At 30.5% G+C, this 72,089-nt stretch overlaps 1 protein-coding gene across 15 annotated transcripts; it reads right to left on the bottom strand.

Annotated features, from left to right (window-relative positions):
* Positions 1–9,935: 9,935 nt before the first annotated feature.
* Positions 9,936–43,379, bottom strand: LOC147802003 (uncharacterized). 15 transcript variants are annotated; one of them, XM_087155049.1, is made up of 10 exons: positions 40,472–40,724; positions 39,186–39,312; positions 36,840–36,969; positions 35,545–35,674; positions 33,724–33,810; positions 31,392–31,480; positions 28,211–28,309; positions 24,052–24,260; positions 20,845–21,093; positions 9,936–16,424 (listed from the first exon to the last, which is right to left on the bottom strand). In XM_087155049.1, the coding sequence occupies exons 6-9, from the start codon at positions 31,467–31,469 to the stop codon at positions 20,970–20,972; spliced, it is 510 nt and encodes a 169-aa protein (XP_087011175.1). In that variant the 5' UTR covers positions 31,470–31,480; positions 33,724–33,810; positions 35,545–35,674; positions 36,840–36,969; positions 39,186–39,312; positions 40,472–40,724; the 3' UTR covers positions 9,936–16,424; positions 20,845–20,969. The 15 variants fall into 15 exon arrangements, with proteins under 15 accessions (XP_087011175.1, XP_087011173.1, XP_087011185.1 ...); XM_087155047.1 differs by lacking the exon at positions 35,545–35,674 and adding an exon at positions 19,177–19,251 and having other exon boundaries at positions 40,472–40,723; XM_087155059.1 differs by lacking the exon at positions 35,545–35,674 and adding an exon at positions 19,177–19,251 and having other exon boundaries at positions 20,845–21,097; positions 40,472–40,711.
* Positions 43,380–72,089: the final 28,710 nt, after the last annotated feature.

Below are 72,089 nucleotides of genomic sequence, written 5' to 3' on the forward strand. Positions count from 1 at the left end.
ATATTAAAGGGAGGTAGACGGCTTCGAAATTCGAACCCCACCCCGCCATTTTTTCTATTTTTTTCATTATTATTATTTCATTATGCGTTCTTTAACAATGAAAGATGCACGATTCTACTCATCGAACAACTTACGCATGATAAACTGTCAAATATATTGTAAAAATAATTTAAAACTATGGAAATTAAACAATTTATCTGGATTTTTCCAGTTTTTTCCCGTTATTCGCCATTTTCCCTATTTAAAAAAATTATTTCCTATATGTAGGAACCTTTAAAATATAGAAAAACACATTGAAAAAATAATATAATGCATAGTAAGCGGAAGCAAAAAAAAAAAAAGAAACATTTCTGAAAAGTTGCTGATTCTGGGAATCGAACCTGCGCCCCCTCTTCCAGCCACCGGTTAATAGTCCGGTGTTTTGACCACCATACTACTCGGACACGAGAAGCCTGCCAGAATTTCGCTTCAAAAGTCCTCTCACAGTAAGCTATGCAATGGAACTTTGAGGCACCCCCTGCATCCCCTAATTCACATATAAAACTTTCCTCCATCAGAAATGTTTGGACCATAGACCCCTACTTAGGGACCGACTTTGAAAATTATAACTTAATATTGAAGGGAGTTAGACGGCTTCGAAATTCGAACCCCACCCCGCCATTTTTTCTAATTTTTTTATTATTATTATTTCATTATGCGTTCTTTAACAAAGAAAGATGCACGATTCTACTCATAGAACAACTTACGCATGATAAACTGTCGAATATATTGTAAAAATAATTTAAAACAATGGAAATTAAACAATTTTCCTGGATTTTTCCAGTTTTCACCCGTTATTCGCCATTTTCCCTATTTAAAAAAATTATTTCCTACATGTAGGAACCTTTAAAATATAGAAAAGCACATTGAAAAAATAATATAATGCATAATAAGCGGAAACAAAAAAAAAAAAGAAATTTTTCGGAAAAGTTGCTGATTCTGGGATTCGATCCTGCGCCCCCTCGCCCCAGCCGTCGGTTAATAGTCCGGCGTTTTGACCACCATACTACTCGGACACGAGAAGCCAGCCACAATTTTGCTTCAAAAGTCCTCTCACAGTCAGCTGTGCAATAGAACTTTGAGGCACCCCCTGCATCCCCTAATTCACATATAAAAATTTCCTCCATCAGAAATGTTTGGACCATAGACCACTACTTAGGGACCGAGTTTGAAAATTATAACTTAATATTGAAGGGAGTTAGACGGCTTCGAAATTCGAACCCCATCCCGTCATTTTTTCTATTTTTTTTATTATTATTATTTCATTATGCGTTCTTTAACAAAGAAAGATGCACGATTCTACTCATAGAACAACTTACACATGATAAACTGTCGAATATATTGTAAAAATAATTTAAAACAATGGAAATTAAACAATTTTCCTGGATTTTTCCAGTTTTCACCCGTTATTCGCCATTTTCCCTATTTAAAAAAATTATTTCCTACATGTAGGAACCTTTAAAATATAGAAAAGCACATTGAAAAAATAATATAATGCATAATAAGCGGAAACAAAAAAAAAAAGAAATTTTTTTGAAAAGTTGCTGATTCTGGGATTCGAACCTGCGCCCCCTCGCCCCAGCCGTCGGTTAATAGCCCGGTGTTTTGACCACCATACTACTCGGACACGAGAAGGCTGCCACAATTTCGCTTCAAAAGTCCTCTCACAGTCAGCTATGCAATAGAACTTTGAGGCACCCCCTGCATCCCCTAATTCACATATAAAAATTTCCTCCATCAGAAATGTTTGGACCATAGACCCCTACTTAAGAACCGAGTTTGAAAATTATAACTTAATATTGAAGGGAGTTAGACGGCTTCGAAATTCGAACCCCATCTCGCCATTTTTTCTATTTTTTTTATTATTATTATTTCATTATGCGTTCTTTAACAAAGAAAGATGCACGATTCTCCTCATAGAACAACTTACGCATGATAAACTGTCGAATATGTTGTAAAAATAATTCAAAAAAATGGAAATTAAACAATTTTCCTGGATTTTTCCAGTTTTCACCCGTTATTCGCCATTTTCCCTTTTTAAAAAAATTATTTCCTATATGTAGGAACCTTTAAAATATAGAAAAACACATTGAAAAAATAATATAATGCATAATAAGCGGAAGCAAAAAAAAAAAGAAATTTTTCGGAAAAGTTGCTGATTCTGGGATTCGATCCTGCGCCCCCTCGCCCCAGCCGTCGGTTAATAGTCCGGCGTTTTGACCACCATACTACTCGGACACGAGAAGCCAGCCACAATTTTGCTTCAAAAGTCCTCTCACAGTCAGCTATGCAATAGAACTTTGAGGCACCCCCTGCATCCCCTAATTCACATATAAAAATTTCCTCCATCAGAAATGTTTGGACCACAGACCACTACTTAGGGACTGAGTTTGAAAATTATAACTTAATATTGAAGGGAGTTAGACGGCTTCGAAATTCGAACCCCATCCCGCCATTTTTTCTATTTTTTTTATTATTATTATTTCATTATGCGTTCTTTAACAAAGAAAGATGCACGATTCTACTCATAGAACAACTTACACACGATAAACTGTCGAATATATTGTAAAAATAATTTAAAACAATGGAAATTAAACAATTTTCCTGGATTTTTCCAGTTTTCACCCGTTATTCGCCATTTTCCCTATTTAAAAAAATTATTTCCTACATGTAGGAACCTTTAAAATATAGAAAAGCACATTGAAAAAATAATATAATGCATAATAAGCGGAAACAAAAAAAAAAAATTTTTTTTTTGAAAAGTTGCTGATTCTGGGATTCGAACCTGCGCCCCCTCGCCCCAGCCGTCGGTTAATAGTCCGGTGTTTTGACCACCATACTACTCGGACACGAGAAGCCTGCCACAATTTCGCTTCAAAAGTCCTCTCACAGTCAGCTATGCAATAGAACTTTGAGGCACCCCCTGCATCCCCTAATTCACATATAAAAATTTCCTCCATCAGAAATGTTTGGACCATAGACCCCTACTTAAGAACCGAGTTTGAAAATTATAACTTAATATTGAAGGGAGTTAGACGTCTTCGAATTTCGAACCCCATCCCGCCATTTTTTCTATTTTTTTTATTATTATTATTTCATTATGCGTTCCTTAACAAAGAAAGATGCACGATTCTACTCATAGAACAACTTACGCATGATAAACTGTCGAATATACTGTAAAAATAATTTAAAACAATGGAAATTAAACAATTTTCCTGGATTTTTCCAGTTTTTTCCCGTTATTCGCCATTTTCCCTATTTAAAAAAATTATTTCCTATATGTAGGAACCTTTAAAATATAGAAAAACACATTGAAAAAATAATATAATGCATAATAAGCGGAAGCAAAAAAAAAAAAGAAATTTTTCTGAAAAGTTGATGAACCTGGGATTCGAACCTGCGGCCCCTCGCCCCTGCCGTCGGTTAATAGTCCGGTGTTTTGACCACCATACTACTCGGCACGAGAAGCCTGCCAGAATTTCGCTTCAAAAGTCCTCTTACAGTAAGCTATGCAATGGAACTTTGAGGCACCCCCTGCATCCCCTAATTCACATATAAAACTTTCCTCCATCAGAAATGTTTGGACCATAGACCCCTACTTAGGGACCGACTTTGAAAATTATAACTTAATATTGAAGGGAGTTAGACGGCTTCGAAATTCGAACCCCACCCCGCCATTTTTTCTAATTTTTTTATTATTATTATTTCATTATGCGTTCTTTAACAAAGAAAGATGCACGATTCTACTCATAGAACAACTTACGCATGATAAACTGTCGAATATATTGTAAAAATAATTTAAAACAATGGAAATTAAACAATTTTCCTGGATTTTTCCAGTTTTCTCCCGTTAATTATTGTGATTCTTGGTTTAATAAATTCAATTTACTAGGTTTTTTCCACCACTATTTCTAAACAATTTGTATAGGCTTCTATAATTCACCACTTTTTTCAGATATGTCATGCTTTTAAAAACTAGCAAAATCTGTCTAATATTCAGTTTGTAGTTATTTACCGTTGTGGCCTGACGGGCAAGACTTGTAAAATTAGCGTGTTAAACAGAAGGATCTCCCCTTTCGCTGCAATAATTGTTATTTATTGACAGAAAATAGTTTGTATTCTGAAGTTATTCATTTACATATACGTACTAAAAGTAATTCAGTTTGCCTCCATTTCCATGTCCAAATATTATGTTATAAATATTTAGATCTATTGGTGAACAGAAGTAATTTCTCCAAGTAATCATTTCTTAAACTAACATTTACATTGTTCAAGCATTTTAATGCTCAAACAAATTTGAGACCATTATTTAATATTTTCGCTTACAAAACGGGCGGATATGTTAAATACCATTTTTTTGCTTGCATCACATTGCGCGTGAAGCTAATTGCATTTAAAGAATCTCTAACGGTATTTAGAACACAGTATTAATGTTTGCCGAAAAATAATTATAAAACTCTTAATAAGAGAGAATACACTTTATTAATAAACTTTATTTTTAAATGTAGTCCAGAATTTCGTTATAATAATCCAAGAAAATGATTCTCATAGTTTTAAGCTATTGAATTTGAATTAAAAGCGTAATAATAGCAGTAGAGTAAAATACCTTTTGAATTTGAGATACAGACATAATTATGGAAAAACAATACCTTTGACTTTTTATGCTGATAACACTATGGAAATGAGTGAGGAAAAACTGGATCCTACCACGTGATTTTCCAGTCAATAGAAAAGCTCCGACAACAGTGGAAAACTGTGTCAAAAAATTATGTCATATAGATATATTTCATACCTTTTAATTGTATTAAGTTCAAAACGGAAAAAAAATATAAAGCATTTTAGTTTTTTATCATAAAATACAGAATGCACTTTTTGCTCCTGTAAAGGTAAAACCGCTGCTCACTTTCATTTATAAATTTATTTTCATTTGCAGTTAATTAGATTTAAGAGACAGCTATTCATCATTTAAATTTATGTAACGTACAAAATCAAATTTTTAAAATATGACAAATTTTTTTATTTGGATTTTTTCTTTTAGTATCAAGTACCGATAATCTAAGATTTTTTCGTAACTATTAAACTGTTTTTAGAATTAAAAGTACCAAAATATATTTTTACTTGTAATGAGAGAGATTGAAAAATATATCAAAGGGATACCGGTGTCTCGTCTGCATCAAAGGATAAAAAAATTTTCTCATTGTGAATTAGTTGGTTAGCAAACTAAATTCTATTATTTTATCTAATTTTTTCTATTAATTGACACCTATTTTTAACCAAGTTATCAAATTTAAAAAGTTTTTACATTTAAAGAATAGACTAAGAAAGTTTCTTAAATTTTAAAGCATTTTTAAAACTCTCAAAATCAAAAACTTTAAATTTTTTTTAAATTTTATGAATAGGTTAAATGGAACAAAATTTACTAAATGAAATAAACTGTTCAAATGGTTCACTTAGTTTCTTCAGATTTAAGGGATGGGAAGAGACCTTGTCAAAACCGTCATTAAATTTTAATTTTCCATTATGACACGAACGTAATATTTTAGTTATATAAATTCTCCATTATGATAAGCAATCTACTGACTAAAGTGTACGCATTTCCAATAAAGTTAATGAAGTGTTATTAATTCTTTGACGTAGAAATTTTATTAAACATGTCGTACTTTTTCATTAGATTGCATTAAAGTCAAAACAATTGTGTTAGTTTTATAGTTAGAATTTCTAACTATAAAACTAAAACAATAGAATAACTAACTATATTCAATAATATAGTTAGAATTTTGATCATTCATGGTTATAAAATAGAGAATGTCAATGTCAATGCTTTTTTTTTTTTTTTTTTTTTCGCTATAAAGGTAAAATTCTTGAAACGCGGCTCACTTCTATTTTTACAAATTTACACTTATTAAAAATTTACATCTAAGAAATAGTAATTCATCATTGAAGTTTCCTTAATTAACAAAATCAATTATTAAATTTTTGACCATGAATAAAAAAATTGAAATTACTTTTTGGATTATATATTTAAGTATAGATTTCGGATTATTTAAGATTTTTTAGTAAATATCAGACTTATTTTATGATTTATTATACCGAAATATATTTTTACTTGCAATTAAGGTGTCAAAAGTATATGAAAGGGAAACTGGCTCATCTGCGTCAAAGGTTAAGGAATTGTGTATTGGTAGGTTAACGAACTAAGTTCCGTTATTTTATGTACTAATTCTTTTTATTCATTGAAAGCTCTTTTACACGTAGTTTCCAAATTTAAAAAAGTTTTTTTTTTATTTAAAGATTAGACTAATTAAGCTAAAATATAATTTAAAACCTTTCAAAAAAATTTTGAGTTAAATTTTGTGACTAGGTTCAATAGAACAAAATTTAAAGAATTAAATTAACTGCTCAAATGGCTCTCTTAGTTGCTTCAGAATTTTCCAAATGCTGAGGTAAGGGCAAAGAGCTTTTGAAAACCATTATGAAATATCAATCCTAGTTTTCCGATATTACAGGTAATTTAAAAAATCAAATTTTGGAAATATGACTAAACATTTCGTATTTGGATTTTATATTTCAGTATAAAGTAACGATTTTTCAGTAAGTATTGAACTCTTTTTAGAATTCAAAATATATTTTTACTTGTAATTGGAGAGCTTGAAAAAATATATAAGAAATACTGCCGTCCGATCTGCGTCGGTTAAAGAATTTATCTCATTGTGTACTAGTATGTTAAACTAAATTTTTTTATTTTATGTAATTCTTCTTATTCATTGAAAGCTCTTTATGCACCTGGTTACCAAATTTAAACAGTTTTTGTATTTAAAATAAAGCTTCTTAGAGCATTTTTAAAACTTTAAAGAAAATGTTTAGTAACATTTTGAGAGTAAATTCAATAGAACAAAATTTACTGAACAAAATAAACTGTTCAAATGGTTCACTTAGTTTCTTCAGAATTCTAGTTTTCCAAATGCTGAAGGAATGGAACCTTGTCGAAACCATTATTAAATCTTAATCTTCCATTATTACGCGAACGTTATATTCCAGCTATATAAGTTCCCCATTATGCTAAGCAATCTCAATGACAAAAGTGTACACACTAACAATGAAGTTTTCTGAACTGCTTTATATCCTCGAAATACAATTCTATTAAAACAGCAAATAGTTTCCATTGCGCTGAAGATTTTACAGCTTTCAAAGCTTTTGATTATTCCACAAACGCAAATCCTTGTAAAAGTACTAAATCCTTCATTGGAATTCTTATTTCCTTAATTAAAACTATAAAAAAAAAATTTAGAAAACTGTAACAGAAAATCTTTTCCATTTATATGAAGATCTTATGACTGAATACTCCAGGGACCAGAGCTTTAAATGACGAAAAAAAGGCGATTTTTACTTAGAAATATGTAGCGCTGAAACTCTTTTAAAAAATGTGAGTTTAATTCATATTGTTAGGACTTAATACATTTTAGCGAGTCTGAAATCGCAGGATAAAAAGACTTCATGCAGTTTTTTTCCCTTCAGAATTAAGCTATTCCGACTTTTTAAATTTGAATAGAAGAATGCGTGAAAGTTTCCAAATTTCTAATCAGCATTTTTTTTTATTAACCAAAAAGATACTGAGTTGGTAATTAAGGTCACGCCTTTCCTTTTTTGAAATGTTTAAAATGGGGATATTATCTGCTGTCAATTTTCCTAAAGAATTTGGCTTAAACACTCTTCATTAGGCCGGGGGAGCCTGGTCGGTAGGGCGCATGTCCGAGAGTTCGTGGGTTTGAACTCCGCTGGCCGAAGACTCCCCGTGTAGTAAATGGTGACTGATGCACGTTCACTGCCGGGTCACAAAGTCCTCCTTGTTCTCATAACAAATTATACCTCTGAGGGTACAGAACTGGCGAAGGATCGTTCTTTGCTTTAGGTCAAAATTACGATCTGTGGATGAATGACTGCATGTATGAATGGGTCCGCCTCATGAACGAGTGTGACGTATGGTGTGGCAGAGGTTGAATTCTTGGCCATAGATGGCGCTTTTGGAAAACAAGAACAATCGCGCGCCTCTGCCTTAACAGGCATACGAGAGAGAGAGATAAATTAATGGTTCCATTTTTGTATTAACTCCTTATTCACGGGGAATTTGTAATCTAAAACATTAGGCCCAATAACTTTTACATTTCGGTACTGTACATGTATAAATACAATATTATTTATACAATGATATAGCATAACCGACGGACAAACGAAGCTATTGTTCAATAACAAATATTTAAAATTGTCGGTTAATCAGTTAAGAACTACTGTTTGTGACTTCGATTAAAGACCTTGGAGATCTCAACGGCCTTATTTTGCGGTGGCTATGGTTCAGAGACGGAGTTTATTCTTTTTCTTGTTTAAGCTTAAACTTTATTTTATAACCGTCGTTGAACAGCCAACCCAATTTTATGGATTTACAACTACTATTGTTCAACTCCGTAGCCTTGTAATTTTTAGCCCGATCCAGGAGACAAGAGAACTCCTGGATCGAGTATGGGGAGAAATTTGAGCTACCCTGCATTTGCGTTACACGGAGAGGAAGATCACGAGAACATCCCACTGTTAGCCAGATGGCAAAGGGACTCTAACCCATGATCCGCCTACTACTGAGGATATTTCACGTCGGCATTGTGGTCGGTGCAAGCCAGATGCGGGATTCGCATCGACTGGAATTCGAACCCGGTTCGCCTCACTGGAAAGCGAACGCTCTATCACCTGAGCCATCGCGGCAAGCACAAATTCGTGAAATCTCCAAAACATAAACGAGTTTTTTGATAATGCACGTGCACATTTTCAGGGGATAAAGCGTTTGCCTTCCAATATTTTGAACCTGGTTCGAATTCCAACTGTGACTAGTCGATACAAATTCCGCACTTGGCTCGCACCAATTACAGTGCTGGCGAAAAATGTCCTCAGCGGTAGACGGATCATTGGCCCCCTATTTGTCAGGCTAACCGTGGGAACTTTTCTTCTTCATGATTTTCCCTACACCAATGAGGGTTAGTTGCCTCAAAAAATCCTCAACGAAGATAAATTTCTCCAAATACGTGATACAGGAGTTCCCTTGGGTTCAAAATTACGGTAATAGTGTACCCTACCAGGGGAAATAATTATACGCTTATTATAGTACACAATGTTGCCCCATAGGTTACTACGTAAGTATATATATAAATTAGAGTGAGTTAAATAGCGTTAAAATGATGAAATTCGAAGCCAATATTTTGTATTACAACATGGCCCTATATCTCTCCATAATATTTAAATTGGACCACGTATTCTATTACTGGGTACTAGCGTACCCTACAAAAGAAAATAATTATAGGCTTAATAGGGGGCCCACAATGTGGCGCTATAAGTTACTATGTATGTATATATATAATAGTTTGTTGAATTGTATTGAAATAATCACATTTCAATTCGTAGACTTGTGAAATCTCGAAGATATATATACAAAAATGCCCGGTGAGTTAAAAAAAATCTCTAACTCCAATTATTTGTAGCCGTTTATATTCCGGAAAAATAAATCACGTGACCTTTCATTTGAGTTAAAAAGAAAGATTGAATTTGACGAAATTTGTCATGCAAAATGCATTAAATTGTAAATTTTTTTTTTAATAATTTATATCTATATATGTATATGCTCCTCACACTTTTTTAGTCCCCAAATGTTTGGTGATGGACATTACTTTAAATTCCGGAGTCTGCACTTGATTCCCCCTTTGATGGATCTATTGTTATGACATCACCTGCTGGATGGAATTTCTCTGAGAGGACCCACAATCACCTTAACACACAACAGATTGAACTTTCACATTGCTGCGTTAGAAGCCGATCAGAGTGAGAGCAACTAGCAAAGAAAAACAATGAGGCAAGTATTTACAATAACAACTTTTATTGCACCTTTCTGTACAGGAACAATGAACTGAATTCTTACATTAAAGGGAAAGAGAATTTATTATCAACTACGGTACATATATTACGACACAACAACAAAAGAGATAAATGGAACTTTTCATAAATTTTACATCTTCTTAAACTAGAAACACCAGAGAAATGATGGGGAAAAAACTTGTAGAAAATGGAACCTTTTGTTCGTATCAATGATTTCATTTAACAATCTGATTGCTCTGTCAGATACATGAAGTCTTGATAATGCATAAATCCTTGAGGATTTAGTTAATATGCATTTTCAATAAGAAATATGATTAATTCAGCTTTTATATCTTACATTGTTAATAAACCGCTCGTGTAAAATATTTTATAAGCCAATATGCAAAACATATTAAAAAAAAAAATTTTTTTTTTAGATATCAGTGAAGGCGTAATCTTTAGAGCAAATGATTTTTTAAACCTTTGTTTTTTCAAACTTTTTTTATCATCGAGTTCATGAAATTTCAAAAATAAAATTCTTAGACTTTTCTACAATTCTGGACTACATTTTATCTATATATGATAATATGTCGTCAGAATTTTTATTTTTATTATTTGATGTTTTTAACGGATTTTGAGAACGGAGAAAAACGCAACTAAATGAAGACATTGCGTAAAACTATTGAATTGCGACATCTTTAAAAGGCCTCATTTTAATACAAGTTTATAAAAAAAATAAAAAAATTTTAATCGCAATTCAATATTTAGTTAAAGTTCCCTGTAAAAAAATCAACAGTAACATTTTCTGTTGTGTTAAATATAATAAATAACTTTATAAGTCAATTTGATAATTACTTAGGATTTCCTAAGTTTATAAAATGCAACTGAAATTTAGTTTTATAAATTATAACTGTATCAATAAATTTTGATTATTTTTTAGAACATAAGCTATTATATTTATACATGAATTGTACAAATTCAAATTATTAACAAAAAATTTTTAACAATATATAAACTTTACTTCCCAAAAATATTTTGAAAAAGCCATAGTTACTTAAAAAAAAAGAAGATAATATTAAGGGTAATTTCAAACCAAAATTTTTTTTCTTCCTGTTTTGAAAATTTTTTTTCGTCTCTGAAGAATCAGTTCTCTGTGAAGAAAAATAAATAAAAATGAAAAATTAATGTTTGAAGGGCCAAACCTTCTGAAAGACCAATTTATTTTTCTTGGTCATTTTAGACTTGAGTTATTACAAATTGACTGTAGATAAATAATTTTTATCAATGACAAGTTTAACTGCATTTTGCAAAAAATTATTTTCTTAAAAAGACTTCATAATAAAAAGGTCACTTGAAACATGTCTTTAACCAAGACTTCATGAATCCTGTAATATATTAAAGAAGCACTCAATTAAAAAAAGAGATTAATAAAAAACCTCATCTTTATAAAGTAAAGCAAAATTATACTTTTTTTTTTCAATGAAAGAAAAAAGCATTAATTTAAATGAGCAAATTGCTCATGAGGTCAGATTATTATTTCCGGATACAATTCTTTAATAAATTTTATATATAAGTTAAAAAATATATTTCAATCAAATAGCAACATTTCAGTTTTTTCCCCATTCTGTTATTTACAAAAGTTGAAAGAAATTTGTAGAGAAAAAAAAAAGATTTAAACACAAAACACAGGAAAATCAAATTTATGACAAAACAAATCAACAAAAATGAGTACAACAAAAATACACAAGACTGAAATTGCAAATAAGTCAGATTTAATTTAAACGTACTCCTCGAAAATGTGTAGATTCATAATGGGCAGTACATTGCAAAAATCAGGCATGTAAAATTAAATTCTTTGTGTTATGCTTCAGTGCCTTTAAACATTCAGAAATTCAATATTGAACATTTTAATAAGTAATTTAATTAAAGATTAGTAAGAGAAAATAAACAGAAATGTTAAACTAAAACAAACTGAAAAATATTATGAGAAATATATTACTTTTGTAATAATAATATGATTAATAATAATAAAGATTACTAAATAATAATCATTATTATTAATCATATTATATTATTTACTAAACGATAATTCTAATATAAATGATAACTATTATATAACATAATATAAATGATTACTATAATAATAACTGATATAATGAATGATTATTTTTAATAAAAGAGTTAACAGGCTTAAGTTTTTTTTGGAATCAAATGAAATAAACAAATTTTTTGAAATTTTTATAAAACTCAAAAATAATATTGAAAGTAGAAAGTTTTTACACGTCACACAAAATACAAGATCACTAGGTATATTTATACATAAAATCGATTATTTCAAAAATATTCTAATTTTCCTTAAATTCTGTTGTGTTAAGTAAGTCATCTGCACCTTATAGAAACAATTCACAATAACCAATTATGATTTATCCCAATTTGTGAAGTATTGCTACAACAACACTACAGTTTCACATTAATAAAGATGATAAAACTTCATTATTTTTTTAAATAACTGGTTAAAACATTACAAACATGAAATTTACGTACAAATAAACTTGCTAGCATGAAACACTAATTAAAAGCAAATAAAAAACTGTTAAAATGTAAACTTCTGATTGGGTATGATTTTTTTGAAAATTAACCTATAATGTACAAAATAAGCTTTATCAAGCTTATGAGCTTATTTTCAGAAATATGTTACATTAACTACAAGATTTAAAAAGCTTTAAAGATGCTAGTAATAACTAATTATTTACACACAAATTATAACATAAGTAAGCCACAACTTAAATAAAAAGCGTTAATAAATATGCAAAATAATAAAAAACATAAGAACACACAATCTTAATAAATGATCACACAACTGAAATAAAATAACTTTTACTTAAAATAAAAAAACTTTTTTCCTTGACAGTAAATGTTATTAAAAATTAAGTATACCTTACATAATAAAATTTATCTCCAAATATAACTCATATTTGGTTAAAAACATTGAATACATTTTGCATATAAAATAATTAACCTTAAAAAATGTTTTATGGGTAAATAGTGTTTGTATTTAGTTTAATTAATGCAATGACACCAAAAATAAATTAATAAATAAAAATAATATGTACTTTGTGAATTAAAAATAAATACCAAGACCTGCACTTTTCATGTAACTGTCAAAAATAATTGTTATAAAAAATTTGTTAAAAATTAAGCACGTGATAAAGATGTTTGCAAAAGAGCAAAACACATAACAAGTTTTTAGCAACTGTTATCAAATTTCTACAGACTCTAACAATCTTTATCTTTAAAAATTAAGTACAAAATTTTTTGCCACACATTCATTGTAAATATTTAAATAAAATGCTTTACGACTGTATTAAGGCTAGTAATTTATCAGATTTTAATTGTGATTAATATATAATAGTACTTTTTCATTCATTTTAATGTAATATAAAAAAAAAGAAAGTTTAATTGGAAAATTTTCAAAATTAGGTATGTTATAAACTCTGATTATCATGATAGTTTTAATAGAATAATTTTTAAAACAATTTCTACTTTATTTAAACTATTCAACTCCAAAATTTCACTAATAAATTAGAATCAGATTAGGAACGGTCATTATTTTAATAAAATTTAACAACCAGGAAATAAAATTATTTTCACATATTTTTGGCAAAAACAAAATAACTTTTGAAATACAATGGGAAGACACTTCAAAATGCAATGAAAAATATTAGAGTAGAACCCTAATTATACAATACCCAGGGGACTAGGGATGTGTGGGAAAATTGAAATCCTTTTTTGACCTTTTTATGTCTATTTTATAAGTGTGAGTAAAATTACTCAAAGCAATTAGAAATGATAATAGAATCCCTTATCAGGCATGGGAGTAGGAAAAAAAAAACAAAAAGTTTGAAAATACCTATCAGTTCAAACAATGAAAACACAATAAAAAAGCATGTGAAACTATTTTTCACAAAAAGAAAATATTTAAATTATTTAGATACTTGTTTAAAGTTTTTTTTAAACTTTATCTGCAAATTGAGAGTCTAACAAAAGTTCTTTTTAAATAAATCATGATTAACAGAGCTGCCAACATGGATAGGAAAAAATCCAGTAGATTTTATGAAATAACATACATTTCATGATAATTGTTGCATTATGTACTAAATATTTTACGCATAGGGAATTTTAGGGATTTTTAAAGTCATCAAAATAGAAACACTGCAATATTGCCCAACTAGTATTGACATTAGATGAACTTAAAATGCTATGTATGATGCTTACACACAATTTTGAATAGCAGTAGGCATTTAATTCATCAAAGATAATTAAAAGTCTTTTAATTGAAAAAGGGAGTTCAGAATAAATAAAATAACAGTACATTTTAATAAAAAAAAGCTTTAAATTGATAATTATAAATGAGGCTTGCTTTAACTTTTAATTAAATAATAAACAAATAGAACAACATGACATGCGAAACACAAATACTAAAAACCAGTTTGCTGAAAAATTATTTCACGAATTCTTAAAGATCAAGAATTTCTTTTGATCATTTAACAACGAATTATATGTGTTTTTAAATTGATCATAATTAGGGTTGCAAGTTTGTCGTCAAATTTCACATAAAATTTAGAAATTTCCGAGGAATACAAATATAAGCACATAAAAGAGCAGAAAAAATTGTTAGATTTAATTTAATTTTATGTAACGTTAAATTTATTCATATAAACAGATTTTCAAAGGAATATTGCAAATTGGTAAATTATTCTTGATATGTTTTTCCGTTCATCAAATATTTGTTTGCTAACATTTCTATACATTTTTTAATGCAAAGTTTTTATAAATTTCACAGTCCTGGCCATAAAGCCTGTGCCACTGAGTTAATTGTCATTTCAATTAATTTCTGGTAAAGTAAGAGCTTATTGCACTATTTGGAATGCATGTTGCTCTTATTAATTTACAATTGAAAAGATAGTAAGACCACCTTATTTAATAAGATTTGGACTATCTCTGAACTATTTTCATGTGAAATTGCTATTGATCTATTTTCCTAAACATTTCATCAATAAAAAATTATCAATTTTAAAGCTGCAGAGAAGTAGTAATTATTGTTAGAATTAGTGTTGTTGAATTAGAATAATGTGAAAAAACTTCTCTGTTTAAACAATTTTTGCACAAATCACAGCACTTCAAAAGAATTCTGGATTTAAGAATAATAATCATGGAAATCAGCATGAAAATTCACTCCCTGACAAACTTGCAACCCTAATTATAACACATATAACTTCAATGACTTTTTCATGACTAGTAATTGACTAGTCTATTATAATAAATCTGAATAAGATTAAAAATAAATACTAGGGGGAAACATAACACATTCGAAAAACGGTTAACAAAAATATGTAAATGCAAATATATATAAACAAGTTGAATTCAGAGAATAAACAAAATCAAAATAGTCACTAAAATCACATTTCAATGTACTAAAATACAATTTTTCTTAAAAAATAAAATGAGATTCTATAAAAAGACATGATTAGAGTAAAACACATGAAAAGATATTCCAAAATAAATTGCAATTTACCTGTCTGAACTGCTTATAAAATATTAAAACAAGAATTTGAATAAAATACAGGGATGTTATTCATCAATTAATAACTGTATAATATAAATAACAATTTAATAACTACATAGCGCAACTGTTCTCCATAAACACAAATGAGATTTTTCAAAGTAAAAACGTAACAAACTATCATATGTAACCAAATTTTAATTTAAGCAATAACTTCTCAAACACTAAAATAAATAAATTTCAGTTAATTTTAACGAACAAAGGCAAGCAATGTTAAAAGATTTGTTAAAAAATGAGAATGACAGTAATAATGGGTGATTAATGAATTTATATCTTTTCTAACATCATACAAAAAAATATTGAGATGATGTAAAGAAATGATAGGAAGTTAAATTGATACTTATATTAAACCATGCACAAATTTCCAGTTTAAGCTAAAATTTATTTAAAGAAAAAAAATTCATCTTAAAATAACTTCAACTAATCAGATAGTAATTCTAATAAAATTTCGTTTTTCATTTATATATAAAATAAAAGTTAAACGGGAATTTAAACATAGAAAATTTACTTGAAGGTTTTGATTCCACTAGCATTTTATGTACTTTGAAAGAAATATTAATAGTATTTTATCATTTTCAAGTAGTATTAGGAGCAGAAATTGCTAATTATTTTGGAATATCTTCTGAACAATCTTAATGCTATTATTAGTTTGGATGTGAAAAATCAAAACTTGATGGGAAATAAAGTAGTCTGGAACTTTCCTTGCTTGAGACAAAATTGCAATTTGAAAACACTCCAGTCAAAAATTGGATGATACGATCCAATAAATGCTGCACTGATAATCCACAAGAAAGGAAATAATCTCCAAAATGGGGAAAGAAAACAGTGAGGGATGACATAGATCTACTTCTCCACTGCTCAATTCTGTACCCTTTAAAAAGAAAACACTTCATATAAAAAATATGTTTATATAATAAATTTGCATGTTAAGGAATAAGTAATACATGTTTGAATTTAAACAATATATTTATATGTTAGGACAGTACTCATACCTGCCAACATTGGAGAAATAAATTAACAAAGATTTTACTAACCGACCCAATTTTGGGTTAACGACTAGTGATGTTCAACTTTGTTGCCTTATAATTTTGTACCTAATCCAGAAGACAAGAGAACCCATGGATCAAGTAGTGGGAGAAATTTGCCTTTAAGGAGGGCTTTTTGATGCAATCAACTCGCATTTGAGTTAGATGGAGAGGAAGAAACCGAGAACCTCCCATCAAGGAAGGGGAATCTAATCCTTGATCCGTCTACCACTGAGGATATTTCAGAACTGTGGTCGGCGCCAGCCGGATGCGGAATGTGTATCGACCAGTCATCGCTCGATTGGAAGCTGGGTTTACCTCATTAGAAGGTGAACGCTCTATCCCTTGAGCCATCACGGCTCAAGTTAAACAATTAACACTCAACATACTGCAGTACTGGCATTAGCACCCTCTGTTGATGAATAAGAGAAGTATTTTAGCCATCAATGGATATTTTATCAAACATTTTTTTAAAAAATTCTTCAATAAATATGGGGAAATTCGAGAATATACAGGTAAACAGGAGATAGTCCTAAAATACAGGAGTCTTCGTTACAAAACAGGAGACTTGGCAGGTATGTTCTTTTAAAAAGGGGTATACTTTGTATTATCTATAATAATAAAAGGAAGAGTTTGCCTGTTTGTCTCTCTCATAACTCAAGAATCATTGAACGTATCATCCTGAAATTTGGAAAGTGTCTACAAGAGCAAATTTTGGCCCCGATACAAAAATTCGCCCCAAATTTTCAAATACTTTGTTCAGTAGACTACAACAATACTAGGAAGATTTAATATAGATACCATAGCTGCCAAGATGGATAGGAAAAAATCCAATAGATTTTAAGAAATATAAATTTCATAATAATTGTTGCATAATGTAAATACTTTACGCATAGGGAATTTCAGAGATTTTTATAGTTATCAAAATAGAAAGAATGCAATATTGCGTATCTAGGATTGACATTAGATGAACTTAAAATGTTTATGTTTACACACAATTTTGAATAGTAAGAGGCATTTAATTCATCAAAGGTAGTTAAAGTATTTTTTAATTAATTTAAAAAGGGAGTTCTGATAAAAATAAACTGAATATTTTAGGTCAAAAGCAGTTTTAAACTGATTTTTATATAAGAGACTACCTTTATTATATATAATACTTATTTTAATATTCAAGGAAGTAATAATATGTGCAAAATATCTATTTCAATTGGGATTTTTTACGAAACCTACTCAATTTTATCGAATTTTCTAAAAGGTGAAAAAACCAGGAGAATTTTTATTAAACCAGTAGACCAGGAAAAACTGGAAAAATCCAATAGAGTCGTAACTATGAGATACTATAAAAAAAAGGTTTTTTACGGTCTCTCTAAAGGGATAAGACACAGAGAAAATTGTGTGATTGTTGTAAATTTTGACTGTAATGAGTTGACCTTGAGCAACAGCCTTATGCTAAATGATTCAGAATACAGTTAATCTTTATTTTGATGAGATGAGCCATTAAAAACATGCTCTGCCTAATCTATTAACACAAAGGATAAAATCTAAGAATAAATTTTAAAAATGGAATATTTTTCAGCTTCACTAATTTGCAGTATAATGAAACTCTAGATAAGTTGAGAATGAATTTAAGAAAAAGGAAAGATGCATTTTAAAATGTAACAATTGAAATAGCACAATTATTTTAACAAAGAATAAAAAAATTAAGTGCTTTAATCATATTTATCTATCCTCAAAATAATTTGCAAACATTCTAAATAATTTTTTAATGATTTTATGAAATATTTTTGAAATAAAATGCAGTTTACTTACACATGGCAATTTAATAGTCTTAATCATGTAATAATTAGTAACTTTTACATAGTGTAAATCACATAATTCAAACTAATAAATCACATAATTCATAATAAAGTGATTAGATGTGACTGCTATTCCGATAATTTTTTATAAGTTTATGGTTAACAATAATCTGACGTCTTAAAATTCATTAACAAAAATTATTCTAGGTTATTTTTAAAAATAGAAAGGTATTTTTGCATAAATAGTGAACATTTAAAGCACATAACATAGTGCATATAACATCCTCATGTTTGACAATAACTTAGTATTTGAACTATTATATAATATTTTATATAAAAGCGTTAAGGCTTTTTAAATTAAGTAAAATTAAGGATTGAAATCGAAAAAAGTTTAAGCATAAAAAAAAACTTTGAAAAGTTTAATGGCATCAAAATATATAGCCTATTTCAAGAGTCGAAATTCAACTCTTCTTTCAATTGAAGAACTTAGTGTAAGAGGAGTTCTAAGCTACACTTTCAATGAAATTGAGATTCTTCAGGGAAAGAACTTATTTAAGTCTTACCTAACTGTTTGACATTAATTTAATTTATAATTTTAATTAGTCATCTTTAAATTTTGAAAATCTCAGTGGAAGAAGGCACTAATTGACAATCTAAGAGTTTTTACAGAATTGAAGAAATTAACAAGTGTATTTGGCAACTAACAGTGAACCATTAAAAGTTTATCTTATCGTAGCAAATTAATATACCAAGAGAATAAAGGCTGTGAACTGAATAGTTAAAACTAATGTTAGGAATTTACCAAAATTTTGCAGGACAGGAAATAAAGGTAGCCTGGATGAGAAAAGTAAAAACCAAAGAAGCAGAAAATGGATACCTAAAGTATATGCAAAACAATTTTTAAATAATTGAAAAAATACATAAATTTGAGCAAAAAATTAAAAAGTGAAAGAAGAAAACATATTTCCACAGAATATTAATAGCCTTTAAATAAATATATCAATGCGAGACTCTTTATTATATTGTGTAATCTTGATTTTAAATTGATAAAAATCTTGATTTTAAATTGGATAAATCGGAATCCTTATGTGAAATTTATAAATCATGGGAATATGAATTGTGATGTGTAATTTGAACTCCCATGAATATAGATCATGGTTTTCAATTCAAAATATTGTGAATACAAATTACGACCTGTGATTTTAAATCACCTGAAAGTAATTTTAAATTGTTTTTGCATATACACTAAAAAGCGCAAAAAAAACATATCTTTTTTCAAGAATTCAGGAAAGAGATAATCTTTAATTAAATTGAAAAAATAAATAAAAAGGAATTCTGCCAAAACACAGAAAAACCAATATCATCATCATAGTTGGCCAGACAGCCCAATGTGAGACAATGCCTTCCTCTGCAGATTTCTCCATGACGACTTCCGATTTATCTTTGATCTCCAATTTTTTTCATTAATTGCGAGAAAATCAGACTCCACTGAGTCAGCCCATCTCAACCGCCTCCTTCCCCACTTTCCTTTTCCAGTGGGTCTAAAAAGCAGTATCTTTTTTATTGTGTTTACTCATTCGAATCACGTGGGTGATCCAATTCATTCCATTTATTTTTATGTACTTAATAATATCAGGTTGTTTATAAATCTTGTACAGTTCAAAGTTAAATCTCCTTCTCCAGTTATTGTTTTCATTTACACCACCAAGTATAACCAGCAAGATCTTTCTCTCAAATATTGCGATACAATTTTCTTCCAATTTTGTCATTGTCCAAGCTTCAGAAGCGTATGTCAAGACTAGCTGGACAAGAGTTTTGTAGATTAAAAACTTTGTTTTAGAAAGAAACCTAGATTTAATAAATTTTCTCAGCCCATAGACAGCCCTATTCGCCAAATAGAGTCGGTTTCTTATTTCAGGAGTAATTCTGTTGTCAATGGTAATAATTGATCCTAAGTAAGTAAAACTCCTCACTGTTTCAAATCTATAAGAGTTTATTTCAAGATAGGGGTCTGGGACTCTGTTTCTTGAGAATAACATATATTTTGTTTTCTCTACATTTATGACCATGCCCATTTGCCTTGCAGGGGATAATGGCAAGAAATGCCTCTTTCAGGGCAGGCAGGGAACGAACAATTATATCAACATCATCAGCATATGCAAGTAGTTGTACTGATCTAGTAAAAATGTGACCACTGGTATTGATGCCTGAATCACGAATAACTCTCTCAAGTGCAATATTAAAAAGTAGACAGGAGGGAGAATCTCCTATTCGAACACCTGTGAATGTGTCAAGATTTTTTGACAGAGACCCCAGAAACTTAATCTTACACTACAATCTAAAAAACAAACACAGAAAAACCACATTTCTGAATATACGAGGGGACATCGCAATTTTCTTTCAATATTTGCTATAGATTCCGTTTTTAGGCATGGACTACAGTTAGAGTATTAAGGGTAAGGTTTCTCACCTTTGACCACATATACAATGGAGCTGACTGCACCCACATTCGAAGGAGAGCAAGTGTAGTTTCCTGAATTCGTCGGTTCCGGTTGTGCGTCCCTGAGCTTTAGCCTACTGACTGCAGTATTTCCACTACTCTTCTGAACTGTGACTGTACCAGAATACATAAGCTGGGGCTTTTGGACTGTCCGCAATGGCACATGATAGGTTGATGGAACTTCTTACTTCCGCATACATACCTGGACCTTCCATTATTCTAGCTTCAGGTATTGTGAAACATTAAAAAATAATCAGTAAAAAAAAGTCAATAATAGATTCTGTAATAATAAGGGAATGATTATATATATATATACAGTCCCTGTGGCAGAATTTTTTCGGGCTTTCTGGGACATACCTCTCTGATACTAATATCTTTCTGCAAGATACTTTTAATGATAACAAACATATATGTTACTCATTTAAAATAACAAAAGCACTGTGTTTAAAAAAAAACTAAATGATTTTTTTTTTAATTGAACATGTAATAATTTTTAATTCTAATATTATGGGTGAGATTCTTAAATTTTTTTAGGGGGGATGCACAAATTATTTCCTTCTTTGCAATTTGTAACTAGTAACTAATCATCACAATAATAAACATAATTAAAAATCATGAAATCTGTAGTAGTAATTGCCGAAAGAAAGATTGACAACAAAATCATGCGAATCGGACTCCTCAAATGTGTGTTTCGAGATTAGGTCGTTGTGGTAAGTAATAAATGACATCGTATAAAATATATCGGATTTCAAAACTAAGGAGAAATCAATCACAATAACTGCTAAAAATTCGACAGAATCATGGCCGTAAAGAGTATAGAGTGCGTAGCCAAATCTTTCAACAAAAAATAAACACCTTTTAAGTACTTTTTAAGCACTATATACATTAACAAAGTGCAAAATAATACTTACAACAAGATTTTATAAAATATACAAATAAGACTTTATATGATAATGAGAAAATAACTAGTTTCTGACAAAGAACTTTTTTCTTGATTACATTAGCCGTTATAAATGATTGAGAGATTTTTCGGTTTGCAGAATTGCACATGAGAAGGCAATAATCTCTCCGAACCTAGCTCAGTAGACACAGATACGGACTCGCTAGTATTTCATCAAACATGTAAAATAATTGGCGCTTTCATAAGCTATGGACCGACGGTATGGCGAAATGAATTGTGAAAACATTGAATAGAACAATGTGAAAAGCATGCTTTTGCATGATACGTCACGAATCGACACGGTCACGAAAAAAAATCTCATTTCTGAAAAGGGAAAATTAAGCACTTTTTAAAAACAGCCAATGAAAAAAGCACCTTTAAAAAGCTTTTAAATCACAAAAATTGAAAATATGCACTTTTTAAAAACGCTATGCACCATGAAGTAAACACTCAAATGCACAATTCATAAGTAATTTTACGTAAAATTTAAGAAGATTACGTTGTAAATTTCGGTAGAAAAGAAAAGTAATTGCTTTTTATTTTTCAAAGGAAAAATCTTTTTGCATGAACTCGGTAACGTTCTGCAACAATGTCGCTATATTTCTGTCGGGGTACAGTACAGTCCCGATTATTCGAATAAATGTGAACCACAACTAACTCAGTTAATGCGAGTATAAAAAAGGAAAGAAAAAGAGTGGAGAGAAGTGCAATATTTTTGACAAATACTAAAGTTATATGAGTACATAACATACAATTCATACAACATACAATTCATATTATAATTAAAATGTTACTTAAAAACACTTAAAGAGCATACTTTACGAAAATGAAAGAGTTTTTACTCAAAAAAGTCCTTAATCCTTTTCTGTTTTACATTACTTTGGCACTTTTCTGTAGCAATGTTTCGCCATTTTTTTAGAGATAACAGGAAGGCTGTTGTTGACTCTTTTTGTCGTTCTACATATTCAATAGAGCTTTCGATAGCTTTTAAAAATAAATCTGTACCTGTCCATTTGCATGAGAGATTTTTATATGTTGATTTTCATCGTAACTGTCGTACTCATCTTAGCGAGATTCATTTTCATTATTGACAATATTAATGCATTTCATTGGATCAAAAAGTGCTGAATTTCGTTTTCTTGAGTGTCCAATATGAAATTCAGAATTTTTTTGGTGGTAGTTTTAAAAATAAAATAGAACAACAACAAAAAATCCTTGAAATATGTGATAGCTCGGCTAAAGCGAAAACTTGGATAATCAGGACTCTACTGTATACATACAGCACAAAAAGTAATACATAGTAATAATTTAATAATACATATATGTATTACTAAATTTATGTGTATAATAATACAAGAAAAAAAAATTTTAAGGAAAAGGAGAAAAATTAATAAATAAAAGTTTTTTAAAAATATTACAAAAATTAAAAAGTTGGAAAACAAAAAATTTAAAATATATATAATGTCATTGTTAGCTTACATGATTACATCCACAGAACAGAGTCCTTTCTAATATTGTATTGTATGAAGCAAAATACATCAATACAATATGTAAGAAGTACAAAAAAAAAATGCTTTACTTAAAGAATAATTTTTCCCCTTGTTTTTTTTCTTTTTGTATTTTATCTTATTTTATGGGTTTCGCAGCTTATGTGCAGAAAAATAAAACTTCTCAATTTTCTTTAATAATCTCTCTTTTCTTGAATTATTTCTTCTCTGTTTAATGTGTTCGCACACACATATATATATACACACATACATATATATTTTAAAGCATGCATGAATTAATAGTAAAACATTTTCCCTTTGCTCTTTATGGGAATGTGCGATCTATTTAATAAACCAATTACAATTACTAAGATTTCCCTTATTCCCTAAAATGAAACATTTTATGGATTTATTTTGCAAGATTTTCCCTAACTTTTTATGAGAAGCACAACATTTCGTGAAGGTTCTCTGTCTAATAATTAATAAATAAATTTTATACTCTCTATCCCTGCCTAAGATCTGTTTTTTTTATCCTTCCACTCGGCAACACTGCTATATGTATATGAAAAAATACTTTACCAAAAATAATAACATAACGTGTAAGAAATAGCACACATAATAGAGAGGGAAAATATTTCAATTATAAATTTAAATTAAGGCAAAAAAAAAAGGGACATTTAAGCCAAACTCCATTCTTACAAAGTTTTGCAAGCAAATATTGATAGAAAATTTGGATCATAAATGACTCACCCACTACCCAGTCTAAAGTAAATACTCTTGGATGGGAAGGAGGTGACCTGACACTCATATAATCCCTCATCTGCCAATTGTGGATATTTAATTTGGAGTGCCCAATTACTACTCATTTGCATGTAGACACTTTGGAATCGAGTGTTACTCTTGTAAGTATACTCCCCAACAGTCAACAGATGAAAATCTTTCAACCTAATCCAAGACACCTAAAAAAAATTATAAATTTATTATCTACTCAATTTAGTACAAAGGTATTTCAGGCACCAATATATATTTAAAATTGTTGTTGTCTTTTTTATTTTTCTTAATTTTTACCAAAACACTATTTAATAGTGTTTTTTAATTAATTTAGTTAATTTAATAGTTATATAGTGTTAGTTATTTTAATAGACTTTTAGCAAATTGTTGTTGTCTTTTTTATTTTTCTTATTTTTTACCAAAACACTATTTAATACGCAAGTATTATGTGCAAGAATAATGAGGAAACCTGGACAATATTATAAGATATAATATGCAGGGGTGATTGTGGGCCCAACTCAAAAATCCTGAAAATTTCTGAGCAAAATCATTCAAAAAATTAATATCTTTATAAATTTAAATAATTGAAATTTTCAAAACATGATATTATAAATGAATTATATGCAGCATAATTTAAATGAATAATTATGTGTAAGTTTACTTTTATCTCTAATCATATTTATCATTCTACCAGAAAAAATATTTACAAATGAAAGAGATGCCAAGTATAAATTCTAGTTCTAATATTTTTAAATAAAATATACAAGAATTTTTATAAATATATGTAATCGATGATTTCTTGAAGCATCTGGACTTTGGATTTCCGGAAACTTCGAAAGATCCGGAAATCCGGCTCTTTTCCGGAACACAATCACCCCTGAATATGAAACTTTTTACACAGGCTGCGTAGCCAAATCATTTAATAAAAAATAAGCAATACTATATACATTAACAAAGTGCAAAATAATTTTCAAAGACTTTAAATGATTGTAATAAAATAACTAGTCTCTGACAATGAACTCTTTTCTTGATTACATTAGTCATTATAAAATGATCAAGAGATTTCTTTACTCGATATCAGAGGGTGGGAATGAGGACTGAAGTTGAGAATAATTTGCAAAATGCAGCAGAGTTGCACATAAGAGTGCAATAATCTCATCGAAAATCAGCTGAGTAGATGCACAAAAGCAAGTATTTAATCAAACATGTAAAATGATTGGCGCTTTCATACGTTATGAACCGAGAGTACACCGAAATAGATTGTGGTTCAATGATTTAGGAAAACTTTGAATAGAATAATGAGAAAATCACGCTTTTGCGTAATGCATGGCGAAAATCGACATGGTAAAGAAAGAAATTTCATTTTCAAAAAGGGAAAATTAAGCACTTTTTAAAAACACCTTTAAGCACTTTTTAAGAAAGCTACACACCCTGTTACACCTCAAATCAAATCTGAAAGAAAATGATAAAATTAAGAAATGGCAAAAAATATATCAAATTTTGAAGGAAAAATGATTGAAAGTTGACCAACTGGTAAAAAGAAAATTTCTAATAAATATAATCCTTTGATTATATTTTCTGATTTTATTAAATCAAATTTCTTTCATTCACTATACTTTAGTTTTAGAAGCATTAAAAATGTGACTTTTCCTACTTTTTCCAAATGAAATTTTTTTAAAAGACATTAAATTAAAATATAAAAAAAACTGGTTTACTGTGTAAAAAATGAATCAGATTCTAAGTGAGTTGTAAATTTCATTTATTATGAGAGTTTTTATTATGCATAGTCATTTAGAAAAATTAATTTGATTTAAAACTATTGAATTCAAATAATTTATTTCTGAAATAGGAATTTCATAATGTACTCGCAAGTAGGTAAAAAATATAACTGAATGCTTAATGTAAAATAGTACCGGAGAGTGGCTCACCTTGGGACATTTTTATTTTTGGCCTTAAATTTTAAATTATCTTTTAGTTCTTTTAGATTCAAATAAATTTCAGCATCACCTAACCTTGGAACATATTTTATTTCTATTGATTAAGCAGGTAGGAATTTATTAAGATTTTTATTTTCAAAGCATGTTTCATTACTTTCATATAAATGCTTAATTAGTTGTAGAAATAACTTTTAATGAAGTTATTTTTAATAAAGGATAATATAATGAAGTATAAAGCTTTCCCTTTAGAAGTTATCAAATTTAATTGTTCTAATACTAAGCCTAAAAGTATGATAGCTTAAAATTTCATATTAAGTATATAGTGCGGGACAGATGAAGGTGACCCACCTACATATACAAAATTAATCCTTATTAAAACAAGATTTTCAACACAAAGATATTGTGCATGCAAAACATTTTTTAATTTAGATAATCTTTGTTTATTAATAGTTATTATTTCTTATTTTAGGAACTCACTAGACTTGACTAATAACAAGAATTAGAATCAAAAAGTATAAAATAATGCAGCAGTTGTTGCTAACAATGTTGAAAAAGCTGCCGCAAATTTTAACAGGGGAAATGACTTATACGAAAGCTGTTGAATTCTACAGTATTAGTAAGACCACTCTAAACTGCCATTTTATTTCCTTTAAAAAAAAAACAGCAGCCAAATTCTAACTTTCCATATATTTTAAATATACAGATTTGCAAAAATGTAACAATCCTCCAGGTACCATTAGGGATTAACAATATGCGATGCACATGCACTTACATAGGAGTGTGCTTCGCCAAACCGAATGAACATTCCTCCAACATGAGAGAATGAAAAAAAAAATCTGGGAAAATGAGGATTTATTGCTCTCTGAATTAGTGAGAAATACATCCAGAAGAAAGCCATTAATTAGTGATTTATGCAATGATAACAGTGATGATGATGCTTGCAGCTTAAATGAAATGAACAGTGAAAGTGACAACAAAATATTTAACAATAAGAAAAAAGTTCATCTCCAAAAAAGTAGTGAAATAAGATTACATATTGGAGATTTTGCTCTTATCAAATTTGCTGGTAAAAGATCTGATGTTGCCTTTGCAGGTTGTGTTGAAAGAGTTGATGGAGATGAGTAAGAGTTATCAGTTTTGCGAAGAGTGAATCAATCTGCAACATTTATTTATCCCGAAAAAGGAGACAAATCATACATAGATTTAAATGACATTTTGCTAAAATTTAAGAAGAGCAAAGCTTTGAACATTCTTCAGGTTTGGTATTTGATTCTGAACAATTGGATTTGCATACAAGAAGTTGAAATTAACAAAATAAAACTTTATTAACAAAATTAATGTAAATTTATTTAGTTATACTATTTTTAGAAAATTTCTACTTAATTTTTCGCATCTTTTTCACTGTCCCACTAGGAGGTACACCTTGGGACAAATAACAAGGTAACTAAACATTTTTAAAATCTTTTCTATGGCAGATACAAAATCAAAACCTAGTTAAAAATGTTTTCAAATGTTACAAGAATACCAGGTAAAATTTTGACTATAATTGATCAAAATAAAATGAAAATAAAAAAGTGTCCCAAGGTGAGCCACCCTCCCCTATACATCTTTCTCCTTAATTAACACTTAATGAGTTATAAAAAAGGTATGTTACTCCTCTAGAAAGATAATATAAGCTTGAACTTTGATTTTACATTATGAGTTAGGAAAGAGTGCAGTACAAGGTGATGAAGTATAAAACAATTTTTTTTTCTTTTTAAATCAAAGAATAAATATATTGACATAACAATTATTATGCAATTAAATGACATAACAAACAGTGAATATTATGAACATCAAACTAAACTCCAATTTGCTTTTCACCATTCCAGCTATATGACTACTTTAACAAGTTATTTGAAATTTTGCACAGAGTGATATATTTGATGACAGCATAAACATTACTTTAAAATACAAAAAGATTTACAAAGCTGCTGTCCTTTTACAAAACAGCTAATACTTATTGGTCATTCACAACAAAGTACCTTGCCTGTTTAATTTAGTGAACAATTCTGTATAATATTAATAAGAATCAAAAGTAGTGATATAAATGAGTAGCTTAAAAAACATACTGAATTGTGTATAAATTTTAACTAGAGCAATGTATTTACTATATATATGTTCAGTAAGAAGAAAATATTGATTAAAAAAATGTTACTAACTTGAACGATGAATGTCCCCCCCCCCCATCCAGGTGTTGTACCAATCATACTCATATAACTTGCCTCATTCACAAAATTGTCCAGTCCGTGATACACACCCTGAAAATGCAAATAATCATAATTGAGTACACTTTCTTATTATTACTTTCAAATTATTTGTAAAATAAAAACAACCAAAATTGTACAAATGTAAAAAAAGATAATTGTTTGTTTGTTTGCATTAAAAAAAAAACATTCAGTTTTAGTAAACCAAAGCCAAAAGAGCATGGCTCCAAGCCTTTTCAACTTATAAGCCATAAATATTCTTTGAACAATAAAATTTATAGTTTCTATATGACATCCTAATTTTTAATTTGATAATGATTCTTTTTATCAATGCATTAAAAAAAACTATAACAGCACAGATTAAAAACTTAAATAATGATATCATATTTGAAATTTAGGGAACACTTTCAAAGCATTAAGTTGAAGAGGTATTGAAGGTGCCAAAATCTTTTTTCAGATCACTACATTAGACTGTCCTTTCATAATACCATTTTAACAGAGTTGCCACTCAAATCTGGAGAGAAAAAAATTCCCTGTACGTATTATACGCAATATATTAAGAAGAAACACACTAATTTCTGTGTTCTTGTGTGAGCTAACTATATTTATTAATTTAAATTGCTGGAACAGCTGAACATACTTAATGCTATAGTAAATGAAATAGTTTAATGTAGCTGAAACATCATCCTTAAATATCCCATAGATTATGCATTGAGAGGTCACCATTTTTAAAAAGAAAATAAGAAACAAAATTCCCGGCATTTCCAAGTTTTCCCCTGTTCTCCTTGTAGAGTGGCAACCCTGTTCAAGTTACCCTAGATAATTAAAGATATAAATATTTTATCCATGTAACTTTTATATTGTTCATTTTCAAATAAAAATAAAAGGTTTAGAATAACATTTTTGCATCTTCCTTCACACAATAACATGATGAATAAAAATCTATATACAAAAATACTGCACTTGCAAACAAAACATTTTAGTTTCATAATTAATAGGTTATAAAAATTTTGATCAGTTTTCTCATCATTTAGAACTAGAACGATCGAGGAAAAAACAAAAATGTAAATTTATGAAGTTGAATAAGAGGTTGAAGTTGAGTAAATTTTTAGGTCGAGAGGATGCAGGGAAGGGACAAATGTTTTTATTTCCTACTATGTGTTGGAAAGAATCTGTTTTCTGACAATAAGCTGCTGTCAAGCAAACATAAAGAAAGGGCATGCTGACTTCGTTTTCTCTTTGAGTTTTGAGGGGGAAATGCATAGTATACGCATATCAGTGAACAAATAGAAGGTGAAAAATAAATAAAAGAAGAAAAATACATCCCTATACTTTACTCAGAAAAAGTAAAAAAAGTGACATGGTAAATACAAAATATTAATAAGAATACGAAAACGATTAAAATACGGCTATTGTTTGTTCAATAAAGTAAGAATAATCAGTTTCTTGTGTGAAAAAGCAAAACGCTAAAATTTTAAAAAGAAAAAAGTTAAATTGTTAACTAAAGATAAGGATACTATACTAAAAAAACATAAAAATGTAAGGGTAAAATTTTCAACTACATAATGTTTAGATAAATTGTAACCATTTGTTAGCTAGGCAGCTGTTAACTTAAACAGTTAGATAAAAAAAAAAGCTTGGTAACAATTTTAGAAATTGAAAATAAATTACTATTTGCTACATTTTATAAAATAGTTACCAATTTTATTTGTTTGAAAATTTAGAAAAAATTGTAATTCTGTATAACTTTTAAAATTTCTAATACACTTCCCAAAAACAAAGTTAGAAATTGATTAAAAGCAAACACATATACACCAAATTTAATGTAACAGAAAAGTAAAGATAATTTTAAATTTATCCTCGTTCATGATAACATTTGGAAATGTGACATCAATTCTAGGGCAGCTTCTTGCCTAGAAAACAACATAACTTTTGCAGAAATCTCTCATTATGTTTCTCTAAAATAAGTCAGAAGATACACACGAGAAAGTCGAGTAAAGATGTAGCCAAATGTTACTTATTCAATGCCCTAATAATTATATTTATTCTTAAGCTTATTAGCTTAAATTTTTTTTTTTGTGTTTCATTTTCTTTGCAATGGTTTGATTCTGTTCGGAAAAAATTGCTCTCGACATTTCATTTTAATAAAAGTTTTAAATTTCACTATGAACATTTTTTCAGAGATACAATTTTTCTTTATTGACCAGGTTTTTTTTAATACAGTGAACTCTTGCTACTGCAATATCCAACAATAACTCCCTAATAATAGAACATAGACAATAGAACAATAACTCCCTTTATTACGTTAATATTTCGTGGTCCCAACAAACTTGCATATGAATTAATGTTATGTTTCTCTCAATATTACGATATTCTCTGAAGCAATAGACCGCTGCAAAATAATTTTTTTTCTCCAAATTTCAACCATATTTTCTCCATTTATTATTGGTTTTCAAACAATGCGAAAAAATCTCATTTTTTCCACCTTTTCTGACAAACGAAGACTCACTGCTGACCACCCCAAGAAGTTCCATTCTTAGAATTGCCTCCCTTATCTCTTTAAGGAGTCACAGATGCAACATTACCCTTTATGTTAAAAGCTGATCACGAATGACCGCAAGCATCACACCTGAAAGAGAATTTCTTTCTGTAGAGGGTGGGTGGATTCCTGCTTTGGTTTCAATGCATACTTTGTTGGTTGACTTAACAGTAAAAAAAAAATGAATATACAAACAAAAATATCAGATTATTTTTAAAAACGGTTTTCAGGTATGTTTACGATCCTATTTTCTGGATTTATTTCAATTGTTTTTAATATTTTTATCCATAATTAACAATCTGCAAAATTTTTTTTTACATAATATATAAACGTATTTACAGTTAATACATATATAACATTTAAATTTAAAAAAAATCTTATTGTGTCCCTAAAGTATGTAAGCTCTCGTATAACAACATATCCCTCTACAACAATATATTTATTGGGTCCCCAAAATATTGTTGTAGAGAGGTTTTACTGTATTATTTCTGAATCATGCTTACCACAATATGTGCGATCTGTTAGACATAACACATTGACATAGTATCAGATTGATAAAAAACATTTATAAAAAAAGGGTCATTTTAAGAATCTTACTCTTCCAGTTGCAGAAATTCTTCCGTGTATATCACCTTGATTGATTAGTTTACCAGTTATAGAAGCGTGGGAATTCATATCTGTATGACCTAATAAGAGGATAAAAGCATACATTAAAGAAAATACTTGTTATTGTTATATATAAACTTGCATTGTTATTGTTATACATAAATTTTGACAACAAAAAAAACTTACATTTTTTTTATAAATTCCGCTAGAAAAAAAAATCCAAGAAAAATATGAGTAAGTGCGTTTTTTTTTCTCTTCTTCAAATCTTCCACAGATTAAATCAAACTTAGTAATGATCAATTGTCTGGCGTATCACAAAATAATCAACCATTTTAAGGAATGTGGCATAAAACAAGTCAGAATGGGGAATAAAAGATTCTAAATTCGGAATTATTGAAAGTATAAATAAAATTTTAAAGACTGTATTTGAAAAGTGGCTCTATTAACTGTGATCATAAGGAGTAAACAGTAGAATTTTTTAAATTTCTTTTCTTAAAATCTATTTTCAACTAAGTAATTTTCAATAATGCTTGAAGTTCCTGAGAAAAAAGTTCCACTCAAATACACTGTTGACCGACAGAAATTTATGATAAAGAATCTTCCAGACAAATCAGAAATTTTTATTTTCTGTTTACTGCATATAGATAGGAAATCAGTAGCTTTGGTAGACAAGGATAACTTTAAAGAAACATTAATGTCAGAAAATACTATACGATGCAATGAGATCAAGGCTCATTATGTAATACTTGGTAAACAAAAAACAAAAAGAATTCACACAGATGTTTTTCCACATCTGCTCTCTTTCTATTAACTTATGTTCTTTCAGATTTGATACTTCGATCAATACATTCTCATGAATACATTAATTACCAACCAGCAAGATAAGTTGAAAGTTTTTAATGATTAAATATTTTTTCTTAAAATAAGGAGGGCAAAAAAGTTGTTGTGAAAGATCATGTAGGGTTTGAAAAAACCCGGGTATTTTAGAAAAAACCTGGGGGGGAAATTGGGTTTTATTTGAAAAAACCAAATTGGGTTCTTTCATTTAGTGCTCATAAGCTTTAAGTATTACTGTGTAAATATTTTTATTAAAAAGTGTAGTATAAGCTTAAAAATAGAAATAAATCCAAAAAGTCATTTTAATTTTGTCATAAGTATTTTATATTAAGTTTAAATAACGCATTATCACCAATACATACTTGAATCTTCTTTATTGTTAAGTACATGAAGTTTCACAATTTTTTACTCAACATTATAAAAGATAAATGCAGAAATGAAAAAGGAACAAGTTGATTAATCTTTTTGCTTTCACACATTTATTTACTATATTTATTAAACACATATATATACATATTACCTATCATAAAATTATAATCAGTAAATATTTATAATCAGTAAAAACTAAAATTTCATCTGACCTTAATAAAAAACCGAAATAAATATTTAATGGACTTCCATATTTTTATAATAAGATTAATAGAAAGTGAAATTAAAATTATGTATAATTATCAGTTACATGTCCCATTTTTTTCAAATAATTAATCCTAGGAAAATAATTTCATTTTTAGATAAATAATTTTAAAAAGTTCTCTTATAAAAAGTTTTAGCTTATTTTTTAAAGCCAGAAAAATAAAACTGTTTAAATTTGTTAATGTATCCCTTACTAAAAAAAAGAAAAAAAAATTCCAATTTTTTTAAAATATAGGAATTAATAATAATAACCTGTTTATTAATATATAAAGAATGCAACTAAATTTGAAAAATTGATCTCTTCAGACTATATTATCTAAATTTCTATTTGATTTAATTTCATTAAAATATTTTTTTGAAAAAACCCACTTAAAGTTTTCAATACTACTATAAAATTATAGATTCAAGTGTTTCCTTTACTTTACAAATATTAAAAAATTAATCATATGAAACATGCAAGTCTATTTGACAAATTTACTCCGCACAAAAAATTATATAGAATTAAATGTGCATCATTAAGTTTTAATAAAAAAATTTGTTGTTTTTGTTGTTGTTGAAAAAACCCACTTATTGTTTCAAGTAGGTTTTTTCAAGGTGGGCCCACCCAATAAAACCCAGGCGGGTTTTTTCAAAGTGGGCCCACTTGGCAAACCCTGTCATGCATTAACATGTTCTTGGTCAGAGGAGATTATATTGAGCTGTTTGAATTACGAATTGTTCATAATCTTAAGAATGATTCATTTCAAATAAAAATAAAATTAAAAAAAAAACGTTAACAAAACAGTTCTTACTTTAAATCTATATATTAGTCCTATACTACCTCTTAAGTAAGCAAATAAATATAATATCTTACCTATAGTCTGGGCATAAATGTTGGCAATTCAACCCATTTCTCTCTCTCTGGTACCCATGTCAGGGGCAGGCACATCTAAACCTGGTCCTATAGAGCATAGAGAAGAAGGAAAAAAATTACATATTGGTAGTCATTGATATTCTATTTATTTATTTTTAATTATAAATAGTGCACTTCAGGGCTTAAGAGAAGAAGGGCATTAATTACTGAAAGCTGAAGCAACAATTCCCCACCTCACAGATCTCATAAATCCCAACTAAAGGATATGAAAACTTTGATGTTTACACTTTCTGTACGAAATGAGTTGAATGTTCAACAACTTTTCTGATAATAACTGTCAAAATTTACACTGCTAGCAAATTATTTGTGTTCAAAAATATAGAATTCATACATTTTCTTGGTATTTATCATAATATTAAAAAATAACATTTTAAAGTTAGAAAAATTTCTCAATGGTTGTCGTTCATTATAGTTTTCTAACTTTTGCTGTTAAATAAAAGAAAGCATCTAAAGGCATTTCTATAGTTACATATTGTTTCATAATAATAGTTTATTAATTGTAATGTCTATTTTTTTTAAATATATTTTCATATACAACTGCCAGGCAGAGACAGGCCTGGAGGAAGTTGATTGAGAAGGCCAGGGCCCACCCGGGGCTGTCGTGCCATTGAGGAAGGAAGGAAGGATATTTTCATATATTTATACATTATCACTAAAAAATGAAAACTTGAAATGCTAATTTCCTAAAAAAACAATCTTTGAGCATATAATAATGGAAATATTACTTTTTCTCATAAATATTTAAAAGTGAGACGTTATAATTTAAACACATAAATATTTTGAATAATGACATTAAAAAATACATTCATTGTGAAATTGGAAGAAGAGAAATTCAATGGAAAAATTCTAATAAAAGTTCTTAAATGTGTAGTTGTTCAACATAAAGCATAATGCAGGGTTCAGCACAGGACATTGTAGAAAAAGTGGTGAAAAAAGTGATTAAAATTTTTTAAAAAGTGATAAATAGTGACTTAATTAAAAACAGTGTTATTATCTTAACATCCTTAAAAATATTCAAATTAAAGAAAAATTGATCCAAAAACATTTTTTGCTATAGTAATCAAATATAACTTTAAATCACATTTTAATTAACTGCTATTAAAAAAAATACATAATAACATTAGTTTTTCCTAACAAAAAAAAATGTTGCATGTTTAACTTCAGTTCCAACAACTTAAAATATTATATTAAAACAGCAGTGACATATTCCAAAGTTTAATTTCATTTCATTCAGTATAAATAAAATTTATTCAGAACATTGCAAACTGAACAAAGTGACATTAAATTTAGTTAAACTTTTAGCTTTACATTAAGCTAGTTTTAAAAATTTTGTTTACTAAAAAAATTTTGACCATTCATAATTTAAAAGCATCTACCTATGAGCCAAAAATAAACTACATTATTAAGAAAAACATATTTACAGGGGTGATTGTGAGCCCAAGTCAAAATTCCGATTCTTGAGATAAAAAAAAAAAAAAAAACAGTTTAAATTGAAAAATTAGAAAAAAATTTAAACAAGGTTTTTTTCCATTTTCTCAATATTTCTTAGTTTACTGAAGATATATTTAAGATTTAACACATACCTACGATGACCTGGAGAAGTAATTAAAATTTACAAATATATATTTCTTTCTTGAGTTTATGATTATAACAACTATTTACTGATAAAAAATGAATATTAATCATGAATATGAGCTTATAAAGTATCTCTCCGGCTCTTCCTTACAAACAACTAAAATAAACTGAGCTTTTAAGTCCCACCTTTGAAATTTTGATTTTCGGAAACTTCTGTGATCAATGATTTTTTGAAACGTCTGGGTCTCCGGAAACTTCCGGATCACTGTCAGCGAAAATTCCGGAAATCTGGATTTTTTCCGGAGCACAATCAGCCCTGCATGTAATGAGGAATAATCACTTTTCAATGCTTAATTAGATAGAGCAGCTGCAATGATAAGGGGTTTAGAAAGCAAATCAAACACCTAAAAATCCTTTCTTTGTCAACTGAAGAGCGAAATTCCTAGCTATTTTCTCCAGTTCAAACAAATAACAATGAGTAGGAAAGAAAAAAAGAAAAAGAATTGAGGAACTAATTTTATGTCCAACAAATTTAGTACTTTTTAATAATGAATAACATAATTAATCTTATATTTTCATCATTTAAAATTTTTAACAGAAAAATAAAATTATATCAAATAGCTCAGTTGGTCAAAAAATATAGAAATTGAAAAACATTCAAAATGTAAAATGCTGGTTAAATAAATAACATTATATTACATTAAAATAAAACTATTAGTATAAATATGAAAGACCTAGGAAGAAAAATTGGCCATACAAAAATCAATTTAATTGTCAAAACTTATAACTTCACAAAAATTAAAAATTTATTACTAACTGATTCCCTAATATGCTGCGAGGAAAATTCCAAATTGCCAGTACCTAGCCTCAAACACTATCAGTTCATAGATTTAAAATTTTATTAGCTTAGTTTTTAATACTTGTGGAAAAATGGCTAGTTAAAAAATTTTCAATCCTGAGAATAAAAAAAAAATTATAAAATAAATGAAAAATCATAGATTTGAGGAAATATCTTGCCATTATAGATTGAAATTATGCTAAATGGAATAAACCAAAAAACTAATTATAATCCTAAAAACTTTAAGGAATGCACGATTTTTAGAAAACATATCTAATTTGATTTAAGAGGACAGATATGATTTAACAGATCATTAATGTAGCAATAAAAAAACAAATTGTTATATTACTACTTTCTTAAATAAATTGTGCAGTCAATTAATGGATTGAAAAAAAAAACTTTATCACTTAACAAATAAGCTTTTCAATTTAAATTTAAAAATTTTCTTCTTAAGCTTTTAATGAAACTTAAATACGTTCACTAATTAAAACCGTATAATGTCAATAGAGTTTAACAAATTACCTTGAAACACAATTAGATACACATTATTACAGAGAACCTTTTAATCAACACACTTTTTAAATATAAATATGATATAAGTTTTGTACCAATAATATGCTATATCAGAATTGCGTATACTAACTTGCAGTCCTGGATACGTTAAACTGCTTAGGAAAGGATGATCTACTTGCTTAATAACTTTAGCTTCAGCTTTCTTTGCATCATGCTCCGTCACTAAAGATGATAATCTGAACACATCTAAAGTATATTTTCTAAAAATATAAACTTTGCTTAGTTAAAATAAAATAGTTTATAGCATACAGAGACATTATTATATAAAGAGAAATCTGATTGGTTTTATAAACAAGCTTCTGTAATGGTGAAAATTAAAGACATAAAAATTAGACTAACAAGGGAAGTACACATCTCAAAACAAAATTAAACTTCACTTGAAGAGCATGTTTGAAAACTTTGGATGGGGACAAAATTAGACATCTAATTTGCCCCATTAAAATTTCAGTTCATTTATTTTTAAACTAACAAAATTTTCAGACTTATGTCAATGGTGCTGTAATGATTAGGCTCTATGCCTTCTACCAGAGAGATCTTGAGTTGGGGATCCTGATCTCAGCTGGCACAATTGAATTTTATTTCTAATTTTCTATTCTAAAGAAGATTGATAACTATCTAATATGCTTTATTCAATTTATAAATAATTATTTTTTAATTTAAATGTATTTTTCTTAAAAATTAAATTTTTAAAAACATAAAAAATTAAAAGATATTTATTTTTTAATTAAAATGTATGGATTATTTAAAAAAGAATTATACAATTTTAATTTAAATTTTGAATTTCAAATTTTTTAAAATAATCCATACATTTTAAATAAAAAATAAAATTTTTAGATTGTAATTTTAAAAAGATTACAAAACGTTATTTCAAATTTTAAAATTTTTTTCTCAATAACCTAGATATTTTAATTAAAAAAATTAAAAAAAATATTTTAAATTTCTATTAATTTAGTTGTTCTTAAGAATTTAAGTTTTAAATAAATAAAAAATTTATTAAATGAATAAAATATTAAATAGTTATGAATCTTTTTTAGAAAAGGAAATTAGAGATATAGTTCAACCTTCCCAGCTGGGATTTAATCTCAGGACATCATTTCTACGAGTTTAAAAATAAATGAACAGAAACTTTAATGGAGCATATTTTACCCCAGTTAGGCAGCTAATATAAGCCCTATCCAAGGTTTATAAAAATGCTCTTAAATTTAGGTTTAACTTTGCTTATATAGGAATTTTTAAGCTGTCCACTTCCCTTGTAAGCAGGATTGTTCTGATTTTACCCAACCTGAGAAAACCCACTTGAAAAAAACTCACGTTTTTTCATAATTGCATTTTATTATTAACAAATCAGCTCAAGATATTAAGTTTATAATAGAACAAAATATAAACTACATACATGGAAATATTTATAATTCCATTACTTCTATATTCTGTTCATTAAATTTTAATTAAATATGTATTATTAGAAAGTGGAAATAATGTACTAGCATATTCTCACAAAAATTTGAGATACTAATTCACAATATAATTAAAACCAGTAACAAGATACAATATAAAATATGATTAGAATCACATTTCAATGAAAAAGGAAAATATTTTTTTTAAAAAGTGTATTTTAAATACTATTTTCCTAAACAGTGAGTCTAATTACATAGTTTAAAATGATACTTTTAAAAAATAGCCCCTTTTAACTGGTAAAATACTTCAATTCAAAATTCTTGTTCTCATATAACCCTTGTTGTTGAAATAGTAGAGCTTATACTAGAAGAACGCTTTGACTATACATAAAAAAGGACACAATAACACTGTTAGAAAAGTAATGTAATGCACAATTGCATAAATACATTCCCCACGTTAAGAATTTACTTTGAAAATTGACTTTCAATTGAATAAAAATAAATAACTTATTTCTTCACTTAAACATTTAGTAGTTTTTATAAATCTATCCTAAAACAGAATATGTAAATCCTACAAAAGGTAATTGAACCCTATAACTCTCATTAAAAAATTATTGCTAATTTATCAATGTAAATGATATTGATAATAAAATGTATTAATATCTATTTTAATATTAATAAAATTAATGGTATTCATTCATGCAGCTCTAAGATTTTAATGAATAAAAGAAATGATGAAAAAATCCAATTTAACCCTGACAAAATAAAATTTTTTTCCAATCCTGCTCGTATGTGCTATAGGACATACATTGTATCATTACTAGTAATCATTAATCCTTTAAACGATTACATATCAGGCAAAATTATACTGAAATTGCCCTCCTACACACTACTTTTTCAGGTAGATATTTACTCATTAAGATATATTTGGAACTGGCCACATGCAGCAATTATTCTTTAAAAAAAAACTCCCAATCATACAATCATTTGTTCTTTCCAGAAAAATAAAACAGCAACTTTACCAGCTTCATGAAGTCATAATTCACAACAGCCAATCACATCTTCTAAATCAGTCAGAAATCCTTCATCTGAATTCTCCTATCAAATATTGCCTCCAAGACTATGCAAATAGCTATGACGATCATGACACTAAAGAATAAAATTATAAATCTCAATAATGGGCAGAAAAAGAGATTTTAACTTTTTATTCAGTAATACGTTTCTACCCTTAGAGCTGTTTTTTAAAACTGATCTTTTTGGAATCAAGCACTTTTTTAATAGCTGGAACACTCAAATAAGATTTGGAATTATATGGTTCAGGCTAGATTTTAATAACCAGTTTCACCATAACATGATAAAAAGTAGGTTTTTAGTGGTTAAAAGAGATGAAAATAAACAAAACCTGTTAAAAATTAGCAGCCCATAATTTATTTGCATGTTTACTACTTAGCTGATACAATTAAATAATATATATATTTTACAGTTAATACTTGGCAGTAATGGATAATATATAATTTAAAAAGCAATTAAGGACTAAGGATGTACTTAAACATTTTCATTAAAAATATTATTTTAAACAAGTTTGGGACTAGAATTATTATTCTCCTACCATGTTATCATAAACTCACTTTAATAAATACTTAAAATAATAAAAGCACTTTATTTTAATAATAACCAAGACTGCTATTTTTCTTGTTTAGTACCTTATCCTATAGCTTATTACAGAAAATTATTAATTTCTGATAATTTTTTTGTTTTTGCTGTTCCTACCTGAAAATTTTTAGGATTTAACCTATGTACTATATAAAAGCAAATAATCATTCGTTTATGATTATAAAACTAATTGTTTACAAAAGAGAAAGCCGACAATTTTTTTCCACTACTGAAAAAACTTAGGAAACTGAATAGCACCAAAATGAAATTATCCCCAAGTAATTCTGCACCAATATTTTGTTTTGAAAATAGATCAATCACAATATTTTTTGTCTTGAAACCCAGTTTTATTTTTAAAATTTAATTTTAATACTTCAAACACTTAATTTTAATGAATTAACGCAAAGTTTAGTAAAAATCGATAGCTTTATAAAATTTTTTGACAGACCTCACAAAAGATATGAGTGTCATTTGACTTGTAACTGTATCATTTACTATAAAAAATAATAGTTATAATTAATAATATAATTTGATTTCATATTAAAGTCGAATGAATTAATAAAAATCACTCGGATACCATAATTAAAAGAAATATGAGAAAAACAGTCCCATACCCAAATGCTGATTACAGAATACATAAAAAATTAAACTCAACCTGCTTTTCATCAGTTGCATCATTAAAAGTAAGAACACTCATCCTAATTCGGAATTATATTCATTAGAAAAGTTATTGTCCTATATTTATTTTAGAAAGACTAAATAATAACTAGAATCTTGAATCAGAAAGGGATCAAATTTTTTGTTTTGCTAAGTTGCTTGCTGCTGCATATGTCTGTGCGATTTAAAACAAGCTTTTAACTTTCAAAGCTTTGTGGAGACGTAGTAGCTATAGGTGGCGTAGGTATGTAGGTACTTTATTTACATAGCACTAGAGCATTGTTTCTCAACGGGGGCGATACCGCCCCCCTGGGGGCGTTAGGAGTATACTGAGGGGCGGAGAAATTGCTTTGGGCGATAGGGGGGCGTTGGGTATGTTTTGGGTGGTAGGGGGGAGGGGTGTGTTGAATTTTAATTTTAATTCAAATTTAATTTTAAAACTTGCAAAAAAATTATTAATTTAAATTTATTTGATAAATAAAATTAATAATTATATAAAAAGATTAAGTTAATAAAATAAATTAATATTATCCGATACACCTTTTGTACCACCAATAAAACGAACTTATACGACACCTATTTTCCGAACCAACGCAGCGCATTAGTCAGTAGTTTTTTCCTCTGATTTATTCCAGCTATTTCGCGAATCACTCTGACTCATGCAAGCCATTTGGCAGAAATCGAAGTGCATGAGCTTTCGGTATGAAAGTTTGATTTGACCCGTTGTTTCATATTTTCGTTACCTTCTTTACAGTTTTTTCCCCAGTTTCGATTCGATCTCATTATTTATTTGGCCAGGTATGTACGCGAATTAGTACTTTACTTTAAATTATTTATTAATTTGGAGAAATAATTGATTTTCTTTCATCGTTTGTATTTTGCTGCCACCAACAATGTCGGTAAACAAAAAGAAGTGTCACCAACACCGTGCCACGTACTTGAAGTCAGTATTTGTTCAATCGCTGTTGAACTCTCAACTGCCCATGTGTTTATGTAATAAAGTTTTATCTAATGAGACAATGAAAACTTTCCGCATTTGCAAAAATCTCATACTCACAAACAAAATAAAGATATTTAATTTTTTACGAACATCAAAGACAAGTTTCTGAAAGCATCTGTAGGCGTAGGTCCGTCTTGTAAAGGTAGGAAAAAGTATACAAGGGATGCTTTTTACAAGAAACTTGATTGTAGATACCAAAAGTAAATATATTTTTAATACTGTCCCAGATTATTTTACACAGAAAAACATTCCTATTGCAAATATTATTATGTCGATTGCCACTGATGGAGCTCCTGCAATGGTTGGTCTACATCGTGGGTTTATCGCCCTTTTGAAAAGAGAAATACAGATATTTTAGCTGTTCACTGCGTGAATCACAGGCAGCATTTAGTCGGAAAAAATTTCAGCGACAGTTTGAATCAGTTATTGCAATATGTCATATTTGCTGCGTACAAAATTCACAGTAATGCTCTCAACGATTGAAGAATTCAATCACTTGCTACTACACTCCGAGATTCACTGATTATCCAAAGGCACCTGTCTCAATAGGTTTTGTAATCTTTTCGATTCTGTGCTTGAGTTCCTCTAAAAAAGAGATGTAACTCTGAGAGACAGATTGCTAGAATTCAAGAAGGACTTTGGCGGATTTATTTTTAAAATTTAATGGCATTAATTTATAACTTCAAGTCAACGAGCTCAATTTGATCCCTACATAATCAGTCATTTCTGCCATTCTGAAAAAAACTCATTTTGTGGAAGCAGAATTTTGGTTGGAATGAGTTCAGCCAAGCAGATGAAACTCGCTCTGATGATGCACGAGAATATTGTTAACACCTTAACTCTTTGCGCGTGTACTTTTCTGACCGTTTTAGAGATGTTTTGTTCCCTGGAAGTCTCTTAATGGGTTATCCACCCTTTTTTGAATATTGAAACAGCAGAGGTTCAGATTTATGAGGAATTAGTCGAACTTTCAACTAATGAAACTTTGAAGTGGTGATCGTCTCAGAGAATTTTGACTTCAAGGTAACATCAGTCTACTCTACCCTGCACTGCGGACTATCATTAAAAATTTTTTAAATGTCTTCCCTTCCTCCTACCTTGTCGAACGTGGATTCAATGCTGTTACGGATCTTGTCACAAAAATTGAGAAATCAATTCGAAATTCTGCAACAAGGGGACTTGCGTCTTCACCTCACTAAAAAAATTTAACCGAACGTTAAGAGACTAATGTTTCGTTGATACTACTTTTTAGTGTGAAAAAAATATTTTCAGTGATTTTTTAATTATCTAATTAAGAATAAATTATTCTTTTTAAGCATAGGTTTCTTTGTTGTATTTTTTTCATTACCGTATTTATTTTAATTATAACAAATAGACTGCGAATACCTGCCGTGAGAAAAGTGTCGATAAATGTACACACACTAATTTAACTCTTAAAAAATTGCTTAATGTTGTATCTTATAATTTAGCACACCTCGCTCCATCACCATGCTCTAAATAACTGGATTTTCACAAAGGGGGGCGTTGAAGTGTTTTTTGCTCCGTAAGGGGGCGGCAACGTTAAATAGGTTGAGAATCTATGAGAGCTTGTGGCGTAACTACCACTACGAATTTAAACATCAATACAGTAAATGTTAACAGTTAAACATCAATTCAGTATATCAATTCAGGTATATAAGACATGCTAACTTGATTCAATCATGAAGTACCTTTTGATAGATGACGGTTGGCATGGACTATAACTCCGCTCCCACAAGCTGCACGGTCTAGGAGACATCCCGGAAGATGATACGAAGACATGACATCTCAATTCTAATTCTCTGCTGAGGGGATGGCTGACCTGCTTTGGTAGATAGACGACCTGCGCGCGAAGTCGAATACTTTACTGCAGAACAGTTTCACGAGGACCAATACCGCTCACCCTCAGTCCCTACTCAGACTAATCAAAATGGTGATCTACACGCTTACAGACCGCAGACTGTTTTGCTTGACTTTGGTGTTCTACTGGGAACCGTGTCTTTACTATCAGTTCACTGCGGGACACAGGTGGCGTAGAGCAGAACCTATGGCAACGCATGCTTTCGCTAATAGTGTGTGGAGAGTCGCGCCATCCAATATTGCATTATAAAGCGTTCTTTCAATTTAAATTTCAACGAAACAAACAACTAATGAATTTGGAAAACTCTTCTAGCAAACTATGATACAATTACGAAATTGAAAATAACATTACAGGGTCATTGTACACTTCTTTTTCTTTGTTTGCGTGACAGCCCTTTGCAGGCCTTGTCTGCCGCAACAGCTCACAAAAGCCAGCGACTCATATCCCTGACAACCTCCCTTCCAGATTTTAATCTCTAGGGCTTTCAGGTCATTTTCGATTCCGTTGAGGATATTGTGCACTAATATAGTAAAATAAGGGATAACATTCAAAACATGGCAAACCCTACCCTTTATTTATGTTGTGATATCATTGTTCTTAAATTTGTTTAAAGCTCACGACCTGTTAGAATTTATAAATTGTAGAAAACTCTTTTGAATGGTAAAATTATTAAGAGTACATTTAAACACAAATCACAACAATAAAACTTCTTAGAATATTAAGTTTGTTCACACATCACCTCGTAAGCATAACATCAGAGGAGGAACTTATCGAAAATGATACTATATCTACGACTATGTCCCGCAGTGGACTGAACATTAAGACACGGTTCCCAGCAGATCACCGAAGTCAAGCATCACTGGCTGCGATCAGTGTGCGGGTGGGTGACCCACTTGGATCAGTCAGCGTAGAGACCGAGGGTGTGCGGTATTGGTCCTCGTTAAACTACTCTACCGTAAAGCGCTCGACTTCGCGACAGATCGTCGGGCTACCGAAGCGGGGGTGCCATCCCCTCTTTAGAGAATCAAAATTGTGATGGCATGTCTTCGGATCATCCTCAGGGATGTTTCCCAGACCGTCGCCAATAGCCCATTGTGCAGTTCTAGTGCGACGTAAATGAATACAACAACATCTACGACTATATCTACATAGTTTTAATTTGATAGTTCTTTTTCAATCGGACATATTTTTCACCCTTTTATTAAGAAAATTATTATAAAAAAATAATCTGTTGAGCATTTCAAAAATAATATTTATAACTGATTAAAAAATAGGCCTAGTTCTGAGCCAAATTTATTTCAATTTACAGCTAAATAAATTTAATATCGCATTTATGTAGTTAATTAGTAATTTTCAGTTTAGATTTTTATTTCTGATAGATACTTTCATGGTTAATAATATATATTTTAATTCAGAACAGTTTTTAATTATTTATATATTAGTTTTTAATTATTTATATATATTTTAATTCAGAACAGTTTTTAATTATTTATACATTATATTTTGAATAATTATTTTATTTCATTAAAATTTAAATGTTTTAATTACATGATAAAGCATTTTTATAGCATTGATGAAAATACTTTTACTTGACAAAACAATTATGCTACATAGTATTGTGATATTGATTTAAAACACAAGAAAAGTTTATTTTTATTACAGCGATGGAAGGGGAAAATTAATTTTTAATTTTATAAGTTTAGAGCTACCACTAATTTTTAGTGAATACGTAATTTTCCTAAAGGAACATAGTTTTAATATCTATTTTAAATTTTATAACCGTCGTTGAACAGCCGACCCAATTTTTTTGGGTTTACGACTACTAATGTTCAACTCCGTACCCTTGTAATTTTGAACCAATCCAGAAGACAAGGAAACTCCTGGCTCAGTACCACCGGAGGTATGATTTGTTAAAGGAACACAGAAGACTCTGTGACCCGACAGACTTAACGGGCATCAGTCACCATTTACTAGTCTTCAACCGGCGGGGGTCGAACCCACGAACTCTTGGACATGGGCCCAGTGCTCTACCAACCAGGCTATTCCGGCCTATTCTATTTGTAAAATTTATTTAATTTAATTCAATAACCGTCATTGAACAGTCGACCCAATTTTTGGTTTTACTACTACTAATTCTTAACTCCATAGCCTTGTAATTTTGAACCAATCTGGAAGACAAGGGAACTGCTGGATCAAGTATTGGGAAAAATTTTTACCTTCGTGGAGGACTTTTTGATGGAACTAATCCGCATTTGCGTTACATGGAGGGGAAGACCACGAGAACCTCCCACGGTTAGCCTGACGGCAAGGGAACTCCAACCCATGATCTGACAGTATTTGTCTTACGAAAATAAAGTTGAAAAAAGATTTTTTACCTTCTAAAATTGCCAATTTAACTTTATTTTTACGAATGTCTAAATTTCAGAAAAGACGAAACATATTATTCGCCAGCTTACTTTAATTTCAGAGGATATTAAAGTTTTATCACTTCTAAGTGGAATTTTTTTTTCTCCATTAAGTTTGTCAATTAAACTTGACAATAATGTATGTCTAAATTTCAGAAAGAGCGAAACACATCCTTCGTCCTTAAACTAAATTTCAAAAGAAAGTTTTTTTTTCGAAAAGTAACTTCTAAATTGAAATAAAAGTCCTTTTATTTTTTTAAAAAAAAGTGGCCAATTTATTTTACTTTATTTTCATAAATGTCGAAAGTTCAGAAGAAGCGAAGCAAGTTGTTCGTCCTCTTAATTAAAATTAAGAGTAAAATAAAGTTTTCAATTTCGAAAATAACTTCAAAGTTGAATTTTTTTTTTAAATTATCAGTTTAACTTTACATTATTTTCATGAATGTCAAAATTTTTGGAGAGCCGAATCACGTTATTATCTTTTTTACTTTAATTTCAGGGTAAAATATAGTTTTCTACTTAGAAAATTGCTTCGAAGTTTAAAAAAAAAGTTTTTTTACTCTATTTCTAATTTTAGAAGGGGTAAAACTAATTATTGGCCCTTTAACCAAGTTTCAAAAGAAAATTAAGCTTTTTTCTTCTTTAAATAACTTCAAAATTGAAAAAAAAAAAAAAACAATTTTTATTTTCTAAAATTACCAATTAATTTCACGTGACTTTATTTTAGCGACGAATGTTCGCATTTCAGAAGGGGCAAAACATGTTCTTCGTCCCCTCGCTTTAATTTCAGAGAGTGCGACTGTTCCCTCTGACCCCCCCCCCCTCGGTTGTCACGTCAGGAAGTGGAGGCTATAGCAGACAAGTATGAACTGAACAATAGCTTTTATTCTCCTTCTAACGTTTACCACTGAGGATAATTTACGCCACGAAGCCGGAATTCGTATCGACCAGACATTGATGGGATTCGAACCATAGAGTTGAAATAGTAGGTAGAGGAACCAAGTTCGCTTTATTCCTTCCGAAAAGACACGCCACAGATAGCAAGCAAAGAGTTACAATCACGTGATGGAAAGAGTGCAATATTTGGCGCAGTATCACCAATGTTGGCGCTCTAAGTTTTTAAACAGCTTTATTTCGATATTACCGATGCGCAAATAATCGGAGCATTTGAAAGAGAGAAAAAAAAATATTTTCGTTAATCACATTTCTTTAATATTATTAAATGGGTTTTTAAAACATGAGGAGTTTTTTTTTCTTAGCAAATAATTTTTAGTTAAAGTACTGCCTTTATTTAAAAAAATTCAGTAGTTCTCGTCTTTACCCTTAACACTATTCCTTAAAATTTATTCATTACGCAAAAATAAAAAACGATATTCTGCATCACTTATATTTATTACTATATTCAGAAATTTTTTTTTAAATGTTTGTATTGCAAAGACCTATTTAAAAAAAAAATTAACAATATATATTGTAATAACTATTATTACATTTAACTATTGTTATTTTTTTAAAAAAATATAATAACTTCGATACAAAAATCAGGATTTTTTTAAAAATCTACCAGGGCTTAAAATGTGAATTTGAAAATGTTGCCTTTCTTTTTTAATGAAACATAAGTTCGTTTAAAAAATAAATTTAATCTTTACGTTTTAAAAGTTTTATCACTGTTGATAAAACAAATTGTAAAATTAAGCAGATTGTCTGAAAACAGTTCGATGCTTAAAAATAACGTTAATGTTGCAACACTTTTATTATTTTTATTTATGCTCACCAAGAGACTGCTCGAGAGGTAATATTAAATTTCGGGAAAAATAGCTTCGGGGAAAATAAAACCCGTTTTTAGTAGAATAGATTAGCTAGAAAACATATTTTTGATTAAATTTAATTACGTTTAGAATTTTAATTATATATTGAATACATTAAATTATTTATACAATAAAGATTATTTACATTATTAATTTAGAATTTTGACTTCTTTTTTTCCTGACACTTAAAATAGATATTTTTAAAAATAAACTGCTGTTGCATTTTAACTTAATACTCAACAATTTGTCTAAATATGAAATAAAATATTTATTCTAATATAAAAGTTTTCAGCTTCGAATAGAGAAAAATATAAGATTAAAAGCATTAAACTAATCAAAGAAAATAATAAAAGAGTTTAACTAGAAATTTTACTTTGTATTTCATGTACAATCTAATTCCATAAATTACTAGGAAGTTTGAATTGTACACACAAAGAGACTAGTAGAAAAGCTTTCGAAATTTAAACAAAAAATACTTAAATAAAAGAGAAAGCAATTAGAATTTTTACTTTGTACTAAATGTAGATTGAAACTAATGACGAACTTATAATTAAAATATCTTACTTTTATTTGTGATAGAAATTGCAATTTATGCAACTTTTTATGAGGTAAATTTATGCAACTATTATAGGTCAATGTATATTTAATAATTTTTTTACAGAAAACCAGTAACTTAAAAAGTAACAGTTAAAAATATTTTATTTTACAAATAAAAGAACCATAATCATTTTATCGACATTAAGAAAATTATAATGCCCATCCATAAAAAATGTAATTTTCTTAAAAATAGTAAGTGCATTTAAAACTATATCTTTCAGCCAGCTGAAAATTAAATCTATACAATCTATATAAAGGTAAAAACAGTTGAAATTTTACAAGAAAGGTTCACGTTGTTAAATCTTTGCACCACAGCCAGCTGTTAGCCTTGGCCGTTTGAGCAGTTTATTCCATACCAATGCATCACATGCGCTAATTTACTGCACTAATTTACTCCTATACAACTTAGCCACTTCTATGTTATGTTTTCTAAATTTGTTGCACTAAATCAAACTAATTCTACGCTTTAATATACTAGTAAAATAAAGTACTTCCAATATAGCAACTATTTTTAAATAAAAAGAAGATAAACAAGTACTTAATGATTATATTAAATATACCTTAATTTATTTTCTAAATAGTACATAATTTGTATTCATTTTATGTATAGTAGCAGAATTATATAATTTTATTAAAAATTAACACTAAAACTACTATACACTATTTTATATTTAAATACTAAAAATATTTCATAGAATTTAATTATTCATCAAACATATAAGAATATACAAATAATTTGGTTTTTAAGCATTCCTATGTAATTTAAAAAACACAACTTCTTATGTACCATATTTTTTATTTAAATATATATATTTAAAGGAAACATTTTAGAACAAGATAAATATTGGGTTTTAGTAATCAAGAGGTAAAGATATACAAAATCTTCAGAATATACAGAAATGATATCGGCATTTAAAGAGAACTAAAACAAAACCGAAAGTTTACTCAACTGTTCCTTGGCGCTAAAGTATCTCGCCAAGGAAGCCAACAAAGCTTTGCAGCTATTTTAGTTAAAAATAGAGTATATATTGAAATATACTTAAACATTATAAGTTTAAAGTTTAAGAAACAATAAAAACTTATGTCAAATGCAAAAAAAGTGAGCAAAAACGAGCGTAATTGATTATTAAAGCAAATAAAACATGATTATCAGAGCATGTCTGAGTATCGGAAAAATTTTAAAATCAATTTTAAAATAGAAAAAGTGAAAAAAAAATGTCGCCCTTTCTTGTAAAAAGTTATCGGACAGTCCCTAGAAAACTTCTCCGTGCAGCAAAATGCTGAGGACTTTTGTACCATTCTTAATTCTGAATTAAAAAGACAGACAGTTAATTGCATCAGACGATCGCAATGCTAAACGAATGGACGGGAATCGAAGCGGTCTCAGTGAACGGCAAGTTTGGGCTACAGTCACGTGACTTTATCTTGTCCACGGGTCGGGGGTTATTCTACTCTCTCTACCCAGTATTTCAACTCTATGATTCGAACCCGGTTCACCTCATTGGAAGGCTTTATCCCCTGACCCATCACAGCACAATTTAATTGAATTGTTTTAACTCTTGGCCATCCGCGGAACAAGTTTTGGGAACCGGTGTTCTAGAGAAACACGTCTTTTTTAAGGGGGATTTTTGAATCAAATTATAAGGAATAACCACAATTTGAAAATGCGGTCCAACAATTTTGTTAATTTGAGCCACATACTGAGAATTTTATTTTTTGCAGAATATATTTTCAAAGAATTAAAAAGTAGTTTTAGTTATTCAGTAAATTTAACATTAATTTGAACGTTTTTGTCTTGTAACATAAAGAAATTTTTATATTGAAATTTTCACCTAGCGTTTTACATTGCAAGATGATTCTTTCTTCGTTTAAAGTCTTTTTAAATAATTTCAGAAAAATATTTTTCTTATTTATCAATTACTTTTGAAATTTTAACAACACCCGAATTTGATTTTTCTTCATACCCTTGTGAGGAAAATACCGATGGCTGGGGCGAGGGGGCGCAGGTTCGATTCCCAAAATCAGCAGCTTTTCAGAAAAATTTCTTTTTTTTTTTGCTTCCGCTTATTATGCATTATATTATTTTCTCAATGTGTTTTTCTATATTTTAAAGGTTCCTACATATAGGAAATAATTTTTTTAAATAGGGAAAATGGCGAATAACGGGTGAAAACTGGAAAAATCCAGGAAAATTGTTTAATTTCCATTGTTTTAAATTATTTTTACAATATATTCGACAGTTTATCATGCGTAAGTTGTTCTATGAGTAGAATCGTGCATGTTTCTTTGTTAAAGAACGCAAAATGAAATAATAATAATAAAAAAAATAGAAAAAATGGCGGGGTGGGGTTCGAATTTCGAAGCCGTCTAACTCCCTTCAATATTAAGTTATAATTTTCAAACTCAGACCCTAAGTAGGGGTCTATGGTCCAAACATTTCGGATGGAGGAAATTTTTATATGTGAATTAGGGGATGCAGGGGGTGCCTCAAAGTTTTATTGCATAGCTGACTGTGAGAGGACTTTTGAAGCGAAATTGTGGCAGGCTTCTCGTGTTCGAGTAGTATGGTGGTCAAAACACCGGACTATTAACCGACGGCTGGGGCGAGGAGGCGCAGGTTCGAACCCCCGAATCAGCATCTTCTCAGAAAAATTTCTTTTTTTTTTTGCTTCCGCTTATTATGCATTATATTATTTTTTCAATGTGTTTTTCTATATTTTAAAGGTTCCTACATATAGGAAATAATTTTTTTAAATAGTGAAAATTTCGAATAACGGGTGAAAACTGGAAAAATCAAGGAAAATTGTTTAATTTCCAATGTTTTAAATAATTTTTACAATATATTCGACAGTTTATCATGCGTAAGTTGTTCTATGAGTAGAATCGTGCATCTTTCTTTGTTAAAGAACGCAAAATGAAATAATAATAATAAAAAAATAGAAAAAATGGCGGGGTGGGGTTCGAATTTCGAAGCCGTCTAACTCCCTTCAATATTAAGTTATAATTTTCAAACTAGGTCCCTAAGTAGGGGTCTATGGTCCAAACATTTCTGATGGAGGAAATTTTTATATGTGAATTAGGGGATGCAGGGGGTGCCTCAAAGTTCTATTTCATAGCTGACTGTGAGAGGACTTTTGAAGCGAAATTGTGGCAGGCTTCTCGTGTTCGAGTAGTATGGTGGTCAAAACACCGGACTATTAACCGACGGCTGGGGCGAGGGGGCGCAGGTTCGAATCCCAGAATCAGCATCTTCTCAGAAAAATTTCTTTTTTTTTTTTGCTTCCGCTTATTATGCATTATATTATTTTTTCAATGTGTTTTTCTATATTTTAAAGGTTCCTGCATATAGGAAATAATTTTTTTAAATAGGGAAAATTTCGAATAACGGGTGAAAACTGGAAAAATCCAGGAAAATTGTTTAATTTCCAATGTTTTAAATAATTTTTACAATATATTCGACTGTTTATCATGCGTAAGTTGTTCTATGAGTAGAATCGTGCATCTTTCTTTGTTAAAGAACGCAAAATGAAATAATAATAATAAAAAAAATAGAAAAAATGGCGGGGTGGGGTTCGATATTCGAAGCCGTCTAACTCCCTTCAATATTAAGTTATAATTTTCAAACTAGGTCCCTAAGTAGGGGTCTATGGTCCAAACATTTCTGATGGAGGAAATTTTTATATGATAATTAGGGGGTGCAGGGGGTGCCTCAAAGTTCTATTGCATAGCTGACGGTGAGAGTACTTTTGAAGCGAAATTGTGGCAGGCTTCTCGTGTCCGAGTAGTATGGTGGTCAAAGCACCGGACTATTAACCGACGGCTGGGGCGAGGAGGCGCAGGTTCGAATCTCAGAATCAGCATCTTCTCAGAAAAATTTCTTTTTTTTTTGCTTCCGCTTATTATGCATTATATTATTTTTTCAATGGGTTTTTCTATATTTTAAAGGTTCCTACATATATGAAATAATTTTTTTAAATAGGGAAAATGGCGATTAACGGGAGAAAAATGGAAAAATCCAGGAAAATTGTTTAATTTCCATTGTTTTAAATTATTTTTACAATATATTTGACAGTTTATCATGCGTAAGTTGTTCTATGAGTAGAATCGTGCATCTTTCTTTGTTAAAGAACGCATAATGAAATAATAATAATAAAAAAAGTAGAAAAAATGGCGGGGTGGGGTTCGATATTCGAAGCCGTCTAACTCCCTTCAATATTAAGTTATAATTTTCAAACTCGGTCCCTAAGTAGGGGTCTATGGTCCAAACATTTCTGATGGAGGAAATTTTTATATGTGAATTAGGGGATGCAGGGGGTGCCTCAAAGTTCTATTGCATAGCTGACGGTGAGAGGACTTTTGAAGCGAAATTGTGGCAGGCTTCTCGTGTCCGAGTAGTATGGTGGTCAAAACACCGGACTATTAACCGACGGCTGGGGCGAGGAGGCGCAGGTTCGAATCTCAGAATCAGCATCTTCTCAGAAAAATTTCTTTTTTTTTTGCTTCCGCTTATTATGCATTATATTATTTTTTCAATGGGTTTTTCTATATTTTAAAGGTTCCTACATATATGAAATAATTTTTTTAAATAGGGAAAATGGCGATTAACGGGAGAAAACTGGAAAAATCCAGGAAAATTGTTTAATTTCCATTGTTTTAAATTATTTTTACAATATATTTGACAGTTTATCATGCGTAAGTTGTTCTATGAGTAGAATCGTGCATCTTTCTTTGTTAAAGAACGCATAATGAAATAATGATAATAAAAAAAAATAGAAAAAATGGCGGGGTGGGGTTCGATATTCGAAGCCGTCTAACTCCCTTCAATATTAAGTTATAATTTTCAAACTAGGTCCCTAAGTAGGGGTCTATGGTCCAAACATTTCTGATGGAGGAAATTTTTATATGATAATTAGGGGGTGCAGGGGGTGCCTCAAAGTTCTATTGCATAGCTGACTGTGAGAGTACTTTTGAAGCGAAATTGTGGCAGGCTCCTCGTGCCGTGTAGTATGGTGGTCAAAGCACCGGACTATTAACCGACGGCTGGGCGAGGGGGCGCAGGTTCGAATCCCAGGATCAGCAAATTTTCAGAAAAATTTCATTTTTTTTTGCTTCCGCTTATTTTGCATTATATTATTTTTTCTATGTGTTTTTCTATATTTTAAAGGTTCCTACATATAGTAAATAATTTTTTTAAATAGGGAAAATGGCGAATAACTGGTGAAAACTGGAAAAATCCAGGAAAATTGTTTAATTTCCATTGTTTTAAATTATTTTTACAATATATTTGACAGTTTATCATGCGTAAGTTGTTCTATGAGTAGAATCGTGCATCTTTCTTTGTTAAAGAACGCATAATGAAATAATGATAATAAAAAAAAATAGAAAAAATGGCGGGGTGGGGTTCGATATTCGAAGCCGTCTAACTCCCTTCAATATTAAGTTATAATTTTCAAACTAGGTCCCTAAGTAGGGGTCTATGGTCCAAACATTTCTGATGGAGGAAATTTTTATATGATAATTAGGGGGTGCAGGGGGTGCCTCAAAGTTCTATTGCATAGCTGACTGTGAGAGTACTTTTGAAGCGAAATTGTGGCAGGCTCCTCGTGCCGTGTAGTATGGTGGTCAAAGCACCGGACTATTAACCGACGGCTGGGCGAGGGGGCGCAGGTTCGAATCCCAGGATCAGCAAATTTTCAGAAAAATTTCATTTTTTTTTGCTTCCGCTTATTTTGCATTATATTATTTTTTCTATGTGTTTTTCTATATTTTAAAGGTTCCTACATATAGTAAATAATTTTTTTAAATAGGGAAAATGGCGAATAACTGGTGAAAACTGGAAAAATCCAGGAAAATTGTTTAATTTCCATTGTTTTAAATTATTTTTACAATATATTTGACAGTTTATCATGCGTAAGTTGTTCTATGAGTAGAATCGTGCATCTTTCTTTGTTAAAGAACGCATAATGAAATAATGATAATAAAAAAAAATAGAAAAAATGGCGGGGTGGGGTTCGATATTCGAAGCCGTCTAACTCCCTTCAATATTAAGTTATAATTTTCAAACTAGGTCCCTAAGTAGGGGTCTATGGTCCAAACATTTCTGATGGAGGAAATTTTTATATGTGAATTAGGGGATGCAGGGGGTGCCTCAAAGTTCTATTGCATAGCTGACGGTGAGAGGACTTTTGAAGCGAAATTGTGGCAGGCTTCTCGTGTCCGAGTAGTATGGTGGTCAAAACACCGGACTATTAACCGACGGCTGGGGCGAGGAGGCGCAGGTTCGAATCTCAGAATCAGCATCTTCTCAGAAAAATTTCTTTTTTTTTTGCTTCCGCTTATTATGCATTATATTATTTTTTCAATGGGTTTTTCTATATTTTAAAGGTTCCTACATATATGAAATAATTTTTTTAAATAGGGAAAATGGCGATTAACGGGAGAAAACTGGAAAAATCCAGGAAAATTGTTTAATTTCCATTGTTTTAAATTATTTTTACAATATATTTGACAGTTTATCATGCGTAAGTTGTTCTATGAGTAGAATCGTGCATCTTTCTTTGTTAAAGAACGCATAATGAAATAATGATAATAAAAAAAAATAGAAAAAATGGCGGGGTGGGGTTCGATATTCGAAGCCGTCTAACTCCCTTCAATATTAAGTTATAATTTTCAAACTAGGTCCCTAAGTAGGGGTCTATGGTCCAAACATTTCTGATGGAGGAAATTTTTATATGATAATTAGGGGGTGCAGGGGGTGCCTCAAAGTTCTATTGCATAGCTGACTGTGAGAGTACTTTTGAAGCGAAATTGTGGCAGGCTCCTCGTGCCGTGTAGTATGGTGGTCAAAGCACCGGACTATTAACCGACGGCTGGGCGAGGGGGTGCAGGTTCGAATCCCAGGATCAGCAAATTTTCAGAAAAATTTCATTTTTTTTTGCTTCCGCTTATTTTGCATTATATTATTTTTTCTATGTGTTTTTCTATATTTTAAAGGTTCCTACATATAGTAAATAATTTTTTTAAATAGGGAAAATGGTGAATAACTGGTGAAAACTGGAAAAATCCAGGAAAATTGTTTAATTTCCATTGTTTTAAATTATTTTTACAATATATTCGACAGTTTATCATGCGTAAGTTGTTCTATGAGTTGAATCGTGCATCTTTCTTTGTTAAAGAACGCATAATGAAATAATAATAATAAAAAAAATAGAAAAAATGGCGGGGAGGGGTTCGAATTTCGAAGCCGTCTAACTCCCTTCAATATTAAGTTATAATTTTCAAACTCGGTCCCTAAGTAGGGGTCTATGGTCCAAACATATCTGACGGAGGAAATTTTTATATGTGAATTAAGGGGTGCAGGGGGTGCCGCAAAGTTCTATTGCATAGCTGACTGTGAGAGGTTTTTTGAAGCGAAATTGTGGCAGTCTTCTCGTGTCCGAGTAGTATGGTGGTCAAAACACCGGACTATTAACCGACGGCTGGGGCGAGGGGGCGCAGGTTCGAATCCCAGAATCAGCATCTTCTCAGAAAAATTTCTTTTTTTTTTTTGCTTCCGCTTATTATGCATTATATTATTTTTTCAATGTGTTTTTCTATATTTTAAAGGTTCCTGCATATAGGAAATAATTTTTTTAAATAGGGAAAATTTCGAATAACGGGTGAAAACTGGAAAAATCCAGGAAAATTGTTTAATTTCCAATGTTTTAAATAATTTTTACAATATATTCGACTGTTTATCATGCGTAAGTTGTTCTATGAGTAGAATCGTGCATCTTTCTTTGTTAAAGAACGCAAAATGAAATAATAATAATAAAAAAAATAGAAAAAATGGCGGGGTGGGGTTCGAATTTCGAAGCCGTCTAACTCCCTTCAATATTAAGTTATAATTTTCAAACTCAGTCCCTAAGTAGGGGTCTATGGTCCAAACATTTCTGATGGAGGAAATTTTTATATGTGAATTAGGGGATGCAGGGGGTGCCTCAAAGTTCTATTGCATAGCTGACTGTGAGAGGACTTTTGAAGCGAAATTGTGGCAGGCTTCTCGTGTTCGAGTAGTATGGTGGTCAAAACACCGGACTATTAACCGACGGCTGGGGCGAGGAGGCGCAGGTTCGAATCCCAGAATCAGCATCTTCTCAGAAAAATTTCTTTTTTTTTTTGCTTCCGCTTATTATGCATTATATTATTTTTTCAATGTGTTTTTCTATATTTTAAAGGTTCCTGCATATAGGAAATAATTTTTTTAAATAGGGAAAATTTCGAATAACGGGTGAAAACTGGAAAAATCCAGGAAAATTGTTTAATTTCCAATGTTTTAAATAATTTTTACAATATATTCGACAGTTTATCATGCGTAAGTTGTTCTATGAGTAGAATCCTGCATCTTTCTTTGTTAAAGAACGCAAAATGAAATAATAATAATAAAAAAATTGAAAAAATGGCGGGGTGGGGTTCGAATTTCGAAGCCGTCTAACTCCCTTCAATATTAAGTTATAATTTTCAAACTCAGTCCCTAAGTAGGGGTCTATGGTCCAAACATTTCTGATGGAGGAAATTTTTATATGTGAATTAGGGGATGCAGGGGGTGCCTCAAAGTTCTATTGCATAGCTGACGGTGAGAGGACTTTTGAAGCGAAATTGTGGCAGGCTTCTCGTGTTCGAGTAGTATGGTGGTCAAAACACCGGACTATTAACCGACGGCTGGGGCGAGGAGGCGCAGGTTCGAATCCCAGACTCAGCATCTTCTCAGAAAAATTTCTTTTTTTTTTTTGCTTCCGCTTATTATGCATTATATTATTTTTTCAATGTGTTTTTCTATATTTTAAAGGTTCCTACATATAGGAAATAATTTTTTTAAATAGGGAAAATGGCGATTAACGGGAGAAAACTGGAAAAATCCAGGAAAATTGTTTAATTTCCATTGTTTTAAATTATTTTTACAATATATTTGACAGTTTATCATGCGTAAGTTGTTCTATGAGTAGAATCGTGCATCTTTCTTTGTTAAAGAACGCATAATGAAATAATAATAATAAAAAAAGTAGAAAAAATGGCGGGGAGGGGTTCGATATTCGAAGCCGTCTAACTCCCTTCAATATTAAGTTATAATTTTCAAACTCGGTCCCTAAGTAGGGGTCTATGGTCCAAACATTTCTGATGGAGGAAATTTTTATATGATAATTAGGCGGTGCAGGGGGTGCCTCAAAGTTCTATTGCATAGCTGACTGTGAGAGTACTTTTGAAGCGAAATTGTGGCAGGCTTCTCGTGTCCGAGTAGTATGGTGGTCAAAGCACCGGACTATTAACCGACGGCTGGGGCGAGGAGGCGCAGGTTCGAATCTCAGAATCAGCATCTTCTCAGAAAAATTTCTTTTTTTTTTGCTTCCGCTTATTATGCATTATATTATTTTTTCAATGGGTTTTTCTATATTTTAAAGGTTCCTACATATATGAAATAATTTTTTTAAATAGGGAAAATGGCGATTAACGGGAGAAAACTGGAAAAATCCAGGAAAATTGTTTAATTTCCATTGTTTTAAATTATTTTTACAATATATTTGACAGTTTATCATGCGTAAGTTGTTCTATGAGTAGAATCGTGCATCTTTCTTTGTTAAAGAACGCATAATGAAATAATAATAATAAAAAAAGTAGAAAAAATGGCGGGGTGGGGTTCGATATTCGAAGCCGTCTAACTCCCTTCAATATTAAGTTATAATTTTCAAACTCGGTCCCTAAGTAGGGGTCTATGGTCCAAACATTTCTGATGGAGGAAATTTTTATATGTGAATTAGGGGATGCAGGGGGTGCCTCAAAGTTCTATTGCATAGCTGACGGTGAGAGGACTTTTGAAGCGAAATTGTGGCAGGCTTCTCGTGTCCGAGTAGTATGGTGGTCAAAACACCGGACTATTAACCGACGGCTGGGGCGAGGAGGCGCAGGTTCGAATCTCAGAATCAGCATCTTCTCAGAAAAATTTCTTTTTTTTTTGCTTCCGCTTATTATGCATTATATTATTTTTTCAATGGGTTTTTCTATATTTTAAAGGTTCCTACATATATGAAATAATTTTTTTAAATAGGGAAAATGGCGATTAACGGGAGAAAACTGGAAAAATCCAGGAAAATTGTTTAATTTCCATTGTTTTAAATTATTTTTACAATATATTTGACAGTTTATCATGCGTAAGTTGTTCTATGAGTAGAATCGTGCATCTTTCTTTGTTAAAGAACGCATAATGAAATAATGATAATAAAAAAAAATAGAAAAAATGGCGGGGTGGGGTTCGATATTCGAAGCCGTCTAACTCCCTTCAATATTAAGTTATAATTTTCAAACTAGGTCCCTAAGTAGGGGTCTATGGTCCAAACATTTCTGATGGAGGAAATTTTTATATGATAATTAGGGGGTGCAGGGGGTGCCTCAAAGTTCTATTGCATAGCTGACTGTGAGAGTACTTTTGAAGCGAAATTGTGGCAGGCTCCTCGTGCCGTGTAGTATGGTGGTCAAAGCACCGGACTATTAACCGACGGCTGGGCGAGGGGGCGCAGGTTCGAATCCCAGGATCAGCAAATTTTCAGAAAAATTTCATTTTTTTTTGCTTCCGCTTATTTTGCATTATATTATTTTTTCTATGTGTTTTTCTATATTTTAAAGGTTCCTACATATAGTAAATAATTTTTTTAAATAGGGAAAATGGCGAATAACTGGTGAAAACTGGAAAAATCCAGGAAAATTGTTTAATTTCCATTGTTTTAAATTATTTTTACAATATATTCGACAGTTTATCATGCGTAAGTTGTTCTATGAGTTGAATCGTGCATCTTTCTTTGTTAAAGAACGCATAATGAAATAATAATAATAAAAAAAATAGAAAAAATGGCGGGGAGGGGTTCGAATTTCGAAGCCGTCTAACTCCCTTCAATATTAAGTTATAATTTTCAAACTCGGTCCCTAAGTAGGGGTCTATGGTCCAAACATATCTGACGGAGGAAATTTTTATATGTGAATTAAGGGGTGCAGGGGGTGCCGCAAAGTTCTATTGCATAGCTGACTGTGAGAGGTTTTTTGAAGCGAAATTGTGGCAGTCTTCTCGTGTCCGAGTAGTATGGTGGTCAAAACACCGGACTATTAACCGACGGCTGGGGCGAGGGGGCGCAGGTTCGAATCCCAGAATCAGCAACTTATCAGAAAAATTTCTTTTTTTTTTTGCTTCCGCTTATTATGCATTATATTATTTTTTCAATGTGTTTTTCTATATTTTAAAGGTTCCTACATATAGGAAATAATTTTTTTAAATAGGGAAAATGGCGAATAACGGGTGAAAACTGGAAAAATTCAGGAAAATTGCTTAATTTCCATTGTTTTAAATTATTTTTTCAATATATTCGACAGTTTATCATGCGTAAGTTGTTCTATGAGTAGAATCGTGCATCTTTCTTTGTTAAAGAACTCATAATGAAATAATAATAATAAAAAAAATAGGAAAAATGGCGGGGAGGGGTTCGAATTTCGAAGCCGTCTAACTCCCTTCAATATTAAGTTATAATTTTCAAACTCGGTCCCTAAGTAGGGGTCTATGGTCCAAACATTTCTGACGGAGGAAATTTTTATATGTGAATTAGGGGGTGCCTCAAAGTTCTATTGCATAGCTGACTGTGAGAGGACTTTTGAAGCGAAATTGTGGCAGGCTTCTCGTGTCCGAGTAGTATGGTGGTCAAAACACCGGACTATTAACCGACGGCAGGGGCGAGGGGGCGCAGGTTCGAATCCCAGAATCAGCAACTTTTCAGAAATGTTTCTTTTTTTTGTTTGTTTCCGCTTACTATGCATTATATTATTTTTTCAATGTGTTTTTCTATATTTTAAAGGTTCCTACATATAGGAAATAATTTTTTTAAATAGGGAAAATGGCGAATAACGGGAGAAAAGTGGAAAAATCCAGGAAAATTGTTTAATTTCCATTGTTTTAAATTATTTTTACAACATATTTGACAGTTTATCATGTGTAAGTTGTTCTACGAGTAGAATCGTGCATCTTTCTTTGTTAAAGAACGCATAATGAAATAATAATAATAAAAAAAAACAGAAAAAATGGCGCAGTGAGGATCGAATTCCGAAGCCGTCTAACTCCCTTCAATATTAAGTTATAATTTTCAAACTCGGTCCCTAAGTAGGGGTCTATGGTCGAAACATTTCTGACGGAGGAAATTTTTATATGTGAATTAGGGGGTGTAGGGGGTGCCTCAAAGTTCTATTGCATAGCTGACTGTGAGAGGATTTTTGAAGCGAAATTGTGGCACTCTTCTCGTGTCCGAGTAGTATGGTGGTCAAAACACCGGACTATTAACCGACGGCTGGGGCGAGGGGGCGCAGGTTCGAATGCCAGAATCAGCAACTTCTCAGAAAAATTTCTTTTTTTTTTGCTTCCGCTTATTATGCATTATATTATTTTTTCAATGTGTTTTTCTATATTTTAAATGTTCCTACATATAGGAAATAATTTTTTTAAATAGGGAAAATGGCGCATAACGTTTGAAAACTGGAAAAATCCAGGAAAATTGTTTAATTTCCATTGTTTTAAATTATTTTTACAACATATTCGACAGTTTATCATGCGTAAGTTGTTCTATGAGTAGAATCGTGCATCTTTCTTTGTTAAAGAACGCATAATGAAATAATAATAATAAAAAAAATAGAAAAAATGGCGCGGTGGAGATCGAATTTCGAAGCCGTCTAACTCCCTTTTATATTAAGTTATAATTTTCAAACTCGGTCCCTAAGTAGGGGTCTATGGTCCAAACATTTCTGATGGAGGAAATTTTTATATGATAATTAGGGGGTGCAGGGGGTGCCTCAAAGTTCTATTGCATAGCTGACGGTGAGAGTACTTTTGAAGCGAAATTGTGGCAGGCTTCTCGTGTCCGAGTAGTATGGTGGTCAAAACACCGGACTATTAACCGACGGCTGGGGCGAGGAGGCGCAGGTTCGAATCTCAGAATCAGCATCTTCTCAGAAAAATTTCTTTTTTTTTTGCTTCCGCTTATTATGCATTATATTATTTTTTCAATGGGTTTTTCTATATTTTAAAGGTTCCTACATATATGAAATAATTTTTTTCAATAGGGAAAATGGCGATTAACGGGAGAAAACTGGAAAAATCCAGGAAAATTGTTTAATTTCCATTGTTTTAAATTATTTTTACAATATATTTGACAGTTTATCATGCGTAAGTTGTTCTATGAGTAGAATCGTGCATCTTTCTTTGTTAAAGAACGCATAATGAAATAATGATAATAAAAAAAAATAGAAAAAATTGCGGGGTGGGGTTCGATATTCGAAGCCGTCTAACTCCCTTCAATATTAAGTTATAATTTTCAAACTAGGTCCCTAAGTAGGGGTCTATGGTCCAAACATTTCTGATGGAGGAAATTTTTATATGATAATTAGGGGGTGCAGGGGGTGCCTCAAAGTTCTATTGCATAGCTGACTGTGAGAGTACTTTTGAAGCGAAATTGTGGCAGGCTCCTCGTGCCGTGTAGTATGGTGGTCAAAGCACCGGACTATTAACCGACGGCTGGGCGAGGGGGCGCAGGTTCGAATCCCAGGATCAGCAAATTTTCAGAAAAATTTCTTTTTTTTTTGCTTCCGCTTATTTTGCATTATATTATTTTTTCTATGTGTTGTTCTATATTTTAAAGGTTCCTACATATAGTAAATAATTTTTTTAAATAGGGAAAATGGCGAATAACTGGTGAAAACTGGAAAAATCCAGGAAAATTGTTTAATTTCCATTGTTTTAAATTATTTTTACAATATATTCGACAGTTTATCATGCGTAAGTTGTTCTATGAGTAGAATCGTGCATCTTTCTTTGTTAAAGAACGCATAATGAAATAATAATAATAAAAAAAATAGAAAAAATGGCGGGGAGGGGTTCGAATTTCGAAGCCGTCTAACTCCCTTCAATATTAAGTTATAATTTTCAAACTCGGTCCCTAAGTAGGGGTCTATGGTCCAAACATATCTGACGGAGGAAATTTTTATATGTGAATTAAGGGGTGCAGGGGGTGCCGCAAAGTTCTATTGCATAGCTGACTGTGAGAGGTTTTTTGAAGCGAAATTGTGGCAGTCTTCTCGTGTCCGAGTAGTATGGTGGTCAAAACACCGGACTATTAACCGACGGCTGGGGCGAGGGGGCGCAGGTTCGAATCCCAGAATCAGCAACTTTTCAGAAAAATTTCTTTTTTTTTTTTGCTTCCGCTTATTATGCATTATATTATTTTTTCAATGTGTTTTTCTATATTTTAAAGGTTCCTACATATAGGAAATAATTTTTTTAAATAGGGAAAATGGCGAATAACGGGTGAAAACTGGAAAAATTCAGGAAAATTGCTTAATTTCCATTGTTTTAAATTATTTTTTCAATATATTCGACAGTTTATCATGCGTAAGTTGTTCTATGAGTAGAATCGTGCATCTTTCTTTGTTAAAGAACGCATAATGAAATAATAATAATAAAAAAAATAGGAAAAATGGCGGGGAGGGGTTCGAATTTCGAAGCCGTCTAACTCCCTTCAATATTAAGTTATAATTTTCAAACTCGGTCCCTAAGTAGGGGTCTATGGTCCAAACATTTCTGACGGAGGAAATTTTTATATGTGAATTAGGGGGTGCCTCAAAGTTCTATTGCATAGCTGACTGTGAGAGGACTTTTGAAGCGAAATTGTGGCAGGCTTCTCGTGTCCGAGTAGTATGGTGGTCAAAACACCGGACTATTAACCGACGGCTGGGGCGAGGGGGCGCAGGTTCGAATCCCAGAATCAGCAACTTTTCAGAAATGTTTCTTTTTTTTGTTTGTTTCCGCTTACTATGCATTATATTATTTTTTCAATGTGTTTTTCTATATTTTAAAGGTTCCTACATATAGGAAATAATTTTTTTAAATAGGGAAAATGGCGAATAACGGGAGAAAAGTGGAAAAATCCAGGAAAATTGTTTAATTTCCATTGTTTTAAATTATTTTTACAACATATTTGACAGTTTATCATGTGTAAGTTGTTCTACGAGTAGAATCGTGCATCTTTCTTTGTTAAAGAACGCATAATGAAATAATAATAATAAAAAAAAACAGAAAAAATGGCGCAGTGAGGATCGAATTCCGAAGCCGTCTAACTCCCTTCAATATTAAGTTATAATTTTCAAACTCGGTCCCTAAGTAGGGGTCTATGGTCGAAACATTTCTGACGGAGGAAATTTTTATATGTGAATTAGGGGGTGTAGGGGGTGCCTCAAAGTTCTATTGCATAGCTGACTGTGAGAGGATTTTTGAAGCGAAATTGTGGCACTCTTCTCGTGTCCGAGTAGTATGGTGGTCAAAACACCGGACTATTAACCGACGGCTGGGGCGAGGGGGCGCAGGTTCGAATGCCAGAATCAGCAACTTTTCAGAAAAATTTCTTTTTTTTTTGCTTCCGCTTATTATGCATTATATTATTTTTTCAATGTGTTTTTCTATATTTTAAAGGTTCCTACATATAGGAAATAATTTTTTTAAATAGGGAAAATGGCGCATAACGGGTGAAAACTGGAAAAATCCAGGAAAATTGTTTAATTTCCATTGTTTTAAATTATTTTTACAACATATTCGACAGTTTATCATGCGTAAGTTGTTCTATGAGTAGAATCGTGCATCTTTCTTTGTTAAAGAACGCATAATGAAATAATAATAATAAAAAAAATAGAAAAAATGGCGCGGTGGAGATCGAATTTCGAAGCCGTCTAACTCCCTTTTATATTAAGTTATAATTTTCAAACTCGGTCCCTAAGTAGGGGTCTATGGTCCAATTATTTCTGACGGAGGAAATTTTTATATGTGAATTAGGGGGTGCAGGGGGTGCAGGGGGTGCCTCAAAGTTCTATTGCATAGCTGACTGTTAGAGGACTTTTGAAGCGAAATTGTGGCAGGCTTCTCGTGTCCGAGTAGTATGGTGGTCAAAACACCGGACTATTAACCGACAGCTGGGGCGAGGGGGCGCAGGTTCGAATCCCAGAATCAGCAACTTTTCAGAAAAATTTCTTTTTTTTTTTGCTTCCGCTTATTATGCATTATATTATTTTTTCAATGTGTTTTTCTATATTTTAAAGGTTCCTACATATAGGAAATAATTTTTTTATATAGGGAAAATGGCGAATAACGGGAGAAAACTGGAAAAATCCAGGAAAATTGTTTAATTTCCATTGTTTTAAATTATTTTTACAATATATTCGACAGTTTATCATGCGTAAGTTGTTCTATGAGTAGAATCGAGCATCTTTCTTTGTTAAAGAACGCATAATGAAATAATAATAATAAAAAAAATAGAAAAAATGGCGGGGTGGGGTTCGAATTTCGAAGCCGTCTAACTCCCTTCAATATTAACTTATAATTTTCAATCTCAGTCCCTAAGTAGGGGTCTATGGTCCAATTATTTCTGACGGAGGAAATTTTTATATGTGAATTAGGGGGTGCAGGGGGTGCCTCAAAGTTCTATTGCATAGCTGACTGTGAGAGAACTTTTGAAGCGAAATTGTGGCAGGCTTCTCGTGTCCGAGTAGTATGGTGGTTAAAACACCGGACTATTAACCGACGGCTGGGGCGAGGGGGCGCAGGTTCGAATCCCAGGATTAGCAACTTCTCAGAAAAATTTCTTCTTTTTTTTGCTTCCGCTTATTATGCATTATATTATTTCTTCAATGTGTTTTTCTATATTTTAAAGGTTCCTACATATAGGAAATAATTTTTTTAAATAGGGTAAGTGGCGATTAAGTAAATTTTGGAGAAATTTTCTGCAATTCCATAAAAGAGTGCAAATTTTATAGTTCTATATACACTGTCAGCCAGCTGTTTTTCGGGGACTATGTGAAAGGTCAGCCACCGGTGGTTGACACGGCCTAAATGTAATTTCAGTGTCAGCCGCAACGTGTTAATAAAACATGTGCGTCAAAGAATATAATCTGGATCTCAATTCTCAAGAGTTTGAAGGAAAACATGTATATCAGATAAAAGCACTTATTCTTGTTAGGGAGAATTTTACTGTCGATCTATTTGAATTCGATTTTTCATTAAGACTAAAAAAATTCTTTAAAAAGTGTTCATGTTGACAGACATGAAAAATTCTTCTAAATACTTGTCTAGTGTCTCAACATTGAACTAAATTCGGTTCTGATGAAATCTTAATGTGCTTTGATAACTATCCGTAAAGTATTTCTATAGTCCTAGTAACATAATATTTCCCTGATGCAAATTTCAAATAAAATCTCAAGATAAATTTCTGAGTATCACTAATATCTGTAAAGTGGTAATTTAAAACTGAACAACTTATTAGTCTGGAAAAAAAGAAATTCTTATGCATAAGAAAAGTATAACTAACCAATTTGTTGATCAAATATTTTTATTAAAACATTTTATAATTACATATATTTCAAACTGCATCTAGGCATTACATGTTACTCTCATTTACAAATTAGTTTTAAACAATATCTTCCTTATTTTTACATGGAGCTCTAACAACATTTACAATGGAGTGTTTTTTAGCAACATTTCACATTAAACTTTCGCTTTATTTACACATCAAACGAAATATTAACATGGATTTCTTAAAGTGTACAATAAGCTATCATATATACCATATATCTTTGATATTTAATTACACAATACAAGAGTCATGAATATTTATATCTATTGAAAATTCTCCTTGTAAAAATATGTATCAGAACAAAAAGAATGAACCTGAAAGCATTAAAATTTAATTCTCAATTTTGTCATTTTAAATAGTATCTAAAAAATATTTAAAAAAAGTTTGGAAAAAAGATTCAAATTTTAAAATTAAGATGTCTCTATTGCACCTGAAGCCTAATTTCTGAAAAAATTAAAAATTTTATTTTTCAAAATATAATATAAAACAAATTTATATAAAAGGCAGATTTGCTCATTGAGTTTTTCACTAGACTAGATTTTAGACTGAAATTTTACATAAAATTGGCACTACCTTTTACTTTCAGTTCATAAGGCTGAAAAAAATTTAAACTGTTAATTTATAACTTTCAGAAGAGAGCACAGATAAAAAAGTAAATTTTTATAAAAATTTCGCTTCATTTTTCTAAGAACGGATTTTTTCACCTTTAAGCTGGTGTATATTAAAATCCTAACGATTTACTGCTACTTACTGTTTTGAGCAAAAAATGGATAAAGTTTGATTTCTGAAAACACGATCAGTATATTGTCGGAAGAAATCGGAGAACTCTCTTGCGTTCGAAAAGTCATTGTTGTATCCTATTTATTATGTTAAGAGTCACAGCTGAACGAGTACATATAAAAAAAACAAACTAGTTTCAAGTTCTTAAAACAAGACACTACCGTTACAAAGATTTATTAGGGTTTCTACACAGCATATGAATACTAATCCACTACAGAAGCGCACATGTGTGAATCGAGAAGTTCCGAAACGGCTGGACGAGTGTAAAATATGACGAGGAAGCAGAACGGCCGTCTACCACTTCCATGTCATATTCCACTCTCGTCTAGAACATTCCGATTCACACTTGCACACTTATGCTGCATATCGATATTCCCAAATTGCGCAGATCTGCTATATCATCAACTATAACTGAATGTTTTTCATTCAGCTGTCTTTCAATCGAAGTCTTAATATTTACGTGCGAACAGGTTTAAATTTGGATCTCGACATTTATAAAATTATACAGTTGAAATTTTGATGTAGTATCTCAAAATTTATCCCGGAGGATCAGATGTTTATAGCATCCGTAACGGCATTGACATGTGAATTTGGTTACTACGCTGTTCTTTGTTTGCTTTGAGTTAAGCGGTACTATATTAAAAGTTGAACCTACATCTAAAAGTAGATAATGAGAATTTCATAGAAATTGTACTTCAGACAATTTAACTTAATATAAGTAAAAACTATGAGCGATTCCTAAAGTTAGTTTAACGTTTTGTATTGTATGACCCTGATTTCGTATCATCTATAACATTTTATTGAATTTATATTTGCATAGAACAATTTTTCGCCAGTTTTAACAATGATCCTCTTAGGATAGAACCCATATCAATGAATTTGAAGATTAAAGACTCATTTTTTGGAATTTGCAAATCTGCATTTCATATAATAGTTCAAACACACAACATTTAATGATTAAACAAGCTTATTGTTATCTACGGCGTTAGTTTTTAAAGTATTAAACGTAATTGCAACTTACTATGAAAATCTGAAAATTATTCAAAATTTTGCTGTCGGATTTAAAAATGAACACATTAAGAAAGCTTGTCTCATGGATTATTCGGGTATCTGACCCAAGAACCTATATTTGTAGCACTTTTGCACGAGATCGGTATAGTTAAAAGAAATAGTTTAAAATATGAGTTAGAGAACTTTTGAAACACTCATTTGAGTCGAAATCTACATTTACTTAGCACCAAACTTACGATTTTTCAAATCTTAAATTGGCACCACTTAATTTCTAAGTGAATACGTTGAATCTGTTATTTTTTTTAAAAACACATACTAAATACATATTTCATTTTATTAGAAACATATGAACGTTGAAAGATTTAAATCACTTCCTTAAAAATATATTTTGAAATTTTAATAAATTATCTTGAATTTGGGTAGGCCAAATAAATTTGGTAGTAATACTAAGTTAATATTCTCAACCCAAATGGTTTTAATATTTCGAAGAGATATAGACTTTTGGTGCAATATTAAATTTAAAATCTAATTTTCTCATCTAACTTATATTTAAACTTTGTTTTGAAGTTAATTTTATAATTTATTTGGAACTTGAAGTACCTTATAGTTTTTGTACACATTTTCGAAATGATCAATTAAAACAAGTTTCGTTTATCAGTATTATGGAATATTCTGATATCTGTTATAATTAATTTGTGTACGAACCTTTTTAAAATTAACTCTACCATTTATGGTTTGAAAACTAATTTGTCTAGTATCCACTTTTTTAGTTAGAGATTAGCTTTATGTCAAGTAAAGAATCCAGTATAGTTAGATAAAATAACAGCCTAGCAGCTGGCATGCATTATCATTTTTAATAGCTATAAAAGTTTTAAAGTACTTTCCAGAACCTGGTTTATGATGTGGATCGACGGCTCTATGTGTAAAACCTATAATTTTGAGTCATACTTAATCAAAAACAGCGAAACTAGTTTAATACACAAGGTTTTTGAAGTCTACCCGTATTACAGCGGAATTTCAGCCACGACAGACTGCAACGAGGAAGATTAGGATTTTATCTTAACATTGACGACCAATACAGCATATGAATAGTGGCTGACATAGCGAGAATTAAAACTATAGTTATAATTTGTCAAAAATGAGTATTCTCCATCCCGAATTAAAGTTTATCCAGCTACACAAATACATCGTTCAGTTCAAAAACGGTATTAGCCAAACAGTAAAAATCACTGGAACTTAAATAGGCAGAGACTTTTATGCTTTATACGCAATATAAGAACAAGCGAACCGAGAAGTTCCGAAACGGCTGAACGAGTGTGAAACACCACGAAGAAGCGGAACGGCCGTCTACCAGCTCCTCGCAGGGTTTCATACTTGCCCAGATGTTACGGAACTCAATTATACTCCACTTTCTGAACAATGTCCCAATATTACGTAGAAAATGTAACTATTTCAGCATAGTCATTTGACTCAAGTCTGCGAATACCTTTGCGTTTTGACAACTACAATTAACAAAAATTCAACGATATTTTGGCTTAAATACCTGCCGATTCGAAATTAATCTACGCATTAAACTAAGATTTGCTTTATTAATTTATGCACTAAACGCATAACAATTCCACATACCCGCCTATCAATTCTGCATTGGTACGCACTCTGCCAACGTGTTAAATTGAGAAATTTAGATTTAGTGCGTCACTTTGTAAAGCTAAAATATTACTCAACTAGGGAATGGCCCCTCAAGCTCGAGAATTTAACATTTGGAGCCGTGCATCCACTCTGAGAATTTTATGGTTTGTGATAAATCCGGGGAAAATTTCAACCATGCGCCATTTTAACATGTTTCTATTTTTGATCAAATTTTGCAACCAATTAACATTTTTTCCTGAATTGCGCACCATTATTTAACACTTCACTTTTAATAAAGTATTGACTAAATAAACATTTAATAAAGTACAAAATTTTAGACGCTTATTTATTCTTCAAAAATCTGACGGCAAGAAAACAATTCAGAAATGTGGATGGACAAGACTATGCATTTAAAAACTATGCATGAACTGTTTCAGGGTATTTGTTGTTTGTGTTACATAATAGACATCTTCAAAATTAAAGTTAAAAAGTTTAATTTGAGTGTTGTTATTAAAATAGATGTAAGTTTTTAAAGTTTTGTTGGTATTGTTAACATTGTTCTCCTTTGCTTTCTAATTAATATTAAATACTGCATTTGAGGGGGTCATTTAGCGGACAATTTAATGGTTTTTATATTTTTTGGGCTCACAGGAGAACATTCCTCTTAATTTTAAATCATTGCATATGTGTCAAAATTTCTGAAAATGTCTACATATGATGAAAAATATTTATTAAACATCGTTAAAAACAATATTTTTTGACCATGTCCCCCTAGATCATTAGCACAGGTGTTGCTAAAATCGACAGTGACGCAAAGATGATATGAGAAGGGTTAGGAATATTCTTTTTGGCCAACTTTTATAATACACTATTGTCCATTTCAGTTATAGACATTGTTCTCCTTTGCTTTCTAATTAATATTGAATACTGCATTTGAGGGGGTCATTTGGCGGACACTTTAATGATTTTTTATATTTTTTGGGCTCACAGGAAAACTTTCGAATTAATTTTAAATCATTGCACGGGTGTCAAAATTTCTGAAAATATATACACATGAAGAAAAATATTTATTAAACATCGTTAAAAAAATATTTTTTTGTCCATGTCACCCTAGATCATTACACAGGTGTTGCTAAAATCGACAGTGACGCAAATATGATATGAGAAGGGTGAGGAGTATTCTTTTTGGCATACTTTTTTAGTACACTATTGTCCATTTCAGTTATAGACATTGTTCTCGTTTGCTTTCTAATTAATATTAAATACTGCACTTGAGGGGGTCATTTGGCGGACACTTTAATGATTTTTTATATTTTTTTGGCTCACAGGAGAACATTCCTATTAATTTTAAATCATTGCATAGGTGTCAAAATTTCTGAAAATATATACCTATGATGAAAAATATTTATTAATCATCGTTTAAAAAATATTTTCTTGTCCATGTCACCCTAGATCATTAGCACAGGTGTTGCTAAAATCGACAGTGACGCAAATATGATATGAGAAGGGTTAGGAATATTCTTTTTGCCCAACTTTTATAATACACTATTGTACATTTCAGTTATAGACATTGTTCTCCTTTGCTTTCTAATTAATATTGAATACTGCATTTGAGGGGGTCATTTGGCGGACACTTTAATGATTTTTTATATTTTTTGGGCTCACAGGAGAACATTCCTATTAATTTTAAATCATTGCATAGGTGTCAAAATTTCTGAAAATATGTACATATGAGGAAAAATATTTATTAATCATCGTTAAAAAAATATTTTTTTGACCATGTCACCTTAGATCATTAGCACAGGCGTCGCTAAAATCGACAGTGACGCAAATATGATATGAGAAGGGTTAGGAGTATTCTTTTTGGCTTACTTTTTTAGTACACTACTGTCCATTTCAGTTATAGACATTGTTCTCGTTTGCTTTCTAATTAATATTAAATACTGCATTTGAGGGGGTCATTTGCCGGACACTTTAATGATTTTTTATATTTTTTGGGCTCACAGGAGAACATTCCTATTAATTTTAAATCATTGCATAGGTGTCAAAATTTCTGAAAATATATACATATGATGAAAAATATTTATTAAACATCGTTAAAAAAATATTTTCTTGTCCATGTCACCCTAGATCAATACACAGGTGTTGCTAAAATCGACAGTGACGCAAATACGATATGAGAAGGGTTAGGAATATTCTTTTTGGCCTACTTTTTTAGTACACTATTGTCCATTTCAGTTATAAACCTTGTTCTCCTTTGCTTTCTAATTAATATTAAATATTGCATTTGAGGGGGTCATTTGGCGGACACTTTAATGATTTTTGATATTTTTTGGGCTCACAGGAGTACATTCCTATTAATTTTAAATCATTGCATAGGTGTCAAAATTTCTGAAAATATATACATATGAAGAAAAATATTTATTAAACATCGTTAAAAAAATATTTTCTTGTCCATGTCACCCTAGATCAATACACAGGTGTTGCTAAAATCGACAGTGACGCAAATACTATATGAGAAGGGTTAGGAGTATTCTTTTTGGCCTACTTTTTTAGTACACTATTGTCCATTTCAGTTATAGACCTTGTTCTCCTTTGCTTTCTAATTAATATTAAATATTGCATTTGAGGGGGTCATTTGGCGGACACTTTAATGATTTTTTTATATTTTTTGGGCTCACAGGAGAACATTCCTATTAATTTTAAATCATTGCATAGGTGTCAAAATTTCTGAAAATATATACATATGATTTAAAATATTTATTAAACATCGTTAGAAAAATATTTTCTTGTCCATGTCACCCTAGATCATTACACAGGTGTTGCTAAAATCGACAGTGACGCAAATACGATATGAGAAGGGTGAGGAGTATTCTTTTTGGGATACTTTCTTAGTACACTATTATCCATTTCAGTTATAGACCTTGTTCTCCTTTGCTTTCTAATTAATATTGAATACTGCATTTGAGGAGGTCATTTGGCGGACACTTTAATGATTTCTTATATTTTTGGGCTCACTGGAGAACATTCCTATTAATTTTAAATCATTGCATA

The sequence above is a fragment of the Parasteatoda tepidariorum genome, chromosome 11 (assembly GCF_982258835.1).
Source record: "Parasteatoda tepidariorum strain Cologne lab strain chromosome 11, Ptep-v5.0, whole genome shotgun sequence".
NCBI classification, from domain to species: Eukaryota; Metazoa; Arthropoda; class Arachnida; order Araneae; family Theridiidae; genus Parasteatoda; species Parasteatoda tepidariorum.

Bases quoted from the DNA above. Each gene is read 5' to 3' on its own strand.
- LOC147802003 (XM_087155048.1), bottom strand. From the start codon at position 31,469: ATGAATTCCCACGCTTCTATAACTGGTAAACTAATCAATCAAGGTGAT. The intron at 28,310-31,391 runs GTAAGATTCTTA...TTGCATTTTCAG, and splicing joins GAATTTCTGCAACTGGAAGA to GGTGTGTATCACGGACTGGA. The intron at 21,094-24,051 runs GTGAGTCATTTA...ACCTGAAGCTAG, and splicing joins TACTTTAGACTGGGTAGTGG to AATAATGGAAGGTCCAGGTA.